This window comes from Sycon ciliatum, chromosome 10 (genome assembly GCF_964019385.1).
Source record: "Sycon ciliatum chromosome 10, ocSycCili1.1, whole genome shotgun sequence".
NCBI lineage: Eukaryota > Metazoa > Porifera > Calcarea > Leucosolenida > Sycettidae > Sycon > Sycon ciliatum.
In genome coordinates, this window is record NC_088652.1 from 26,254,376 (window position 1) to 26,326,078 (window position 71,703).

Sequence of the window (71,703 nt, forward strand, 5' to 3'; positions counted from 1 at the left end):
AGGACTTGATTGTGACCCTCCACTCACCACTAAGCAAAGAGAACAGCTTAGGCAGCAGATAAGCTAGACGATGGACTTCATTCTTCTCCAGCAGAAGACCCAGCACCAAACCACCGATGAAGAAGAGACAAGACATGACACTGAACGCACGGGCTGTTTCAACCGAACCTGAGGCACAGAAAGAGATGGGCGAAGAGAGAAGAGGTTAGTTTGATGCCTTTTCTCGGAAGGTGCAGATCACATGTATGATGACTGACGACACACACGCACGCACACACACACGCACACACACACACACACACATTTTAGCTTTTCTCTTCGGGCAGTAATCCTTACCTGTTAAGGTAGTGCTGTTGTAAGTAACACACTCATTGAGAGCACTGTCATTCGCACCATGGAAGCAGACCTTCCACAGACCGAGAGCGATTGTGCGGCCATCGTAATCCAGTGTCTCGACATCCAATGCTTCGGCTTTGTTAAAAGCTGGTATGCCTGGAGTCAGTCAGTGGATGTACAAACATGAAATGCACAGAGGCAGAAAAGTGAGTCCATTAGTATAACCAAGAGTACATAACCCCCAAGAGTGTGCAACTGCCTGCACAACCTCTATGCTGTGCTGCGACTTCACATCACGTGACATGGTTCAAAAGGTTACGCTGGCAAACAGTGCAAAGGGACCACAAGAGAGTTGTACCCGAAGCTGGGCTGCGTACAACCCTGTATCTATCATGCACAGAGTGCAAATAATGTGTACGTTTTCATCACGTGATGTGAAGTTCTGCCGTCGCAGACCCCATAGCTGGAGTTGCACACTCTTGGGGGTTATGTACTCTTGGTATTGCCAAGAGTACATAACCCCCAAGAGTGTGCAACTCTGCACATGGGGGTCCGCGCGGCGGAATTCCAGCATAACGTCAAAAACGACGTACACATTCCTTGCGCTTGTACTACTCCCTGGTTCCAAGCACCGCGGAATGCAGAGTTTTGTACAGCTGTGCCCCCGCGGCATGACGTAATGTTGGAATTCCGCCGCGCAGTGAGCCTACAGCAGCCAGACCCTAGTTGCACACTCTTGGTAAGACCAAGAGTCCATAACCCCCAGAGTGTGCAACGTGCGATAGGGTCTTGAAACGACTCGGTTTCAACATTATGTCATTTTCATGTAGCGAATGTCGCGGCCTGCACGCGCAGCTACATGAAAATGACGTAATGTTGAAAACGAGTCATGACAGAGATTTGTGTGGCGTTGCACACTCTTGGGGGTTATGGGCTCTTGCTATTACTGTATATAAAGTAGGGCTCAAACGATTAGTCCGATTAACCGGTTGCAGACCGGTTACGAAGAATTAATGGTTAACCGATAAAGATAACGGTTACGCAGTAACTTTTCAATCAATTTTTCAAGTATCAGGTCGTTGCAAAGTGTGCACTTTCGCGGGCTGTCGCACGCGTACGCAATTTCTGGGCTGTCAACTCGGTCATATCTGGTCTCTTGGTGTGAGAGTATGTATGAATGAGCATGCAAGAGAATGTACGAGTGTGCGTTGTACTGAATAGGGTACATTTTTTGAATGAGTATAGTCAAATATGCGGTTAAAAAAGAGTCCGCAGGATTGCCGTGGCTTATAGGTTATAACCGGTTAACCGACCGTTAGCTTAGCAGTTAACCGTCAGGGGTAAAACCGTGACCGTTTGAGCCCTAATATAAAGTCAACAAATATTCAGCGCATACTTATTTTCGGCTATTTTCGGCCTGGTCATGTTTGGCCGAAAATGTGTTGCGGCTGAAATTTTGTTTTGCAAGATTCAGTGTGACAGTGTATACAGGCAGCAGCAGTACAGGTCGAAAATTTGTTGCAGCCGAAATTTGAATGGGCCGAAGATTTGTCGACTTACGGTATCGGGGGAATGCCTGTTTTGATTCCCACTCTAGATAAGGTATACATCGGGTTGATCGTCACGCTAACAGTAACAGTACGCCTGTGTTAGAAGTAGGTGAAATCCAACCTTTTGCAGGAAGTGGGTGGGTCACCCTTTTCAAAATAAGGTCCAGGCCATGGCCAGACCGGGGGTACTACAGCACGGACATGGTGTGTATGTGGGTGCGTGTGTGTGTGTGCGTGTGTGTGTGTGCGTGTGTGTGCATGTGTGTGTGTGCGTGCATGCGTGTGTAGAAAGGGAGGGGACAAGCGTAGCAAAAACTTGGGACAGGCGTGGTTTTCTCTTTTGCAACCCAACAGATCGCATGGAACAGTGCAAAATGATGAAGTGAGTAGAAAATGATTATCTACACACATACAGAACGAAATGAGTGCTGAACCGTGTTAGATCTGCAAAGAGTCTCTTGAAAGCACCCCTTTTGGTGCAGTAAATTTGTACGGATGACATCACGATAATCAGTATTGTATTGTGCACGCGGCATTGCTGCATGCAGTTGCGCAACTGACAATCTGCCAAAAAATAATTCTTGCTAAAGTGAAGAATCGAAAAAACGAACAGCACTTACAGTGAACTGCCAGCAATAGACACAGGGTGGCCACGGACACCGTAGCCAGCAGCACCTTTAGCTGTTCTGCCATCTTGTCCGGACGTCCGCGTGTCTTCTTTCTCAGCTGGTTCTATGCCCCTTCAACAGCAATGCAAGCCACTTGTCAAACGTCTGCAGCTAGCAGTCGGCAATAAATCTGGTCCACTTTTCGCCTTGATCAGAAAACGGCCGCATGGATTTGAACCAGATCAGGCGCGGTTGAAAAGCTGCAAATTTCGTGCACGGTGACCGCGTAGATCTACGTACCGGTCGATCGACCATGCATGATGTGACCGGCCGGGTACCGGGTGTACGTGTGGCACATGTAGATCTACATGCATGCATGATGCATGTGAGAGGAGGGTAATAAGGTACGATCGAGGGTACAACCGGACCTGATTTTATGTTAACAGCCTTTTTTTACGGCCAAAAGCAACACAGTAGTAGTAGTAGTAGTAGTAGTAGTAGTAGTAGTAGTAGTAGTATTCTTTTATTTTCCATCGGAAGCCTCAACAGTGATGAACACAACTCTTAAGAGGGCCGATAACAGGGTAGAGGGGTGTGGGGTGAGAAAAAAAATAATAATAAGAGATATTTAAACTAAACTAAACTGATACTTGGAACAATAAAGCAGCAGTAAGCAGTAAGCAGTAAACACAGGTATACAATACAAGCGATGCAGATCAATGAGGCCGTTTGCTGAAAAGAAGATCTAAATACTTCTGAAAAGACGCTGCGTCTTTAAGCATGGTCATAATGGGATAGTGCAAGAATTAAAGAGATGTTTTTAAAAACGAATTTAAACTAGGGACGCAGTAAACACAGTTATACAATACAGGCGGTGCAGATCAATGAGGGAGTTTGCTGAAAAGAAGATCAAAATACTTCTGAAAAGACGCTGCGTCTTTTAGCATGGTCTGAAGGTGCTTAGCAAATGTAGTGCGGTGCTGGGTGCGCCACTCCACAGGCAAAGAATTAAAGAACAGGGCAGCACGATTTGAAAAGGAATTGACACCGTCAGTCGTCCGGAATTTAGATATTGCAATAGCAGCATTAAAAGAGCTTCTTGTTGTCCTAGGGCCGGTTGAAACTTGAGGGAAAAGGTCCGTCAGATTTGGGAGAGGGAAAACGACATGATTAACATGGATAAATTTAGCAATGCTACGAATAAGGTAATGTTCAAACGGATCAATCGACAATCTAGCTAACAGCGGCATGACGTCCTCTTGTAGTTTCGAGCCACAAGCAGCGCGTACAGCACGACGATAAACGGACGAGAGTCGCTGTCGGTCCTTGGCGGATAGCTTCATTGCAAAGCAAGAGCAGCAGTATAATAAGTCAGGCAGGATAACCGAGAGGATAAACTGCCGTGTTGCCTTCAAACTTAGTTGCCGAAAACACCGTCGAAGAGCGCCAATTTTCGTGCAAGTCTTCCTAACGATAAAGTCTATGTGACCAGACCAAGAAACATCACTGTCTACAATGACTCCCAGGATTCTCGTGCTAGACACTTGAGTCAGAGGCTGTTGGTTAAAAACGATTGGAGTTGAGAGGGGTTGAGAAGACTTAGAAATCATCAAAGTTACAGTCTTTGTTGTATTAATGCGCAGCCCAAGCTCGTCTAGATCCACAGAAATTGCAGATAACGAACCAGTAACGGTAGCGACGGCCTCAGCTTGTGTACGTCTGCTGGCATACAACGTCATGTCGTCAGCGAACATCGGGAGCTTGCAAGAAAAGGCCTCTGCTGTCAATGGGAGCTTCCGTACATATATGTTAAATAGCACCGGACCAGAATGGTGCCCTGTGGCACGCCACTAGTGATTGCCACCAACGGAGATGTTCCAGTGTGGGTAACCACCCGCTGTTGTCTGGCACAAAGGTATGATCGGAACCAGGCCAGGGCCACTCCCGAAATACCGACAGCTGCGAGAGCAAGAAGAAGCTGTTGATGCTTCACCATATCGAACGCTTTTTTCAAATCAATACAGACAACCGCCGTATGCAGTCCAGCGTCGCGCGAAACAAGCCAGTCGTTCGTAACCTTGGTGAGAAGCTGTCCGGTAGAACGGTGCTTCCGAAAGCCAAACTGGTCCACATGGAATGGGCAACGATCATTAAAAAAAAGATGTATACGAGAAAACACAAGCCCCTCCAGGAGCTTGGCTAGGATAGATGTTAAAGACACTGGGCGGTAGTTAGAAGGGCAGTCGCGGGGGCCTTGAGTTGACTTCAGAATTGGTGTAATGTTTGCAATTTTGAACAAGGATGGGAATTGACCAGACGAGAGGGAAGTGTTGAATAAGATAGCAAGTGATAGAGCAATTACGTCTTTTGATATTTTAAGTAGACACGGAAGAATGCCGTCCGGTCCAGGGGCTTTATTACTTTGGAGGTCACCGATCCGAAGCTTCACCTCTGCTACTGTAACGGCTGAAAACGTAGTAAGGTCGTCGGATTTAGCAGGTCCCATTGGGAGCTTGTAATTCGCTTCCTTATCTGTGACAATCGAGTGAAAATAGTCGTTCAATCGCTCAGGTGGGATGGTAACCGTTTGCTTCGGAGAGGACACAGGACATGATAATCTAGACGTCTTCCTATCTATCATAAATTTTAGGAAGACGTCTCGTCTAGACACACAGGTGTGGGAATTTTGTCATGAGACTTGAAAGCATTCTACAACCAATGCAAAGACTTGTAAAAAAAAAAGGTTTCCAGCACTCCGCTCTGGCCTGGGTACACAGTGTAATTATGTACAACTCAGGGCGTTAGCACAAATGCTGTACACCATGGTACACCCAGAGAATATAATTCGTTTTCTTTACTCGAAATGACAACATGCCTTGACTTGAAGAACTGATGGGATACCATCACAGATGTCTTTCCTTATTACAGATTACCTTTTGTTGAATTGATGCATTGATGGAGACGATCCAGTAGATTGCAGTTTTTTATTTTTTTATTTTTATGGAGGATGTACACAACAGAACAACAAGGACAATCAAGGCTTGTTTGCTGCTACTTTAAGTTTCATGCTCACGCAATCATCAGGCAACATATGGAGGATGTAGGGAGTATTACTATACTATGGGGAAGGGTACTAAGGTGGAAAATCATTGGCTCAGGAAACCCCGGGCAAAGACTGAACGTTTAACCGGTTCTTCATTAATTTGGGTGAAAAGCTTGGGAGGTGTCATGCAACAATGAGTCAATGACCACACAGTGTGTGTGCCTCCTGACCTTTCTTTCATTTTTCCTGCGTGGCTACCTACAGCCAGTGCATGCCGGAGTATGTGGTGTGATGTGTGTGCGGCCAGAAAAGAAAAAAGACCAAAAAGTAGGGAATCACTGGTCAGAAAAAGCCACTTCATAGCTGTGTGGTGTAGACCAGGCTGAATAGTGGCGGTCAATTCCTCGACCTTGCAAGCTGTTGAATGGTGAAATCCCAGCACAAGTTGCTATGGCTTCAGGGCCTGCTCTAGACATTCAACACAGCCCGGTCAGAGTGTACCTGGCGCATGCAGGCCAGCCGGGTCAGATTATCCAGCAGAAAAACAACCAAAAAGCCTGCTCAAAACGCAGGAAAACAGAAAGGCGAATTTAGTGCCGGAAATCGGACATTTTAGAGAACAAGGCGAACGATCAAAGTCCGCAAACGTAGAAGGTAAACGACATTACGTGAAGAATGCAAAGCAGTTCCATTGGATTCTGATTTAACAATTTGAAAAAAAGGAATTCTGTTTTCTAATTAGTGCTAGTACTAAGTAGTAGCAGCCTAGCAGGACCAACATGTTCACATATTAGAGCACTGGGGTGTGCCTGCAGCACCTTGTGGAGTGGCTGCTTCCTCGCGACCAAATCCACCGCCGCTCGTCTTCCTTTGGAAATGCGTCTTGCACAAAGCGCATGACATGGATACTAGTAGACTGGCATGGTCGTAGTCCAGCCAGGGTCGACCTTTTTTCCAAGAGTCTTGGAAAGCGTGAGTTCTTTTTCTCTTCGCTGCGGGCTCCATCGTCCAAATCACCAATCGGCTGAACACTTAACTTGCCACTGTGTCAAAAGCTATAGCCAAAGTTACCATGGTTACGCTTTTGACTGCCTGCCTCATCAACTTTGAATGTCCTGACTTCCTGCTCGCCGCTGGCCAGATCGCGCTCGAACCAGTTGACCCTAGCCGAGTTTCTGTCGCTTGTAGACTGTAGACTGTAGTGTGTAGATCTACCATGGTGTACGGTTGCGCTAGATTTGCAACAGATGGGGTCCGCGAGTCGTAAAACACCCGTATTTTAGGAATCCATTGTCAGTTTGAGACATTTTTCAGGAGGGTCAGACTGGACCCGGTGTTATCTGTTCAGCCAGGTCGTGCAGTTCCCCAGCCGGGCGCGTGACCCGGCTGACCCGGCTCTCCAGCAGGCCCTGGGCTTCTGCTGTAGCATCGCTATCATCGCCTCCGGCGATGGGCGTCAAAATGGTCATGACCGACTGGTGGGTGGTGTGTGTGTGTGTGTGTGTATGTGTGTGTGTGTGTTTGTGTGTGTGTGTGTGTGTGCGTGTGCGTGTGCGTGTGCGTGTGCGTGTGTGTGTGTGTGTGTGTGTGTGTGTGTGTGTGTGTGTGTGTGTTGTGATTACTGCAGATCGCAAATCCACTACTTCTCACTGTGATCAACATCAACTCCTTCAACATGGATGCTAACATTCAGTGGATCTTGGATTCGATCAAAAACGTATCTGGCACCGTGCTTTAGGTAATACCGAAGTAGAGATTACTACGTCGGATACCGAGCCAGCAACAAAATGTTAATAGAGGAAGAACACAATGAAACGAGTTATGAAGCAACTATCCACGACTGTAACAAGGTAATAAACAGTCAGAAAGTGCTGCTTCGAGCTGTAGGTAGACCGCATTGTCATGTTATTAACTCGTCTCGTCATCGTCCTGTAACATACGGCATTCTCTGTTGCCGTGGGATTTGCTTGTGCACATTTTTGCTGCGTTCATCTTCGACTCCTTGGTCCTACCTAACCTTGAACCTTCCAAGTTGGAAGGCTGTCGGTTTGCGCACTGGAGATGTGTCAGAGCTAGGCCTCAGATCGTTGAATATCTCAGTAGCCTGTCAGTTTTGTGCCCTGTTATCGCATGTTCTGACTGCTTATTATCTTGTTACAGTCGTGGATAGTTGCTCCATAACTCGTTTCATTGTGTTTTTCCTCTATTTTAGAGATCATTATTGAAGTCGAGAAGGAGGTAGCTTCCGACCTGGCCAATGTTCCAGACCGTGTTTCAGCCTTGCAAACCCCGGCACTGACTGAGGGCCGATGCTTCCTCGGCGCAGAGCGCCTCTTTCCTGTCGCGGGCAGGACATGCTGGCGACTCTTCCCTGAATGTTGGGCGTGAGGAAGTCGTCTACATGTAGTACATGTACATGGAGGACGTCACGAACGAAGGAATGGGTTCCCGGTATACATGTAACTGGCGGAAAGCGTTTGAGATCGCTTTTGCTACAACATGCAGCAGGTCTTGTGCCTGTGGCTGCGATTCTAGATTTGTTTTACTGACCATAGTACCGGTGTGTACCCTCCAGAAGCAAATCCTCCAAGCAGAGGTTATAGGCATAATAATAATATTACACAAGGGAATGGTCTCAAACTGCGGAGAGTGCTCAATGCAAGCGAGGCAGAGCTTCATCACACACAAGCGGAAAAACCGTCAGAGATCAAATAATTCCATTACACAGTGTTTCACCGTTCAAGCAACGGATCATCAGATGGATGATCAAACAAAGTATGATACACTGGTTGTATACTCAGAAGGTGTGAACTCCGTCACTATGGAGTGTGAAGATTATCATTATGTCGGGCCCCGGATGTGACAAGTCCATTTTTCATGATGCATTGTACAGAGTGCCCAGGTGCTAGATGAGGGTGATGATATTGCGGGGTGTGACCAGCCCATTCTTCATGATGCATTGCACAGAGTGCCTAGGGAAAGGTGATAGCGCAGAGTGGTGCCATGCCAGGTAACAGATATAGAGGCGCTACCAAGGCCATAGAATAATCACTGTCCTTATGTGATGGGCACAAAATTTGATAGGACATACTTGCTTTCGTGCCTGCATTTTGACACAATCTCAAAGCTCGCTACTCCAACCATTTGACTACACTCAGGCGTGACCGCTATGAGAATTCCACCGAGTTGTCAAAGCATGTTTGGTCGATGAAGCGGGACAACAGACAGTACGTCATTGACTGGAAGATCCGCGACAGGGCCACCTCGTTCGATAACACGTCCAAGAGATGCGGCCTCTGCACTACCGAGAAGTATCACATCCTCGAAACCGACGCCCGCACTAGGCTAAACAAGCGAAATGAGATTGTGTCAAAATGCAGGCACGAAAGCAAGTATGTCCTATCAAATTTTGTGCCCATCACATAAGGACAGTGATTATTCTATGGCCTTGGTAGCGCCTCTATATCTGTTACCTGGCATGGCACCACTCTGCGCTATCACCTTTCCCTAGGCACTCTGTGCAATGCATCATGAAGAATGGGCTGGTCACACCCCGCAATATCATCACCCTCATCTAGCACCTAGGCACTCTGTACAATGCATCATGAAAAATGGACTTGTCACATCCGGGACCCGACATAATGTTCACACCTTCTGAGTATATAACCAGTGTATCATACTTTGTTTGATCATCCATCTAATAATAATAATTAATATTACACAACAGAACAACAAGGACAATCAAGGTTTGTTTGCTGCTACTTTAAGTTTCATGCTTACGCAATCATCAGGCAACATGAAGATCGGGTGCCGACCTTTATTTTATAATATAGCCGTTAACTTTAAGTAGAGGAACATTCAGGAACATTCAGGAACATACAGGAACATTCAAGAACATTCAGGAACATTCAGGAACATTCAGCCCATGATATCAGTATTTTCTTGAACTATGCCGCTGTTCATCAGCCATCAACTGTTTGCCATTTCCACCCTGCAGCCTCCCATTTAGAATGGAACTCCCTTCTGTTCAATTAATTAGACTATATCCTCTGGCAATCGTGGGCCTCAAGTATACCGGCGTAATACCATAATCAATGACGACATGTTCAGATGATCGTCACAAGCTATGCAACCATCCCGCTTTGAGCAGGACAGTCCTTTGACGAGGAAAGGGCATAGAATTGGTATAATAATTATAGCATCACTATCTCCACAAAAAGTGACAAAAGAGTATGATTTTTTTCAGTATTTCCAGTGATACTCCCCCAAAGGGTGCACGGTAGATAGGCATATGCGGATAATGCCGGCAGAAAAATTGGCTGAATTAGGTACTTTTCTCGTAAGTTTCATGCATGTGTTGGTATGTGGATAAGGAAATGGAGCAGAATTGGAGGAATTGCCCGCCATAAGGTTTGTATGGTTCCGTGCCAATTTCACTGCTTTTCGAGCAGAATCTGCCACCTTTTCGAGCATTATCCGCCAATGCCTACGGGTAGACCGAAGTGCCTGTAACTGCCGTGTCCGGATAACCCAGGTATGGGTGTAGTACTGTACTACCAAAATGCAACAGGCCCGTGTCGGTAGCAGTTCAGTTGAACGGTTTGGTTTCAAAGCTTGCTCCAGGCAATAGCACATTGCTACTCCATGCTAGTCAGAACACTTATGATCACAATCATGTATTTAAATATTCGACGATGCGAAAACAATCTAAAAGGTAAGGAGAAATACGCGTAAGGAGAAAAAGCGATGGAATATATTTTGCACCTCGTAACATGTTAAGACACCTAATTGACTTGAGGAGAGGGTGAGTCCAACCACGGAAGAAAGAGAAAAAAATGAAAAACAAGTAGAAAGAGGACAAGCAATGAGAGAGATAAAAGTGTTGTTATCGTAATAAATAAGATGAACATGCATGGTCAACATACCACCGTTATTTGGCGAACCAACGAATCGAGAAAAGCGAAAAACTAATTCTGCTGAATGCATGTCGTATTGTGAGTGTTCCTACGAATGTGTACAGGAGGAAAAATGTAATGATTATAAGAAAGATAGGAATGTTAGCTATCTGGTATCAAAGAATATGGCACATGTGTGTGTCTCCACATATCTCTCAGTAGGACTGTGTTCTTAGTAAAAATAATCGGTTGTATGTTGAGCTCCTGGAACCCCTAAGAAACTGAAGGCTCTCTTTCGCTCTCGCAAACGTGTCTCTTTGTTTTGCATTCCCCTCGCTATTACGGCTCGTGGGGTTATGACCAATTGAGAGCTGCAGTACTATCTCGAGAGACAGCAAAGGGGACAAAGCTCAAAGTATTTGCTGAGATCTTAGTAGTCCGGGTAGGAATGAGACCCGAGCAGGCGTACGGACAGCATGGTGTTCAGAACGCATTCTGATGATTACAATGGCTCACTTGCTGTGCCCCGCCACAACGGTCACACTCTGTGGACGAGGCGGCTGTCGACGCTGAACAAGATGCACACGCACGCTATTCAGCCTGGATGGGCAGATCTGTGGGCAGCAAGCAGAGTGCATACAATTACAGCATGTACACATGCACGCATAAACCACACAAACAGAGACGTAGATGCATAAATGTGCACACATATAGCATGTACAACACAAACAGATGTAGATGCATAAATGTGCACACATATAGCATGTACAACACAAACAGACGTAGATGCATAAATGTGCACACATAGATCAATTGCTTCATCGCAGACACACATGGTGCAGGTGTTAGACGAAGGGCACTCTTCTAGAGCACGCCGACCAAACAAACTGACTTTCAACTCGCATGGCCGCATCTCTTCCTCTCTCTTTCTGCATAAAATCGGAAGGCTGTGGAACTGCTTTCCACCAAGGCAGACATCCCAAGATTCACTTTCTAAACTTCAGCAGCAATATCGCTTACACGTGAACACTTTTAAATTTGACTGTAGTGGTATATCCCTGGAGATTTAAACTACAATTGTTTTATTTTGAACAACCCAGCCCTGTGTTTATTGCTCATTATGTAGCATATACTGTGACACGTGTAGTTTTCCTCACTGTTTATTTCTATTGCATGATTTGCATCAGGAGATCCCCTCGACAGGCCATCGCCTCTGGGAGATCCTTTAAAAATAATAAAGATTATTATTGCACTTTAGGTCCTTCTGCAGCAACAACTGTGGAAGTCCTCCACGAGTATACAGCTACTTTCAAGCTTTCTGTCAAAGTGAAGTACAGGAATACATGGACAAACGCATGCAGCTTGCACACACACACACACACACACACACACACACACACACACACACACACACACACACACACCGTACCCACACACACACACACCAGGGGCGTAGCCAGGATAGTGATCAAGGGGGGGGGGGGGGTGCCACGACTCCCCCCCCCCCCCCCCCCCACAAAAGTACATGCACTCAAGTTTTTGATCCGCGATACGGGGTGGGAGAGGGGGGGGGGGCAAAATTAGCCCCACATTTGACGCTGAAAATCAATCAGTGAATGGCAAGCCTCCAACCAGGTAGTAGTAATATGATGTATTACTCCCTGCTTCCAACTAATAATGAGCTTAGCCCTGGATGGTGCTTTCTCCAGAATCATCACACTCTCCATCGAACTTTCAAAGTCAGATTTCTCAACCCTTTTCTCTTCGTCGTGTTTGATAGTGCAGTAAGGCATCCTTGATCAAACATACCCCATGATGATATTTCCCACAAAAAAACACAAACTCCACTTCAACGTTACTTTCACTGTTCTGCTTCTGTACCGACCCTTGAAACACATGAAAGAGTCTTCTTTTCTTTTCCACAACCTCCAATGCAAACACTCAACCATCAGGACTACATGCACTTGTACAGTCATGTACATTATGCAAAACATAGCGCGAACAAACTGCTATGCCTGATGTGTGTGTTTCCATGAACTGTGTTGCTACTTCTACCCATGGCGTGCTTGTATGACTCTTCGCTTCTAACAAAACATGTGGAGTGCGATACAAATCATGTGCTGAGTCTGCTGAGGTCTGACGTAATGCTGCACAATGCTAGGTACGAAGCGGAGTTGCCCTTGACTAGGAGTTTCATTGCAAAATGGTCAATCATCAGACAAAATAGTCAACTGCAGTACTACAATACCTACTACTTCCTAGTCTGAACAACAAGGTTTGCTACTGTGCGCGATGTGCAGAGTTGCACATGTAATCAGCGGCCCGCATATTATGGTCTCTCTCGAACCAGCTGCGTACCATGATCGAAATTCTTGAGGGGGTGCTTTGGCACCCAAAGCACCCCCCCCCCCCTGCCTATACCCCTGCCCACACTCAGACTCAGACTCAGACATGCCCATCGCAGAAGCGATGATAGCGAACAGCTATGTTAGACATAGCAACTTGTACTGGGATAATGGGGTTACACCATTCAACAGCTTGCAAGGCTGATGAATTGACCGCCACTCATTTTAGCCTGGTATCCACCACACAGCTGATTGAAGTGGCTTTTTCTGACCAGTGAATCCCTATTTTTCATTTTTCATCCTTTTTTGACACACACACACCACACCACATACTCTGGCATACACTGGCTGTTGGTAACCACCCAGGAGAATGAAAGAAGAGCTAGGAGAATGAGAAAGAGAAGAAAGACGTGTGCGATCATAATCGTCGGGAATTGAACCCGCAACCTCTCGATTGGAAATCGACTGCACATACCACTGCACCATATGGGACACACTCACACGCACCCGCCCACTCCCGCGCGTGCACGCACACACACAGAGCATGTGCACATTTAGAGCAAGTGATTATCTCCCTCCTAGCATGATGAAGTTTGTCATCACCAAGCTCTTGCCAAACACAAGCAGACAAAAAGATGGAAAAGGAGAGAGATAGATAGCTAGAAAGGAGAGAGAGAGAGAGAGAGAGAGAGAGAGAGAGAGAGAGAGAGAGAGAGAGAGAGAGAGAGAGAGAGACACACACACACACACACACACACACACACAGACACACACACACAGAGACACACAGAGAGAGACAGTGAGAGAGAGATAGAGAGAGAGAGAAAAAAAGAGAGAGAGAGAGAGAGAGAGAGAGAGAGAGAGAGAGAGAGAGAGAGAGAGAGAGAGAGAGAGAGAGAGAGAGAGAGAGAGAGAGAGGGAGAGAGAGAGAGAGCCTGAGAGAGAGCCTGAGGGAGGGAGAGAGAGAGAGAGAGAGAGAGAGAGAGAGAGAAATAGAGAGCGAGAGAGAGAGAGATGGGGGAGGGGGGACTTGGAAGTGCATTGGACTTACAATCTTCTCGCCGTGATCTCGTATGTATGATATGTGCTAGTACACCATAGGTGATGGCTAAGACACCACTAACGCAGGCAATGACCAATCCAGTCGATGCATGCACCTCATACACGGGTGACCTGAATTTCCGTCCGACATGGACCATGCAGCCTGTCATCAGTGCCATGAGCACGGCTGAGTGAACACAGGGAAACGTACGCAACAAAAATCATTTTAAGTATCTAGTCATCTAGTTTTAGTGGTTTTATCTCATGTTTTTCAATGTGTGAGAAATCATTCACTATTTTTTTCTTTCTTTTCTTCTTCTTTTTAGAAAATTGGGTGTTTCTCGCATACCTTCATTTGCTGTTGCTTTATGCCTTCTTTTTGATGGTTTCTGTTGCTCATTTGGATTGAAATAAAAATGATTCGCCTACTCAGTATCTAGAACTGCTCCAAGATTTCAAACCAACCGGGCACACGTGTACCTGGCACAGCCCATGCAACCGGGTCAGAGCCGGGTCTGTTCAAGTGCGGCTACCGCATGTACATCGGAGAGTTGTACGTATTTTAGGATTCCTTGATCAAATCATCTGCGAGGAGATAATAATTTTAATATAGCTATGAATAGGATGAAGGACGCAGACATCACGCAACTACGTTACTTGTTCGACATGGATGTGTATTTTATAAAAATAATAATTATTGAAACCCAGAATCGATTTTCTCGTTCCAATCATCTGTGGGGAAAAATACGGAACTAAAGGATACCAACCAATAAAAGTTAAGTAATCGAAAGGTGTTAGAAATGCCACATAAAATCATGATACAAGTGCAATAAAACCACTAGAGGAAACGCAAAAGGTAACAAGATTACGTAACCAAAGGTGAGAAGGCACTGAACGAAGTGTCAACCTATGAATACAACCTAAGTGCAACAACGTGCTCTTTCTATTACTTAACTTCAGTTTCCGGCATTGGCTGGTATCCTTTAGTTCCGTATTTTTCCCCACTGATGATTGGAATGAGAAAATCGATTCTGGGTTTCAATATTATTGTTATAAAATACACCTACACATACAAGGTGTGACTGATGATTTTTTTTCTTTCTTTCATATCTGGCTTGCAAGTGTTGAGTTTCAGAGAGAAAAGAGCAGTACGTGGCATGTGGCCTCTAATTTCCTAAAACTTTGAAATTCTCCGTGAAGTCCAAATTTGAAATTGCATTATTTGTATTTGCTCGCAGTGGACATAGTTTGATGCGCTCCCCATGATATCAAGAAAATGGCCGAGGGCCCTCTTCATTGGTGTGAGTTGCCAGTATTATATGATGCAAGCCAGATATGGATTGATCGAAGAAGGATAGATTTACTATCACTGTGGATAAGAGTCATACTGTAGCTCAGTTGGTTAGAGCATTGCTCGCGAATAGCAAGGTCCCTGGTTCGAGTCCCGGTGATGTGACTGGTGATTTTTTCTTTCTTTCATATCTGGCTTGCAAGTGTTGAGTTTCGAAGAGAAAAGAGCAGTACGTGGCATGTGGCCTCTAATTTCCTAATACACATACATGTCGAACTTAATAGCTATATTCCTTGATCAGTGATGTGTATTGTATTCCCAACTGCGTGACAGGTGACCCGGGTGACCCGGTTGACCCGGTGACCCGGTGTTCTTTTCCAAGCGGGTCCAAGTACCCCCCAACCGGGTCGCTGACCCGGCTCTGGAGCAGACATTGCACCAGAATCTAGAACTGCTTTGCAAGGACAACACCTTCTCAACCATCGCCACTTTCGTTCCCTTTAAAAACGAAAAGAAAGCCATCAGCACCCCATATACTGCAAAAGCAGAAATGTTCGGCGGTGTAATATTTTCGGTATTCTCCAAAATTGGCGGTTCGGTGGAGTGAAATTTTCGGCAAAACCCGTTTTCCAGGTAAGTCTACTAGTAATATAATTATGTATACAGTACCGGTTGTACCGAAATTTTCGGTGCGTTCTATTTTCGGTAAACATTGTCGGGACCAAAGTTACCGAAAATAAAACACCGCCGAAAACTTCTACTTTTACAGTCCATGCGTTTTCTCTTGACCGGCGCATAATGCATACAACTGTCTTATCACGAGCAATCATCCATCCGCTATAAGGGTACAGTGCTGCCGGTCGCAGTAGGCCTGGCAGCCAGCCTCGCAGCCTAGACTGTTCTTAAAAATAAATGTATTACAGTCTATGCACAGTTGAGCCACCGTGTATACATTGGTATGCAGTGCTCGGTGAAATTCTAGCCTGCTGGTTCTTCGGCGCCCGACAGTTCTCTACTGAAATTAGGCTGCTGATCTTTAGCCTGATCATAACACAACAATGGCGACGATGACGACGACGACGACGGCGACGATGATGACGGCAGCAGCAGCAGCAACAACAACAAAAACTGAAGCATAAGGGTAGGCCATAAGAGGATGATATACGTACCAGACATGAACACAAAGACTTGGGGAGCAAAGTAGACCCAACGTGGAACCTGCATTCTTTGAATGATAAGCGATGAAGCCATGGCGAAACCAAACGTTATCATGGCTAAACAATGGAATGCTTCTGCAACCTTAATTCCACCTACGCAAAAACAAACACACAAAAAGCATCAGCATAGTTGTAAGCCTGTAATCCATTTATGATAGACTGTGATGGCTGGCAAACAAATGCCATGGTTATCTTGCCCCGGCATCTGTCACAAGGTGACTTTGCTGAGGACGAAGCCCAAGGCGCTATAACAGACCCTCTCCAGAGAGAAGGAGAGGGAGAGAGAGAGAGAGAGAGAGAGAGAGAGTGGGGGGGGGGAGGGAGAGAAAGAGAAGAGAGAGAGAGAGAGAGAGAGAGAGAGAGAGAGAGAGAGAGAGAGAGAGAGAGAGAGAGAGAGAGAGAGAGAGAATGTACGGAGAGAGGCAATGCTGCGACAGTCATTAATTATTACACCTCTGGGAAAGAAGAGGGTTTAGGAGATCGAAGAAGGAACTACATGTAGGGCTGCAATGAGTAGAGGTTTGGCCGGGTAACAGGTTGGTTGGTTGGTTTATTTTAATTCGCACAATAAACGGGAACTAGGCCCAGTGATATAAAGGCGAATGGATAAGCCACATTTAGGAAAGAGAGGACAGGAATTAGACAGGTCCGGGTATCTCTTTCCGGGTAGCACGGGTACCCTATCGGGTGTTTCTTGTGCACACGCCAGACAGTTTCTTGGGATCGGGAGAGCTTGATTTGACTGAATTTGACTGACACTGCACAAGAGGTAAAATTATTGTTCTTGCTGTGAACTGAAAGAAGACGACGACTAAAGCGAAGCGGGTCACGTCACGATCATGTGAGTGCAGACCAATCTGCAGAAAGGCCTTTTCTACGTCTCCACTTATGGCTACCGGAGAAAGACGAAAACGAAGAAGAATACCGCAAAGGTCTGGAACAAGATTGGGGCCAGCGTGCAAGCAGTCGTTGAGACTGGCGAGTTTTTCGGAACATTTTGCGGACGCATCATACACTACCCTCAGCTTCGTGGTAGTAGCAGTAGGTTTGAGTACTGAATGGTGTGGAAGGTAGTGAATCTGGTTGGTTGTAAAACCACGAGGAACATCTTCTATCATGCCCCTGTCAAGCTGGTCTTGAATCACGGTATCGTACTGGTCAAGAAGTTCCGGATGGGCTTCGAGGCGACGCACTTGTGCCTTCAGGCGACCGAAAGCCAGACCGTAGTTTGTCGGAAGAGGAGGATGTGAGTCCCTCCAGGGCCAACTCACCGCGTACCGACCCTCGGCAAAGGAGATGGAGTTGGCGAAGCGCTCGCCCACAAGATCTTGCGACGACGTATCGTCAAAAGTACCCAAGCTCTCTGTCGACCAGAACTTACGGAGGTCGAATTCAGGGTCCGTGTCTGTTTGATGAGCAAGACATGACTGCGCCTCTGTGGTGGCAGGCACAGGCAGACTGCCGGTACAGATAAAACCAAGAACGGAGTCGAGCAAGACCAGACCACCGCTTAGTTCGGTGCGGTCCTTGCCGATAATATCATAATAGTGATCGAGACCAATCAAGACGTCTACGACCATGGGCTCTGCGCTGCTGGAGAGCGGTTCTGCAAGTGGCAGAGACTGTAGAAGAGGAAAAGAAGAAGCAAGTGGACATCGCGCAATTGGAGCGGTTATGTTCGGAAGTACACTGGCCTGAATCGCACGAGTGGACCCATCCTTACACTGCATGGTCAAACTCACCTTGGCGTACACGGTACTTTTTCTTTTGTTGTTCCCAAATGTAGCCAAGGAGAGTGTTTCATTTCCGATTGTGGGCAAATCGAGCTGATCTCGATAAGCTTGCGTGATGTATGTCTTGGTGGAGCCGGTATCAAAGAGAATACGGCCATTGATCGGCTTCAGCTTGGAGGAGAGAAACGGTGCCACAGCAGTTTGCATCATGATCTGGTGATCGGCGTTTGCGACCGTGCTCGTGGCAGGCTTGGGTTTGAAGGACTGAGCATTCGGGCTCATAGTGGAAGCTTGCCTCTGAGTGGATGCGGCAGTGAATTTATCTGGACACAAGCTGCTGTGGTGTGCAGGATTGTGGCAATAGAAACACCGCCGTTTGCTAGAGCAATCGTGCACGGAGTGGCCTGATCGCAAACACTTGAAACACCTTTGTTTAGCTACGCTCTTCCTCGCTTCTACTGTAGTGTACTTATTGCATTCGTCAGAGAAATGTGCCTCCGAACTGCAAAAAACACACACTCTCTTGGGCTTCGCTTTTGAAGTAGCTGAAGCTGAGGCAACAAGAGATTGACCGGACGCACTGGCAGATGGTGATTCGTGCGATTTTTTCGGTGGCTGGCTGAGGCGATCTGCTGCTTCATTCGCTATTATGAAGTTGGCTACTGCAGCGCGCAAGTCCGAAACGGTCCAGGATTGTGGCCCCTTTTTTAATTCCAAAGCCGCTAGCGTGGTGCGTGGCAATTTGTTCGTAATCATTGACACAAACACCGCCTGATTAACATTCTCACCAAGCGCTGTGAGGCTTCGCAAGTGCACCTCCAACGCATCGTGCAACCTACGCAAAGATGGAGTAGCGTTGGACGCAGGCGGTAAGTCCATGATTGCCGTGTAGTGTGCATTGACGCGAAGCTGATCATTCCCGAAACGTTTGCGGAGAATGTCAAGCGCGGTTGTGTAGTTGGTATCTGATATGGGCAAGCCAGCTATGGCATCCCGAGCCAAACCCGTTACGTGATCTCTTAGGTACGACAGTTTCTGGACACCCGACAACCCTTGATTCGCATCAATAGACGCAACAAACATATCGTGAAACTCAGCCCATTTCAGGAAATCACCAGAAAATGTTGGTATTTCAAATTTGGGCAAATTGACTGAACTTGTGGGAGCTGGTTGTGGTTGAGGTGATGATGCTTGCATGTGTTGTACGACTAGTTGGTGTTGTTTGATTAGATCCTCTTGCGACTGTAATACTTGCTGGTGTTGACTATGTGTAATAGACTGCGTACGAACAAGATCTCCTATTGACTGTTGGATGCTGGACAAATCAACCATACTAGTTTCTTGTTTGATACCCGCACTGCCCGTACTCTTGGTGCTACTTGGTGAGCTAGTACTAGTAGTAGCAGCTTCTGGACGGTTCGTCTGGGCTCTGTACTGCGGAGATCGCTTGCATTCAACAATTGACCCTCTGATGCGTACCGAATACGCAACCACATCGCAGATCTCCGTTTGCAGAGCCTCATCTGAACCCTCCAGAGTCTCCGAGTCCAAAACACTGGCCAATGCATCACACGCCTCATCATATGCGTACAATTCTTCAACAATACAATCCACAAGTGTACTTAGCTTTTTTGGATCCGAGTCCACGTGTTCTGGCGACAACTCGTCGGCCCTTTGACCTCCTTCCTTCGATAAAAGGAGTTCGGCCTCTTTGACGAGTTCGTCGATGGATCCTTGCAGCTGCGCGATCTTGGCCCGGCGCATGATCTGCGTGCCGGTCGTCACTGCTCTCTTCGGCATGTTAGCTCGACGACCCAAATCGGGCAAGCTGCTTACAAATTATTTGAGTCGAGTCTATCTTTCTCAAGATTGGAATGGTACGCACGGCTCGTTTCGAGCTCCGGTGCGGTTCATGTCCCGGGTTTCGGCACCACTTTGTGCACACGCCAGACAGTTTCTTGGGATCGGGAGAGCTTGATTTGACTGAATTTGACTGACACTGCACAAGAGGTAAAATTATTGTTCTTGCTGTGAACTGAAAGAAGACGACGACTAAAGCGCAAGGCGCTTGCGCAGAGAAAAAAAGGAGGAAAAAACATGGAGAAAGTCGCCAAGAGGTGAGTGAGTCAGTAGAAATAATAAACACGCGGCCCAGCTTCGGTGTGGGAACGCGGAAACAAAACCGGGGTAGAGAACACAAACTATGACGTGTACTGCAAATAATCTCATGACGTTGAACATCATGTCAACGTCGTGACATTTCTCTTTTCTTTTCTTTTTTACATAGTTTGTACAATGAGTCTGCACTTGTGCTACATAGAAACCCTGGTGTACAGTAAGCACGTAGTTTTGGTTTTTACATGCACCGTTGCAAAAACACTGTACTCCAACCACCTGATCGGGTTGTCAGGAGCAAACTGCTACCCGACTGCCTGCTCTAATTACGGGTAGCATGGGCACCCTACTGTGACTGTCAGACCAGATATTTTAACGTCAATTTAAAAAAAGTTAATGATCTCCGGATTTTTGTGGGTTAGCGAGGTGAAATTCTAACGAATTCTGTCTCAAAACCGGCAAGTGAGTGTACATGTACATATAGTTTTGTACATAACGACTTCAAATGTTAACGAATTGTTTAAATTCGTTTTAAAATCGTTAGAATTTAATGCTCGTTAACATTGCTGGCCGTACAGTACTCGATGACACCCCTAAAGGGAATGCATATTATTTCTTCGCTAGCAATGTCGAGTTACCTTGACATTTGTGTACTGCAAGAAATGGCGTGGACCATGTGCACAACCACGCGTATATACCGTAAAGTCTTGCATAAAAGCCGCACTTGAATAGAAGCCGCCCTCGAATAGAAGCCGCAATTTTGGGGCCCATCAAATCACACATAAGTCTGGTTTTAGTGCTGACATACATAGAAATACCTGTCTTGTATAGAAGCATCTCTCATAGAAGCCTGCAAAATTTCACCAAGAAAGTCATAGGAGCCGCGGCTTTTATACAAGACTTTACGGTATATATATTATAATATGGTTGTATTATTTTTTTCTTCCAGAATCCGCTGCTCATCGGATGCTCCAAAAACGTTAGGGCATGGAACGAGATCAGATTGGTGACGTGGCATGGGGGGGGGGGGGAAGGGGGGAGGGGGGGGGGGGGGAGGGTGGCTGAACCAGCCATGTGGTACTAGTCTCTACTAGTGCTGCTGATACAAGCCAAAAAGGCTAAGGCTGCGTTTACATGGAGAAGAAACAAAACAAAACGGAGCGAAAACGCGCGACCCTCGCATTGTTTTTAAACCCATTCCCACGCAAATGCAAACGCAGCGGTTTCGTCCCGTTTTGGTCGCACTTCGTTGTCGTGTAAACGCAGCCTAAGACACCATGGCAGCGTCACCCGCCAAAGACAAGACACATGACTACGGCTGCTGCTGCGTGTCAGCCACAACGGCAGCAACAACATGACTAGAGTTGCTGCTGCATGGCAGCCACAACAGCAGTAGAAGCAGCAGTAGCAGCAGCAGTAGCAACAGCAGCAACAGCAGCAACAGCAGCAACAGCAGTAGCAGCAGCAACAGCAGCAACACCAGTAGCAGCGGCAGCAGCAGCAGTAGCAGCAGTAGCAGCACCAGCAGCAGCAGCAACAGTAGCAACAGCAACCACAGCAACCACAGCATTAGCAGCAGCAGTAGCAGCGACAGTAGGAGCAGCAAAAGTAGCAGCAGCAGCAACAGCAGCAACAGCGGCAGCAACAACAGCAGCAGTAGCAGCAGCAAAAAAACTTACCCGGCGTGCTATTGGCAGCACTGTAAGTGCCACAGACCTTAGCCGGAACTCCGAGTTCGTTGATGATTTCCACACACACTCTCCATACACCCAGCTGCATTTCTGTACCGCAACTTTCATCACTGATCAGGATAAATGGAGGGATTACTGCAACAGCACAGCAGCCCAGAGCAGCGCAATGGAAAAATATGAAAGTCAACCTCAGTAAAGAGTAAGTCAAATTGTAGATAGTATGATGGTGCATGATTGACACCTATGTTCAATGGTGCCCATCTCCAAGAGTGTGCAGCTCTGATCTCCTAGCTATGGGTGCCCTGCGCGGCTCACTGCCTTTCTTACGCAGTGAAATGACGATCAAGCTACACATCGACTGTAACGTCACTACATATCGGTAGTATTAGTAACAAGAGTACATCATATTATTATGACTTCTAGCACTAGTATTAAAATCCGGAGCATGCGCGCCACTGTTCATGGTTCTTTCCCCTTTTCCGTGTAATAATGAACTTGCCAAACTACTGCTTGTCCTTTGTGCTTGGACTGAGTTTTTACTTAACTCACTATGGTCGGTATGGATACATAACATCTACCCTTGTTAGTAGAAAACCGGGGGGGGGGGGGATTGCTTGCCAGGGGATTTTGGATGGTTGACTACTACGTAATGTGACTAGTATTGTAATTTGTAACCGATGTCGTACTATCGAGGGTAGACCTGTGACAGGATTTGAGTTGTCCTGTGGCTTAGAAGCGACGACTTCACGCATAATATCAATATGGTACTGTCGTGGACATGGAAATCCGGTCGCACGTCTAGCGGCCCCAGGGCGCCGGCCATGCAGCCGTGCGTACGCATACCGTACGCACATTCATTTATGAGCTGCAGCGAACTAGTCACACCGGATCAACATGTGCACTGCATGCAACGTTCTGTTCGCACTGACGGTGCCGGCCCCGGTCATTCCACTGGATCTCCATGTCCACGACAGTACTCGGAGCTGCAATGCCTGTGTGTCACATGAAGTAGGTACAAATCCAACAGAAGTCTCAGAGAAAAATGTACTTGGAAGTTGGAAACTGTAGCAGATCGATAACGACATCATGCTCCAGCCGATTCTCTTGCTCGTGGCTGCGTAATGTGGGCGGCGCACTGCACCACATCCCATGTGCATAGTTCAACACTCTTGGGATTTTGTCACCTGTATTATGCCGCACGGATGTGACTAGCTGCTCCCACCCATTGACGTCTGTGACCTCATCGGCCTGAATGTCGAAATAGTGCCAAGCGGGGACAATCTTCACAATGAATGCCGTTATTTCATCACCCATACATAAAAGCAGTTGGATCTGGCCAGTGTTGGACAAGACAGTAGGTCGCATTTCGTGCACAAGTTTGCACTGCATCGCCACTTGTCACGCTTTGTAGAGGTAGATGACTCTCCTCTGATGACCTATAAACCCCCCCCCCCCCCCCCCCCCCCGCAAACACACACCCGTGCCCTGAGATCCTGGACCCGCCACTGTGTAGGAGCCATGTCGTATCACAGTTTAGCTCCGCAGATAATATTATTGTTCTTCATCCGCCTGTTTACGAACACCTCACTCGGAATCGTACGGACATTACAAGCAATGATTTCGCGCAACAATAGGTTCTAGGACCAGACTCGGTTGTGACTTACCAGAGATGGTAAACATCAGCACCATCGCCAGCGCTGCCGTGGCACAAAGCAAACAGTACAGTACACTGGCCATAGCATGCCCCGGTCTAGCTCTCTCGCCTTCTCGACCCTCTCAACTGGTGGCGGACGACGACACTACTCTGGGATTGGTGACAGGATATGAAAGAAGGTTCGCTTCCCTTTGGCGGAATGTACCTCCAGTCCCATTAGCACCGACAGCAAATCCTCGAAGAGTTCTAATCCACGCGAAGGAAGCGTTTGCCGGTGAGCCTTGCTCACCTCAACATTTTCGGGGCTGAGTGAAGCTCTACCGACGGCAGCCGACACTCGTCGTCAGACCTCCACGCGATGGCTGCCAATGCGCTGCCACCACCGAGGAGTTGTCTGTACAACTCCCTTGCCAACACTCAAGGCAACAGCCGGCTCAAGTATGGCTTCGTCAGGAGGAAGTAACTTTATAACTCCCCTGGTCATCTCCCTGGGCAGGATCAATATCGTTCCCGGTTGATGGACAAGACGTAGTTAGTTGTGAGAATTTTGTTTTGGAAGGTTCGCCGGTAGATTGTTTGACCTTTGTGTCTTTGACGTCCAAAGCTAAAAGACTGGCGTGCAACACCCTTTCGTCGACAGTCGCGTCGTTGAACCCATGCATAATGTTCAGTGGTCTGCACTTTTATTTGGTCGGTGCAGGGAATAGTATGAGCATGAGAACAATCAGTGATGAGATTGGAAGGTAGATCTCCATAACTTATGGCATAAGTCAAAACGTAACCTGTGACCCCTAGTCGGGGAAGTAACTCCTGCATAAAACTGGCCGCGCCCCACAGCTACCCTGCTGGAGCCCTTGGAGCAGGCGGTTGTACATAGGCATGGGCGGGTAATGCTAGTTATTTGCTGCGATAATGCAAGGCAATGCTCATATTATGAGGATATAATGCCACTTATAATGCTCGCACTACTCGATAATGCCAGTTTGAAAGTTGGAAAATCGATTTAAAGGGGAACTCCGGTCCAAAATCACCCCCATTTTTTATTGCGGAATCCATTAGAGTATGTCGTAAGTGGTAGAATGGCGAAAACCGGAAGCTTCTACGACAAGGATAACATACCTAAATTACCAATTGCAATTTTCCATATTTCGCACGAGGGGGCCCCCTCCCACCCTGTGATGTAAAACGTTCTCAGCCCGGTCCACTCAGATGAAATTTTCAAATAATTGAAGCAAAAATGAAAAGTCCTTGGCCATTGTTGAAGTGCTTGTTGTTCTGTGCCCTGCGATATTGTCAGCATACTGTTGGGACTCTGCGTGGCGAAGCACTCCAGGGACATGTCGCACGTACTAAGAGAATAGCAGAGTCCCTAGCACCGACCCTTGCGGAACGCCTCGTGTACAATGTGTCTCGTCTCCTCTGTTATTTCCAATTTTCACCTGTTGTCGTCGACCCTGGAGATAGCTGGAGAACCACTGTAGTGCTACTCCGCTTATGTCAATAGTTTGAAGCTCGTTAAGTACCAGTTCATGGCGTACCCGATCGAAGGCCTTGCTCATGTCCACGAGTACAACCCCGCAATACTCGCCCTTGTCCACACTCATCATCCAGCGGTTAAGTGCGATTAGCGCATCTTCACAGGAGTGCCCTCTCCGGTAGGCGAATTGCTCATCTGGGAGAATACGAAGCTCAGCGTGACCTTGAAGGAACCGTATCATTTGCCGATGTACTACCTTCTCAAGGATCTTAGAAACAATCGGCAAAAATGAAACGGGGCGATAATTCGACGCTTCAGATTTGTCGCCTGACTTGTGGATAGGACACACTGTAGCCAATTTGTACACGTCTGGTACCATTCCAGTACTCAAGGACTCGTTAGTGATCTGCGCTATGGGACCTGCAGCGGCAGGCTCACAGAGGCGTAGGAGCAGAGGAGGAATGTCATCCGATCCAGATGCCTTGACGCAGTTCAATTTTTTTTTTACAAGATAACCACAAACCGTCATGGTCCAAACGCCGGCAAAAACGCACAGAGATGCACATAGCGATGGCAGCCAAAGCAGTGGAGGCGGGGCAAGAGCAGCTAAACCGACCGGGGGTCTTGGCCTCAGCACTGCTCATGCGCGCCAAAAGGCGCAACAGGTTGCTTATCTCCAGAGCTGAAACGGCGCGAAATAAGGGGCGTCTGCGTCAGCTGTTGTCGAGATGTCAGGTATTAGGTTGCTCAAGGGTGGGCGAGGATTAGGATCAGTGACAACGGACGCAAATGTGGCAGTCAGATCGCCTAACGTAGCTTTTGGTTGTTCCGGGACAAAGTTGCGCCCTGTGAGCGAGTTTAGAAGCGCCCACTGCTGCCTTGGCTTATTCTTCACATCTCGAAACTCCCTGTTGTAATACTCTCGTCTCAGCTTTCTATTTAACAGTGTGGCTTCCCTCCTTGTTGCCCTGTAGTGTACTGTTGTTTCACTGATTCATTTCCGGGATGTTTCAAAACACTTTTCACTCCTCCGACCATTCCGGTCTCGGAATCAACATGTCATACCATAGCCCGTATACTCGGCTATTGGGTGGAAGCGTGCTTTCGCTTTGCATAACAGTGTCTTGTCAAGCTTTTGTGTTCAATCTTGCACTTCAATTGATCATTCCATTTACTGCCAATTTTGGGTTACTTCACTTTGGTTCTTGATTCATGGTGACACGTAGTGCATACGGCCGTGGCTAGTAATGGGTATGTGAAGGCATCGGTGGGTGTTCGCCGGCCCGACGCCGGGTCCGGCCGGGTGCATGATATGAAAGTGGGTGTTTGGCGGGTGGGCATATGAAGGTGGGTGTTTGGCGGGTGGGCATATGAAGGTGGGTGTTTGGCGGGTGGGCATATGAAGGTGGGTGTTTGGCGGGTGGGCATATGAAGGTGGGTGTTTGGCGGGTGGGCATATGAAGGTGGGTGTTTGGCGGGTGGGCATATGAAGGTGGGTGTTTGGCGGGTGGGCATATGAAGGTGGGTGTTTGGCGGGTGGGCATATGAAAGTGGGTGTTTGGCGGGTGGGCATATGAAGGTGGGTGTTTGGCGGGTGGGCATATGAAGGTGGGTGTTTGGCGGGTGGGTACATATAACATGAATGTGTATATGGGTGTTTGGCGGGTATAAGTATGACGTACATGTAGGTGGAAAGGAAGGATTGGAGCAAAAGAGGCATAAATGGAGACAGACAAAAGGGATAGAAAATTAATGAAAGGAGAAACAGACAACAGACAGATCATGCTCCACGTCCTGTAGGCCTTTGCGGATAATATCGGCAGAAAAATTGGCAGAATTCGGTACTTTTTCTGGTAAGTTTCATGCATGTTTGGTATGTGGATAAAGAAATGGAGCAGAATTCGAGGAATTGCCCGCCATAAGGTTTGTATGGTTCTGCCAATTTCACTGCTTTTCGAGCAGAATCTGCCACCTTTTCGAGCATTATCCGCCAATGCCTAACGTCCTGTGATTCAATCATTTTTATCCGCTTTCATAATTATATACCCTTCTTCATGATTTTAATCATTTTATACATACATTTTCATTAATTGTACTCTTCATCATTTAGTCGGAATTAGGTCTCCGGACCTGGTGAGAAGGCAGAAATGCCTGTTCACTTGGTGAAGTAAAATAAAATAAACAAACAAGCAAACAGACCGACAGACAGACACAGAACAATAGATGTACATTTCCAGCACAAGATGGACATGTAATGCACGGGTACATGTGACATACACTTGGGAATATCCTACGCTAGTGCATAAGATATTCCCAAGTGTATGTTATAGACATGCATTCCACAAAGTACTTGGTTTGACACAGAAAATCCCTACGTTTTGACGTACGACACAAACATGTATGATAACATGTGGGCCGGGTTGAAGGGCAGGATTTGATAATCCAGCACCCTTGTTTATCCAGCAGGAAATGCCGTTCCAAAAGGTGCCGGATTAGAGAGGGACTACTGTATAATTATACTATCAAAACCTTACAGTCAAGACATGTCCGTTGTCAATATTGGCTGTTGTGATAATGTTCTTCTTTTGAATACTTCAGTCGAGGAGATCATAATTATGAAGCTTGCAGGCACCAGCATGAACAGTTCACCAGCGGCCACACTCTAACGTTATGACAAAGTATCACACGCACATCGTCTGTGACATCCAATCCACCTTGGGTGTCGACTGTCCTCGTATCTGCGGTGAAACGTAAACGAGACCTCTTCAGTGTCAGCCGAAAATTTCCAACACCTGTCAATATGGAGGCCTACCGAGTTCAACGCAACTTTGTCAAATACCTATCCCGTAAAACCTACCGCTCTTACATCAGCTCCCTCTCTGCAACAATTTCATCACCCAATCGTCCTTCTCTCTATCAGTTCATTCGCACCCAGCGTCCCAGTGTCTCTCGCGCCCCAATCCAGTGCTTGATTGATCCTGATGGCAACCGTCAGTCTGAGGCAAAGTCCATTGCGGACACTCTGAACAAACAGTTTGTCTCTCCCGGCCTTCCCGACGATCCGAACTGGGTTATCCCGCCCCTGCACCCAGCTCCAGAGCTGCGCGCTCCACTTCTGGAGGTCTTTACAACAACTGGTGTGGTCCGCAAACAACTGAAACGTCTTAAGAGCTGCAAGTCTCCTGGAAAGACGGTATTCCAAATGAAGTCCTTAAACTGCTGGTGCCTTCCTTGTCGTATCCCCTGTGCTTGCTCTTCAACTTGTCATATCGTGCTGGAGTCTTCCCATCTGCGTGGAAATCTGCTATTGTTGTGCCGATATTTAAGAAAGGACAACGCTCCCAAGCTGTTAATTACAGGCCCATCTCCCTCCTACCAACTATATCCAAGGTCTGTGAACGCATCTTCTATGAATCTCTCTACCACCATGTCACCCCTGCCCTCTCCTCTGCACAATCCGGCTTCTGTCGTGGCGACTCAACTACTTTGCAATTGACACGCTCCTTGTCCGATCCTTTACCTGTAGTGTCTGGTGTTCCACAGGGGTCCATACTGGGTACATACTGGGTCCACTCCTTTTCCTAACTTATGTGAACGATCTGCCCTCTCTAGTTCCAGACGTCAGCCTTTTTGCTGATGACACTGCATTGTTGCGCTCTGGCAGCTCGCCGTCCAAACTCGTTACTCCATGCAGACCGGCATTAACTCCACCATAGCATGGATGGAAGCTGAGGCCCAACATCGCGAAGACCGAAGCAATGTTCATCAGCCCATCGCCGCCCACTCAGCCGTTGCACTTTCCAGGAGCCAATGCTAACGTTAAAATTGTTCATGAACACAAACACCTTGGTGTTATATTCGACAGCCATAATTATGTCCTGGTCCCCACAGGTCCAGTCAGTATGCAAGCGAGCTAGCTCCTCCCTTGGCATGTTGCAACCTCACTGCCACCATTTAAATGACCATTGCCGAAAATTGTTCTTTACGTCGTATATTCTACCTATATTTGATTACTGTGACACAGCGTGGTGCGATCTGTGTCAGGCCCTTGTTCAAACTCTGGAAATACACCAGCGTCTGCTTCTAAAAATCCTGTTTCGCAAAGATCAAACATTCTCCTCCCAACGTCTCTACAGTTTAGCTTCACTATCTTCCCTCTTAGAGCGACACCAGCAACATCTTTGCATCCTTGTACACATGATCTTATTAGACCTGGCTCCCAAACACTTTGCTAAGTATAACTGGTTTGTGTCCACCAGATCAACACGTCATTCCTTCTCATTACCCCGTGCCAATACCTCCCTGTTTCTGAAATCTCCTATCTTCTCTGCGTACACTCTCTGGTCTTCCCTGCCAAGACACAGTCTGAAATGCTAAGAACGCCGCAGCCTAAAGTTAAGAACGGCGGTGTTGGTTTTCCGGCAGCTTTTGGGATAGATATGATCCAGTACGAATTGTTTCTAAGAAAGTGCTATAAGAACGCAGCCAGATTGCCCAACAAAACCCCTAACAAAACCGGCCTAACCCCTTGGAAACAACGTTCTTGGCCGCGTGACTCTACTGTAGGGCTCCCTGTTGTGAACACGGTGCCGGGATTTCAAGAGCAGACGTTGCTTTTATCAACCCATTCCCATACTATCATCCTCGTTAGCGGAATACAATCTAAAAATGAATGAAGCCAAAACCGAATATACTACAATTAAAAGAGAAAAGGACAGAGTAGACGAGCGATGGCGGAACACGGTCAAACTAGGATCGATGCTTGGAGTGGAGGAAGATATCAGTCGGAGAAAACGTCTAGCAACATGCGCCTTACATCAGCTGTGGGTGATATGGCTAAGAGGTAACCATGCCCGTGAACCCCTTCGGATTAGGTTATACGGCAGCTTTATTCTCCCAATACTTCTTTATAACTGCGGCACATGGAGCCTGACAGAGACTCAAGAAAAGAAACTTGACTCGTTCCACCGCCAGCAGTTACGAGCAGTCATAGGGGTCAAATATCCCCGTATAATACGCAATGAAGCACTGTACAAGCGCACTGGCTCCAAGCCACTCAGCAGAATCATCCAGTCTGCTAGGTGGAGAATGTTTGGCCACATGCTTCGACTAGACACCTCATCCCCGGTCCAGCAGGCTATGTCGGCATACTTTCAGCCAGGAAGCTCAGGGTTCCGAGGCCGCCCGAGAACAACACTCCCGCGATCCATCAACAACGACCTGAAAAATTCCAGATCCACAAACTCCCTCACATCACACGAGGATCTAGTTGCACTGAGGCAGCTCGCCCAGGATCGTCGAAAGTGGAAGGATCTAATGTGTGCTGTGTGTAATGGCTGAAGTTATACAATTACACTAGATACCCTTAACAATAATAACGGATACAATTACACTAGATACCCTTAACAATAATAACGGATACAATTACACTAGATACTCTAGATACTAGAGACTCGGTACTCTAGATACTAGATACTCTAACAATTTTATCAAACATTATGATAATTACCACATCAAATGCTGCGGAGACCTATCCAGAATCGGCAATATGCTGGCCCTGGCCTGGAGATCTGCAACTATAATCAGCTTCTACTTTGCAACACTAACGGATTAGTCCCCTTTGTCGATTGATGGATCAATCGGTAGATTCGGCTCTGTTTTTCTTCCCTTTCTTTCTTGTTTTGAATTGTACGTTGAACTCATTGGATTTCTTTGTATTCTGTATCTCGTTATCGTTATATTTCCCTCTAGCCCTCTCGCTTAGGATGAGCTTTCTTTTTTATGGCAGCTTAAGCGAAGGCTATATACCTGCTTTATGCAGGTTGATGCCAACGCGAACAAGCAAAATAATAATAATTACTTTCCGACCATGCATCTTATGATTATTTCTATCGAACACGGGCGTTCGATTGATTCCAAATCATCACACTATTGTAACCTGGTCAATTCTTGGTCGTTTGGAGAAAACGAAAATGGCAAGAGTACATAAACCCATAAACCCGGAGATTATGACTGCACTCTCGTCCACAGGTATAACGTCCTGCATGCTTCCGACACCTCAAGGCAAAGGCAGATTTCGCCGTAAAGCACGATGTAGAATGTGACTGGAGGCAGAACACTCCCTAGTGAACGGCTGGTGCTTTGTGTATCGAAACTAGTGAGTTTCAGGTAGAATTCATTAAAAAACTATATCAAAGAAAGAAAATAGCCAGAGAATATAGCCAGAGAAAAGAGTCAGAGAGAAGAGAAACCAATAAGAAAATAATTTTACGACTATGGCCTGAACTCCAAGCTGATGATTCCAGCACCTGACTGGATGCACATTGTAGCACAGGATGTCATGCTGTTGCTGTTGCCGTAGCCATTGCAGTATTTGCCTGTAAGCACTCCCTGATCGGATCTAGAGTGATTGGTCTGTCAGCAGTCAACACAGTGCATACAACATGAGTACGCGTGGACCAACCACATGCACGTACACACACGTACACACACACACACGTACACACACACACACGTACACACACACACACACGTACACACACACACACAAAGCACATCGAATCTGGTAAGCCCAAACCTGTGTTGCACAAAACTATCCAATCCAAAAAAATGCAAAATTATGAGTACAAAACCAGTTTCCATTTTCACGATACCGGTAAGCCAGATGAAGGAGTGAAAGTTACAATCGTTGTGCAGTGAACTTCCATAATCTGGGCTTTCCTGATCCGGGCATATCCATTATTCGTATGCTGGCCACCTTTCTGTTTCCTTGCATGCAATACTGCGTGCTCGGCCCCCCCAACTAGGGGGGTGCACGGGAGCCGAGGGGAGCCCCCCCCCCCCCCCCGGCAATTTTCTGCAATTTGTTTGCAACCTTTCTTGAATTTTAGAGCATATTTGCATACATTACAATTGCAATTACCCAGATTGAAAATGTTTGGGGGGTGCACGTGCCCCCCGTGCCCATCGCCGAGCACGCGCCTGAGTATTAGTATGTGGGTTCTGAGTTACAGGAAATTCCTAGTTACAGGCATGGGGACTGCTCGGTGCAAACCTGCTCGGTTTAGGGGAGTTTTGTTGTACCGTCAAGTACAATTCGGGGTTATTCCTTGTTACGGGCGGTGGTCAGTTGCAAACCTGCCCGGTTTAGGGGAGTTTTGTTGTACCGTAAAGTACAATTCGGGGTTATTCCTAGTTACGGGCACTGGTCAGTTGCAAACCTGCCCGGTTTAGGGGAGTTTTGTTGTACCGTAAAGTGCAATTCGGGGTTATTCCTAGTCACAGGCACTGGTCAGTTGCAAACCTGCCCGGTTTAGGGGAGTTTTGTTGTACCGTAAAGTGCAATTCGGGGTTATTCCTTGTTACGGGCACTGGTCAGTTGCAAACCTGCCCGGTTTAGGGGAGTTTTGTTGTACCGTAAAGTACAATTCGGGGTTATTCCTAGTCACAGGCACTGGTCAGTTGCAAACCTGCTCGGTTTAGGGGAGTTTTGGTGTACCGTAAAGTACAATTCGGGGTTATTCCTAGGCACAGGCACTGGTCAGTTGCAAACCTACCCGGTTTAGGGGAGTTTTGTTGTACCGTAAAGTGCAATTCGGGGTTATTCCTAGTCACAGGCACTGGTCAGTTGCAAACCTGCCCGGTTTAGGGGAGTTTTGTTGTACCGTAAAGTGCAATTCGGGGTTATTCCTAGTCACAGGCACTGGTCAGTTGCAAACCTGCCCGGTTTAGGGGAGTTTTGTTGTACCGTAAAGTGCAATTCGGGGTTATTCCTTGTTACGGGCACTGGTCAGTTGCAAACCTGCCCGGTTTAGGGGAGTTTTGTTGTACCGTAAAGTACAATTCGGGGTTATTCCTAGTCACAGGCACTGGTCAGTTGCAAACCTGCTCGGTTTAGGGGAGTTTTGGTGTACCGTAAAGTACAATTCGGGGTTATTCCTAGGCACAGGCACTGGTCAGTTGCAAACCTACCCGGTTTAGGGGAGTTTTGTTGTACCGTAAAGTGCAATTCGGGGTTATTCCTAGTCACAGGCACTGGTCAGTTGCAAACCTGCCCGGTTTAGGGGAGTTTTGTTGTACCGGTAGTTCCAAAGTAAAGGTTTTTGTAACCCAGTACTAGTACTACTCGTACAGTCAGACCTCACTTATCCGGTCCTCTTTTATCCGGATCCCTCGCCATCCGCCGGATCCCTCGCCATCTGGAAGAAAATGGCTGGTTGCAGATTTACAGCATACGTGATGCTTCCAACATAAACGGTGTTCGGTTATCCGGCTCCCTCGCTTATCCGGATATGTTTTTGTGGAAAACGGATATGTGCGGTTGAGCGAGGTCCGAATGTACTACCCAATCCTTCCCAGCACTGCTTCACAAATACATCATTGGGCACCCTGTAAGAAGACCTTAGGGTCTGTTGGGAATGCCCAAGTAAAATAATAAAATACAATACAATACATCACAAGTTTGAGATAGTATAGTATAGGATTTATTCATATTTCTCTAGGGCAGTCCCCACAGGCCTATGGTCTCCTCACGGGGTGCCCTAGCCAATCTAGGATTGCCATACGAAATTGACTTGGTGAAGCAGCAAGGCGGACCGATGCCGGAACTGAGTTCCAGCGGTCAGCGGCTAAATAATAAAACGAGATGAACATTACATGTCCACTTCTCTATGCTTTCCAGCAGTAGCTAGCTTTTACCTCCGACTTCTTCCCCTTTGACAAGGACTAGCATGTCGTGAGACGTGGAATGAAAATAGAGCAGAGCTCGCTGCAGTCCTCACAGTTAGTATGACAATCTGACTGTCATGCATTAAGTCAGTCTAAGTGTTTTGATCTGCCACCCGGGTATTACAGGCATGATGGTGGCCTGGCACAAGCGAAACTTCCTAAGCTGGTTGTGTTTCTCAACGCTATTGTATAGCCGGTTGTAACACGGACGTGCAAAGAGAAGAGAAGTGTTTTGTTGGTCCCAAAGCTATATTGCAATCAATGAAGGAAGGCAGTGATTCTGAGCTCAGCTAATGAAATCTGGCGAGATCGAAACGGCTAGCCATCCGGAGATTGAGTAAAAGACGAGCTAGCAATGGAAAACCGTAAACTACTCCATCCCTACATACCCTGTATCTTTTTTGTTTGTTTGTCTCCACACGTCTCTTGGTAGGGCTGTGTTCTCAGTAAAAAGAAGAAAAAATCCCATCCCCCTCATCCACCTCCTGGTCACCCCATGCAATAGGTAGTGGGCATAGCACAATGGTGATGAAGTGTTTGCGTAGTCCTAGACAAATCCAGACTACTTTAAAGGAACAGATCCAATGACACAGCGGAAAGTGTTTCTACTATCTCTGTCAGTACACAATGGAGAGAGAGAGAGAGAGAGAGAGAGAGAGAGAGAGAGAGAGAGAGAGAGAGAGAGAGAGAGATAGAGAGAGAGATAGATAGAGAGAGAGAGAGAAACAGTGAGACAGACAGACAGATAGAGAGAAAGAGACAGACAGGGACAGACAGAGAGGTAGATAGCACCACAAGGCCAACTTACACAGTCCAGTGGACACCCTGTTGTGAGTAAAGTGCGCCAGAACAGCAGACCCGATGGCCGTGAGAACGCTAATGCCGGCCAGGACCACTCCAGCACCCGCCTTTGGTTTGATAGGCGAAATAGATTTCTTGGTGCCGTGCACCATGACTCCAATCAATACGATCAATGACACGGCTGTGTGTATATCAAGCAAGAATATACAGGACACACACACACACACACACACACGCACACACACACGCACATACACACACACACACACACGCACATACACACACACACACACACACACACACGCACACACACACGCACATACACACACACACACACGCACACACACACGCACTTACACACACACACACACATACACACACATGCACACACACACACGCACACACACACACATACACACACACACACACACACACACACACACACACACAGTGTAACTGTCAACCACCTGTTCTTACCCATGCCAAAAACTACAATTTTAGTAGGTGAAATCCAAACCTTATCGCATGAAACTAGAGTTTTGTAAGCAAAACCTGACCCCAATTGTATGGAACTAGAGTTTTGTATGCAAAACTTGACCCCAATTGTATGAAACTAGAGTTTTGTATGCAAAATTTGACCCCAATAGCATGAAACTACTTCTGAAGTACAGTTTTGTATGCAAAACCTGACCCCACTTGCCTGAAACTACAGTTTCGCTAGTGAAATATAATACTCACTCAATCAGAGTCCCCTCTCCAACACTTCATGCTGTCAGCAAATTGAGGCAGGGAGTGTATCAGGTAGTGTTGAAACGATCTCACCGGATACTCGTTAGCTCGCTCGCCAGAAACTCGGCTCGTTTGTGCGGCCAGCTCGTTTGCACTAACGAACACCGTAGTCCGTACACATGGCAGTACATGTCGACCGGGGAGTCGTAAAATATTTTACGACTCCCTGGTCGATCGAGAGTCCAGTCTCGCGCAAAGTGAAAATCACTCGCAGTTACAGTGACTGTATGCCTGCACGACACTTGAGTTGTTTCAGTTGTCGTTGCAGCTTTGGTGGACTCTACTGATGTCTTGTTCCGCATCTGCTGACCTGTCGCAGGATATGCTTCGGTCACCTCTCCATTCGAGTGAAAGTTACGCTCAGTAGTTTGGAAGTTTTCTCCCGCGATGCAGCGAAGACCAGGGCTACTTGCAATCTTTGCAAAACGGTCTATTCTTACAAAGGCTACTCGACGACGGCGCTGAAAAGACATCTCGAAACCAAACAGCTGTCCGAAGTGAAGCAGCAGCAACCCCAAATGCCGGCGGTGATAATTTGAACCAGCTGAAAAAAATCGAACTTAGAAAAAAATTATTCAAAAAATCATATTTGCCACATCAATGAAACTCGTTAGCTCGCTCGATAGGTTGCTCGTTAGTGGAACTGATCGCTCGTTTGTTATAGATACGCTCGTTTCAACACTAGTATCAGGAACATCAAGACTCCACTAGCCAGGCGAGCAAGTGTGTTCTTGTAACAACAGCTAACAAAGACTGTGATGCCATGGAGCGTGTGTGCGCGTATTAGTGTGTGGAGATGGGGCGTCAAAGGTCAAGGTGTGTGTGTGTGTGTACACCTTGAACCTTGCACACACACATATACACACATACACACACATACACACACACGCACACACACACACGGTGATACATACCAGTGACGAGGGCCAGCACTCTGGGGACAAAGTGGACGACACGTGGAACAGTCCACCTTTGGATGACCAGTGAAACAAGAATGGCAACGGCGAAGGAAAGGAGCGCTATAATGTTGCAAGCTTGAGCTGTATGAACCCCTTGTGGAACCAAACCTTGCTTTTCGTCTGCGCAGAACACCATAGGAAGATAGGCGACAGAAGAAGAGGGAAGAGCTACGAATTACAATGCTTGCAAGACTGGGCTTGATGAACCCCTCCCGTGGAATTAAAATACGCTTTTCGTCTGTGCAGAACACCGTGTGAGGACTGTCCACAGAAGAGCTACGTATTACAATGGCTGCAAGCCTGAGCTTTATGAACACCTCGCAGAACCGAAATACAACATCTTGGGGAGAGCGGTGCAGAAGAACTAGCGATTGAGATATTAATTTATTGTATTTGTATTTATGGATTCACCACAGGCCAAAAGCTGTGTTCACAACTGGCGCGTGTACGCGTGAAACCACGCGTTTGTGCATATTTTGCTGGCTTTTGGGGCGCCATGCGTACGGAAACGCGCCGAAATGGAACTTCCAACATGTTGGAATTTTCAGCGCGTATCAGGCGCGTACCAGCGTACATGCCAGTCACCTTGACAGGCGGGGTCAAAAAATTAGTACTCGAAGGTGTCGCACGCGCTAAATACGACTCAGATTGCTGTTTTTTTGTGAAAGCCTGAGCGCGCGTTTGGGCATGCATGAACCGCAAGCGTACCGCGTACACTCGCCAGTTGTGAACACAGCTTTAGCGTAAATCGAGGGGAGTCTCTGCCAACAGCTTATGAAGAAGAAGAAGCTGAGGAGAGAAATAAAAATGAAAGATAGAATGATGCGGAGTGGTGGTAATTTTACCCTTTGCTGCCCCTTAAAATGTATGCGTTCTCGGCATACCCAGATCAGCAGGAAGAAAATCACGCATAGCTCCAACACGAAGCATATTGTCAAATGTAAACCTATATTTCTGGAAGCAATAATTATATCCCTAGGAATCTAGCGAACTCAATTTGATCGACATGTCGCTTTTTCAATGTTCTGTCGAACCGATAGACGTGTGTCGGTTCAAGTATGCGTGGGCAGCAAAGGGTTAACACAGTGCTCTAGATAAGTTCTCAAGACGCGCAAGCACACCGCTATCACCACCCATTCCATCCAAACATATTGTACCACACACACTCTTAATTAAGGGCAGCCGCAAACTACATTGTAAATCAGATTTTCAAAGTGGCCCGAAATGTTTGGCATTTGCAGTATGCAATGTCTTCAGTGTGCCATGTAGTGATGAAATAGCGGAAAAAAAGTAGCTGGTCACCATCAATATTGTGGAGTAATGAGCAACCCAAAATTGGCCTTTGCAGGATTTTCCTGAAATTGCCACTTATTTTGCTCAAAATGAGCAATTATGAGAAATTGGCCAGAAAATATTCCCTTGTTTTTTACAAATCAACTCTATCAAGTGCAAGATACTAGTAAAGCCAAGAAAGGTGACTGTTTATCACAAAAAAAGTGTTTTGATTTCCTTTCCAGCTACATGTGGTACCTCAAAAATGGCCTTTGGGCTCCACCATTCATGTATACAGTAAAGTACCGTTGATCCGCCCCCTCTCTAATAGACCCATTGCGCAATGACGTAATTTGTACCATAAACAACCTTCACAGCCACCTGAGGGGGGGGGGGTCGTCTGGGGTGTTGAACAGTGCACTCCTGATCCCAGCGTACTCAGAAGCATTCCTCATACATTCCATATTTGGCTGTGAAGGGTGTTTTTACGTCATTGCGCAATGGGTCCATTCCCGCCCCCTGTCGATTTTCTACCTGTGAAGCGATTTCGCCGTATACACCGAAATACGATGTTGAACCGACGCTTGCACTGCTGTGCACAAAGCGTGCCAATCCAGGATGAAAATGTGCACAATTCAGCACATCGAGTCTGGTCCTCCACGTTGTTGTGCATCGTACTGCACGTCACAGCTTGATCTAATTCCGGCCACCTGCCGAAAACCTAGCTGGGAAGCGACATGGCGTGGGGGAGGATCAGCGGTACTTCACGGTAGTACCTTAAAATGGCCGTTGGGCTCCACCGTTCATCTGTACTACTGAAAGGTGTACTTGTCTAACGCAGTGTCTGTCTGCTCCAAGATTTCAAACCAACCGGGTACACGTGTACCTGGCACAACCCTTCCAACCGGGTCAGAGCCGGGTCGGTTCAAGTGCGCCTACTGCAATCGGGTGTTGTAAATATCTTAGGGCTCCCGGATGTATAGTGTATTCACAACCGGGTCCCAGGCGACGCGGTGTTCTTTTTTCCAAACGGGTTCAAGTACCCCCCACCCCCCAACCAGGTCGCTGACCCGGCTCTGGAGCAAACACTGCTAATGACTCGCAGACTCCAGTGCAGGTATTTACACATCAGGGTGCCTCAACTCTAACCCTCAACATGGTCTTTTCGCTCGCTGCATACGTCACAGCGAATGCATATGCAGTGAAGAGGCCGTGTTGAGTATTGCGTAGAGGCACTCTACTGTACGGCATGCAAAAAACGGGCAATTTTTGATTGGCACGGAAAACTTTAGCGAAAGCACTCCTTTCGCTAAAATCACTAAAATATCACCGGCGCTAACATTAGCCGTTATGCAGGTACATAATACTACAATCATGATGTTTTGGGACGGTCACCCATCGTAAGAACAATTTACGGTACATTGCATTTGTAAAAGAATTTACTTGTTGAACGGTCTCTGCTGGGATGCAGACTGCACCATAGCTCAGTGGTGAGAGCATCGCTGGCCTCAAGCGAAGGTACCTGGTTCGAGTCCTGGTGGTGACAGTCAACTTTTTTCTTCAGATCTTTCCCTCAAACCAGTGCATGGGAATTGAATGCATGGTTCATGTAGATGCATTCCTCTGTGTGCACAGTACGCATTACCGTAATGGACAGAGCTTCCCACCAAAGAAAGCAGGGCGAGGTGTTCCTCTCAACTAGAGTACCACTGGAATACCCCCTTCTCCCCTCCCCATACTGTGGGCACAATACATCACTTTACCTGGGTCAGGAAATACCACCCCCCCCCCCCCCACCCCCGCCCCAGGGTCCCTTCTGCACTGCGGTACAACACATCGTTTTACCTGGGGTCGTCAAGTCAGAATAATCGCGGCAGACTCGGGCGTACGTGTATGTCTGGTACGTACTCTCGCTTTTTGCACATGTTTTCCATATTCCATCTTCAATGTCCACCGGAAAAGGAATGTAAGTACGGTAGGTCAAGAAGGCTGGAAGAACTATAGCAACAGCAGCACACAAAGAAGGCCGGAAGAACTATAGCAACAGCAGCACACAAAAGAAGGCCGGAAGAACTATCTCTTATAATTTGCTAAATCCTTTATATAGGATTTTGGTCATATTTGTCAACTCAAAATGGGTGTGGCATGAGAATAGCAAAAAGTATGTGACCAATTCTTCCTTGCTAGGTCTTAGTAGATATCGAGAGTTGAATAAGATAATTTTTTCCAACACTTACATCTCAGGCTCATCTCCTTGCCCAATATTACTAAGGCCTGTGCCCTATTTTTCGAATCCTATATTATATAGGATTTGAGATTTTATTGGACCTTGTTTTATCCTTAAAACTGGTAGTTTCATGACGGCATGTGCGATATGTCATCATGAAACCACCCTGTGCCACACCTGCAATGTTCTTCTGCACATTCATTATTTGGTCTAGATCGTTTGGCATCCATGTATTGCAAGAAATTACTGTATCTGACGTGGCGCTGTTTGGAAGGCCGCTGTAGCGTCACATTAAGTCAAATGTTCGAGCGTTTAAATAATGGTCTTGCAACGCGCAGCCTTGTATCACGCACTCTTAAGTTGCCCATGCTCAGAACTGCCTTTGCCCGTCATGGCGCTTCCTTCCAATGTGCTAAGCTGTGGAATGATTTACACCCTCTAGCTCGCTGTGTGGATAACTCCACCCGTTTTAAGAAACTGTTACCCCAATGCCTTGCTTTTTCACGCTAGTACTTATGACTTTCAGCTATGCAAAATGCGAACATGTTCACCTATCCAATACCGGTAGTCTATTATAGTAATTATTCATATCTTTTTGCATCTTTCCCTCGAGTGGGTCTATTGTTATTAGGCAATTGTCTGTTATAGTCACCACTATAAATAAAAATCCAATCCAATCCAAATTCACTGCTTCAGTCCTTTCCATGACAGCAGCTGAACAATTATGTTCAAATTTCCAATTATTGCTGAAAATGGGTATTCATCAGAAATATTATCGCCCTATGAATCTAAAATGTAAACATTCATGCATCAAACATATTTACAACTTCCATGAAAACCATTATGCCGTTATTATTGGTCGTGATGACCAATAACAACGGCATAAAAGGCACACATTTTCAAATCCTATATATAGGATTTTTGGCCAGCAAATTAAGAGATAGCAACAGCAGCACACAAAAGAAGGCCGGAAGAACTATAGCAACAGCAGCAGCACACAAAACAGACCAGTAGCAAAGTGACACAGAATAATTGTCATCTCGTGATGCACAGGAAAAGGGCCGAAGACCGAATGCCTGGGTTAGAGTCCATGCCATCGTGGGATTTGAGTAGGACTTCCTACGAGCGGAGTCGAGCATCTCTGCACTGTGGTACCTGCCAAGAACATGTCCACGGGTCTCTTGTATAATATAATTCAAGTATGGCAGCCGTTCACGGGGAAACGTGTGTGCTTGGAACAGGAAATTCCCCGTGCACATTCCACGGGATTTCTTTGCAGGAATGGATTGAAGAGCAGAGTCTCTTCTTTGGCCAGAACAGCAGAGTATCACATAAACTGACATTACATCTATCCGCGGCAACGTTTTACTGAATAGCACGCATCGAGAGTTGCATACAGGCGATTTCGAGACTTTCAGCCACCGAGATTCTGTCAGATTTGCACAAACTACCGTAAAGTCATCAATAAAGGCCGCAGTTTATAGGACTTTTTGGGGGGAATTTTGCAGGCGTCTACACGAGACAGGCTTCTACACGAGACAGGTATCTCTGTGGAAAATGCGGTCTCTAGCCGAGTCTCACCCGAACCGTGATTTTTTGTTGCCAAGACTTTAACCCTTTAGGCTGCAACCACACTAGGTACAAAATCACGTACAAACGGCATTACAGTAGAAATCGTCATGCCGACGTGTGCGAAATGCAAAATGCGCTTTGTAGGTTTTCAGCAACTGGCGCACCTCTGTAGAAAGCCATGTTTGTCGTTTTCGCGCTCCATCTCCTGTGTACAACTTTGTTTTTGTACCTGGTCGTCGTACATAGGATCAGCATCAGCATTGTTTTTGAATTTCCCAGTCTTTTCCAGCGCATGGCACATGCTTTGGTACGACAACGTCACGTGCTGGTCGCGTGAAAACATCATCTATGCTGACCGAAAAGTGTAGTGTGGTTGCGTACCGACTTGTACTGAGATATGCATGAAAATTTGTACTGTGATTTTTACGTAGTGTGGTTGCGGCCTTACCGTTTTAGGTATTTGTACAGCAAAAACCGACCGTCATTGTTCATGCCGTAACTTTTTTATTTTTCAATTTTATTATGTACAACAAGGGTGATTCTGAAAGTGAAAACCCTCAGGAATGCGATGCAACAACTTTCAAGTCCAGAAAACGAACACAGATCTCACTATTTAGCACTAATAATTATTTGGATGTATTGCCGATTGGGCAAACTGTTGCAATATGCAACGAGAGAGCTTGGAAGCTCAGGGCCCTACGCTATGCTTTTTTGCCTTGATGACCTAGACAAAAAAAAAGCATAGGGATGTTATAAATTCTTTAAAAAAATCCTTTTTTTTAGACATAACCGGAGATTCGAACCTGCACTATCGCGCGCCCTGCGTGCATCACCCGATACACTTCGCATACATACTAATTCTTCCAAGTTGTTTCACATTGTGATCTTGCATTTGAAAGCCCTATTTGAATATGCATTTTGGCCAGCCGTCTTTGATGGCAAGGTATGGTAGGGGATAGGTATGGGACAGGTACGATCGAGGGTAATACGACACCGTCTCCCGTACCGTACCGTACCATCAAACACAGCTGGCCACATACAGCTGCCCGCAATATTCAAATAGGGCTTTCAAACGCAAGATAATAACGTGAAGCAACTTGGAAGAATGAGTATGAATGCGACGTGTATGGGGGAATGCACGTAGGGCGATAGTGCGGGTTCGAATCCCAGGATTTGCCTGAAAAAAATAGGAGAATTGAAAAATTTATAACATCCTATGCTTTTTTGCCGTCAGATACGGATAGCGCCAGGCGTGACACAAACAAACAAACACCAAATTAAAGCTGTGTGGACCCTGGTTAGCGCCAGACGTTACTGAAGTAACGTCTTCTGCATAGCTACGGGAATAAATCAGATTCTTACACTGGAGTGGCTCCCTCAGGTAAGTGGATACCAGGTTCGCTCTCTGGGTGGAATGCAGGAGTGTTACCAGTCACGGCAGTGTCAGCAATGTCCCAAGTATTGCAAATATCGACTAGTGCAGGCTGCACCGCTGGCTGTACATAGTACCTGTGCACCACGACCTCTACCATGACGACAGCCTATTCCACGGCCGAATCCTCTCTCTCTCTGCCACGTCCCCTTCCACCGTTAGTGGCACTCATCTCAGCGACACTGTCGTCGTCTGTGACATCCATGTCCTTTTCTTCAGGTATTGTTTTACAATGCCGGCCCATCTGTTTTGGTGGATGTCCGTGTGGCTTTTCTTGTTCGATATTTTGCAGTTATCTTCATGATTGCTACAGCAGGTCTTATTTATTTATTTATTTCACTCAACTCGTGGTTCATGACCAATTGGCACGCAAAGTGCGAGAGAGGGGTGATAGCCAACCACGGCAAGAAAAGAATATAGAAAAAGAGAAGAAGGAAGGATAGACAAGTCTTATGGTGCACTCCCCCCCCCCCCCCCCCCTTGGATCTTCATCCTTCCTATGCCCCCGTATCCAAGTTTGGATGCAGACAAGAGAATGTGTACTCTTGATAAATATTCAATGGAGGCGAAAGGCTACGATTGTAGCTGTAACTTCAAGTTTCATGCACCAGCCAGCGATCATCAGACAGTGGCATTTGGCATTTGAGTGAATCCCAATATTAAAGCCGCTGTCTGATGAAACGCGTGAAACTTGAAGCTACAGTTTCACAGCCGTTCGCTCCCATTGATGGGTGCATACTGCTCTGCACATGTTTTTTTATTGTTTTTTTTTACAAAGACCACTTAAATGTCAAACATGAGATGCAGCTAGGGGAAGCACGCATAACACGAATCGTGGCAGTGGTGGTGAGATTTAGGGAGCTCGTGTATTGAGCACTCTGCTTCGAGCTTCCTTGGCCGGCCTTGTTTGTACTTTTCATAGATACGTCATGTATAAGCCTTGCTTGACAGGTTCACATAGAATACTACTGACATAGGTACGAGACGAAACAACTAAACTTCGGCCAGTAAGACTAGTACTAAACTACGGTGTTCACTTCGTCTTGGAGGTTAGACGTGGGGAAGTTGCCATACAGGTGACTTACTTGAAACAGTGAGCAACAACACCATTGTCAACGATCCCACTGCCACCATCGAAATCTTCATACAATCTGCCATCTTCTCAGCCTTCTAGTTTAAACCTCACGGCGGTCCTCTCTCAACTGCAGCTAATGACACTGCGGGAATACTGGACGACACTACGTGCCAAACTATCTCTCTCCTTGCGTAAATGCGCCTCCCACTACCAACGCAGGCGAAGACTCGACGTGCAAAGAGGAGACAACCTTTGAGTTCAAGTAGTTTGAGCCAGGGAGTAGTACAATACGGGTATTGTGCTACTCCCTGGTTTGAGCCAATGTTGGTTAGCTCGGGTTCAGTGTTGTACCGTACATCTAGACTGTACAGTCTGTAGCTACAAGAGTGCATAAACACACGTTTATGGACTCTTGACTCGACTTTGAATAATGCACGTGGTGCGTAGATCTACGGTATGCCAAAAACGCGCGCGCGGGAGGCTTTCAGTGCATGCAGCTGCTGCAGCAAACCACCCCCACCCACCCCCCTGCCCCGCGCCCCGCCTTCGCCTTCCAGTTGTAATCCGGCCAGGGAATAGTAAAGTACCCAGGCCAAGTGTTTTTACATGTATCAGGGAGCTCCCTGGTTTTTACTACTCCCTGGTTACATAGGCGAAGGGCTACAATAGTAGGGCCGCGGTTGTCATTTGCCCGCAAACATCTCCACGAAGCAGCTACATAGCTGCTCACCACACCACTCACCAGATCAATACCAGATCTGGGTCCTCATCAGTCAGTACGAGCTCAGTAGAATCGAGTCGAGCGAGTGCCAAGAGGCGGTCTCAGACCGTGACCAACTACAGAGTAACCCTCCAACCAGGGAGTAGTACAATATTAGGGAGGTTCCGGAGTACGATTTTTCGTGCCAAAATCCGTGGAGGCGCTACGGATTTTTTATACGTCGTTTTCGGGCAGTGAAAAGTTCCGGGGTACGTACGGAACGCGAAGGACTAAAGGGACCCTCACTTAATTTTTACCGACTTTCGCGGCAAAAAACACATTTCGACACGCGTGTGTGCTGGACGTCTGCGCGTGCACGACAAGACGTGTGAGCTGGCCGGCTGACAAGTGAGAGCCAGGGAGTCGTCAAGTACCGGCGTTTGACGACTCCCGGCCTGGTGAGAGCATGCATGCATGCATGTCCAGCTGGCGGGAATGGGAACCTATTTTGTAGATCGATGGGTTGAATGTGAAATTGTGGATCTACACGAGGTTTGTTTTGATGTTGACAGTTCTGATACTTGTTGTAATGGCTAGTGATCTTGCAAACTGTTAACTGTTACTGTGACTTTTCCAAGTCCTACTGATATACCTTGTCAAATCAGATGCCCTGTAGTACTCTTGGTGGAGGCAGACTGGAATGCGTTGAATTCGTAGCTTCTGAAATTGAAATTTATTTTTTCTTGAGTGACACTGACAAGCGATGGCATTGGCGACAGGAGAACTTTGCTTCCTTCCAGGAGAGCTGCATCGCAGTCGGATCCTGTCCATGCACATGCGATCATGCTGTGTTGTAGACAGTGGAGAGCTAATTTTGACCCAAGAAAATAGTTTTGAACATTCATGAAGAGGATATTGTTGCTGTAGCTAGCTGACAGACATAGCCTGTGGCAGTGGTGTATGAAATCAGCTTGCAAGGTCTGTAGCAACTTGATCATGCAGAGAAGGAGCTGAACTGCACACGCACTCGCTACTGCTCTCGCAAGATGATTGGCTTCTCTCCAGTGATCCAGCCCCCTCAACGCATGGATCCACTGCGCTTTGTCGTCGAACACATCAACACGCCTGTTGACGTTCACTGGGAAAGGTATCACTTCACGATGAGGAGCACACAGCACTCGTGGAGGCTTGTGCCGGGTGAGTGGCTTCTCTCCAATGATGCAGGCCACCTGGAGGCATCGGGCCAAGTGCGTTCTTTGCCGCAAGGGCCATATCAAAACAGCAACACCAGCAATGCCACCACTTCCCGACTTCAAGACAACTGGACCACATCAGTCATTTGCCATAATTAGTGTCGGCTATGTCATCCCCTTCTATGCACGCCAGGGTCGAGATCGGTCACAACTCAAAGAGATATGTATGTGTGTTTACATGCCTGCTGACTAGGGCTTGTCATTTCGAGGTTATCTCTGGACAACGACGGTTTTCTCCTGGCTCTTAGACCCCGATTCACCGTGCGACGTGGTGTGCCACAAGAGATGCAATCGGACAACGGTACCAATTTCCGTGTGGCTGATCAAGAGGTAAAAGCAGCTGTCAAGTTTCTCGACAACTTCAGACTAGCAGCAGAAAGGTCATACCGCGACATTACCTGGTACTTCAAGCCACCAAGTGCACCACACTTTGGTGGTGTGTTCTAGGTAATGGCCAAGGCAATGAAACTAGTGCTGCATGAAGACCTTCAGCTGCTATTGCCACAACACTTTCTCATTGGCCATGCTAGGGCAACTGTTGCTGCTGAAGCCAACACATCTACAATGCCTCAAGCTCACCCAAGAAAGCGCTGGGAGTTTGTGCAACGTATTGTAGATCAGGTATGGAAACGTTGGCTGAAAGAGATTGTTCCGAAGCTAAGCATCCAAGTGATGTGGTTGCTTCAACAGCATCACCCTAAGGAGATATCGTGCTTGTGATGGATTAGCACACCGCAACTGCACACTAGCCACTTGGACGTATGCTTATGACCTATCCAGGTCGTAGAGTAACGTAGAACATGCACAAGTGTAAGCTGCATGGAACCCTTCACATCTCGCTTCAGCTCGTTCTCTGCCATGATCAAGTTGCTACAGACCTTGCACGCTGATTCCATACACCACTGCCACAGGTTATGTCTGTCAGCTAGCTACAGCAACAATATCCTCTTCATGAATGTTCAAAACTATTTTCTCGGGTGAAAATCAGCTCTCCACTGTCTACAACACAGCATGATCGCATGTGCATGGACAGGATCCGACTGCGATGCAGCTCTCCTGGAAGGAAGCAAAGTTCTCCTGTCGCCAATGCCATCGCTTGTCAGTGTCACTCAAGAAAAAATAAATTTCAATTTCAGAAGCTACGAATTCAACGCATTCCAGTCTGCTTCCACCAAGACTACTACAGGGCATCTGATTTGACAAGGTATATCAGTAGGACTTGGAAAAGTCACAGTAACAGTTTTACAGTTTGCAAGATCACTAGCCATTACAACAAGTATCAGAACATCAAAACAAACCTCGTGTAGATCCACAATTTCACATTCAACCCATCGATCTACAAAATAGGTTCCCATTCCCGCCAGCTGGACATGCATATGCATGCTCTCACCAGGACGGGAGTCGTCAAACGCCGGTACTTGACGACTCCCTGGCTAGGCTCTCACTTGTCAGCCAGCTCACACGTCTTGTCGCACGCGCAGACGTCCAGCACACACGCGTGTCGAAATGTGTTTTTTGGCGGGTAGTCGGCAAAAAATTAAGTGAGGGTCCCTTTAGTCCTTCGCGTACGGAACTTATGTGTTTGCCGTCATTGCCTAGGTTACGATCGCAAACACGTCACATTCCCGCGCTATGCCTTTTTATTTTGAAAATTTGTACCGAAATCAAAACTTCCCGCGAAAAATCCATGTTTCTCGTACCAAATTTGTACGCGAAAAATCTTTCTGCACCCGATGACGCAAAATCTCCATACGAAACATGGTTCGTGTGAAAGCCAGTCCACACGGATTCTCCGTGCCGAAAAATCGTATGGAGCACGCCTGGAAAAAATCCGTAGCGCCCATACGGATTTTGGCACGGAAAATCGTACCCCGGAACCTCTCTATTGTACTACTCCCTGCCTCCAACCTCCGAGTACATGTACTTCGAAGTACTACTTGAACACCCGTGGCAATGACAATTGCAAATACGTTGTGCCGCTAATATTATAATTAACTTTAGGGTACCCTGAAAAAGGCCCTAGGCCTGTGGGACTGCCCTATTAGACGCTCCACAAGCAAACCAAGCACTGCCGCCTGAACAGTTCGCCTACAGAAGACAACACTCCTGCGATGACTTGCTAGCCTTGGTGGCGAATGACTGGCAGCAAAGTCTGGATGCCGGTAAATTTGTGGTGGCAGCGTTTCTTGATATGTCGAAAGCATTTGACACGGTCAATCACAACATGCTCCTGCAGGAGCTTTTTGAGATCGGCGTCGGAGATAGCGCCCTGCAATGGTTTGCGAGCTACCTACGAGGCAGGCGGCAGCGAGTGGTAACACGTACGTCCAGAGGTGAACTGTACGAAGCTCACAGGGGAGTTCCTCAGGGATCCACCCTCGGACCTGTGCTCTTTAACCTATCTGTACGCAAATTGCCCTCGGCAGCATCTTCCAGCATGGTGCGCCAGTACGCTGACGATGTCGCCCTGTACCTAGCAGGCCGCAACCTACAACAAACTACCGAAGAACTGGCCCGAGATGTGTGTCGTATCAGGGACTTCCTCAGTGAACGAGGACTAATCCTGAATGCCAGCAAGACCCAGTTCATTGTGTTCCACTCCAGATCGAAAAAAGTATGCTCCTCCCTCCGACTAACCATTGACAATGTCTCAATTCCACCAGCGACCACCGTCAAGTACCTTGGTATGACCTTTGACCAGCACCTGACATTCGCTGACCACATCAGTGCCCTTGAGCGAAAGGTAGGCGGCAAGCTAGCTGTGTTTCGTAGAATCCGTGACCGTCTAACAATTGACGCAAAGAGAACCTTCTACTGCGCGTTCATACAGGCTCAACTGGAGTACGGTTCCAATGCTTTTTATCACAGTCTGCAGGCTGGGCAACAAGATCGCTTGACTTGCCTCAGCAACCGTGCAGTTAGAACTGTTTTTGGTTATCCAAGGTTCTGTGACATTTCTACTATTCTAGCCAGATACTGTAGCGGGCCGCAGTCTCTCTCGGAGGCAAAAATACAAGGGTCTCAGTGAACACACTGTAATTGGCAATTGAAATGTACTGGCAACTAAATTAACTAACTGGCTACTAAATTAACTGACTGGCAACTAAATTAACTAACTGGCTACTAAATTAACTAACTGGCTACTAAATTAACTAACTGGCAACTAAATTAATCGTGAGCAGCAGCTTTTATGCAAAGGCAGACTCCGTACGCTAGTGTACGGGGATACGCTAACGTATGGGGACATCTTCACTAGTTTGAGGGATGCACGGTTGAGTGTTTTGTACGAGTCGTAGTTTTTGGAGCTCTGCGTCGTGAAGTTTTTTGTACCTCTGCGGGCGACTCTATCGCACAATGCTTTGACGGAATGGCGGACAGCATGGAGGGACCACCAGGGGGTCGTCATCTGGAAACCAAGGGCCAATGTTGCCGGTGCAACGGCAATGGCACCTGCTACAAATGCAAATGTGCTAAAGAGAATCGTAAGTGCACGAGCTGCGCGCCAGGACGGAAGTCGAACTGTAAGAACACCGTAACCGTACGAAAAGAGCCAGCCGTTAGTACCGTACCGAAGCCAGGGGCAGCTCCACCTGCACCTGAGCAACTCGGATTTGCGTCGCCCAACCGAAGATCGACAACCAACACACACACCACTCAGAGAACGCCTGTGTCCGGTGCAACCACAGCGGATGACATAGCCTCCGCCGCACTCGCCGCTGCTATGTCGAATGTTTCAAGCTCTCAACAGCTAGCATGGAACTTACTGGAATCCGCGGAGTCTGCGGAGTCAAGCACCAGTTCAGAAGTGTCAACTTGCAAGCATGCTGACGATGTCAGACCTACACAGCGTGACATGACAATGAGGCCGACTACCACAGCTGAGACCCCAGAGTCACTCACGTCTGCTCTGCTTGCGGAGTGCCGACAAGAGACTGTTTCAAATTCTCAACAGCAGGCGTGGGACATATTAGACCAACAGCATGACACTGACCCACGCGAAATCCACACACATGCCCAAGCTGCAGAGTGTCGCGACCCGGGTGCTGCCCATGTGGGTAGTAGTAGTAGTAGTTCTAGTTCTAGTTTTGCGGGCGGCCGAGCGGAGCAGGCGGCTAGAACACCGGCCGGCGGCACGAGCCAGCTTCGACTCGATGCGGATGAACCAGGTACGGATTCGGCAGAAACGGGGCAAGTATTACTGGACAGTGCTAGAGCCGATCCAGAAGACTCTCTCGCGGAAGCCGCACATCTGCTTGCAGGTCTAGATAGTAGTCAAGCAACACAGATTCATGCAACCTTGCCCTTGGACGAGACCCTCCATCAAGACGCAAACAGGCAGGACAACAATACGCTGCCACACCATTCGCCTGCAGCGACTGGTGCATTCACCCTGGGAACTATGGACAGCCAAACTACGGCAGCCACCATCAATGCCGCATATGAGGAGGCAGTACATTTCAGGCCAAATACCTTCAATGTGCCACATGGATCTTCTGGAAAGGCATTTGTAGCACAACTGAGTGTCTATCTGCAGGGCTTTGGAGATTCAGGACCCTTTGAGGGTCAAGCCCTCAGAATTGCCATGGTGTTCCAGCAACTACTCCTTCAGAAAACAAGACCACCATCACAGTCACTCGCAAAGTGTCTCCAAACCCGCTTGCACCAGTGGAATAACGGCGAGATAGATCAACTACGCCATGAATGTCGCACGATCCAACAGCTTCTTCAACGTCAGTCATCCACAACTGCTCAGTCCACAGACGCTCGGCACTTTGCCAACCTTGTGACGGGTGGAAAGTTAACCTCCGCCATCCACATGTTGCAGGAGGGTGGTCGTGGCGGTGTATTGGAACTGGACGACAGAGTGGGTGACAGCACTGTTCGTGACGTGCTCAAGAGCAAGCACCCTATCGGCCAGCCAGCAAACCCAGATGCACTGATTCCCGGGCAAGCGCCCATACCACCTCATCCTGTGCAGTTCGAAGCTCTTAATAGAGCCTCCATCCGACGTGCCGCACTACACACGCAGGGAGGTGCTGGCCCATCGGGAGTGAACGCGGACACGTGGCGCCATATGTGCACCGGCTTCTCCGATGCATCTGACCAGCTATGCGATGCTATGGCTCAATGTGCGCGCCGCCTCGCAACTACGTATGTCGATCCTACCGCACTAGAAGCTTACACGTCCTGCAGATTAATTCCTCTGGACAAGAGCCCAGGTGTCAGACCGATCGGCATTGGGGAGGTTCTCCGCCGAATCCTGGGCAAGGCCATCCTCTCTGTCATCCGCCCTGAAATCATGGAGGCTGCAGGAAGCCTTCAGTTATGTGCAGGCCAGGACGGAGGTATCGAAGCTGCCATCCATGCGATGGGGAGTGTGTTTGATGATCCGTCCACAGAGTGTCTTTTGCTTGCCGACGCATCCAATGCGTTCAATTGCCTGAACCGCGAAGTTTGCCTTAGGAATGTGCAGCACACGTGTCCGTCTCTCGCCCATCTGGTTGTCAACACATACCGTCGGCCCGCAAAACTATTTGTTGGTGGTGAAACGATCCTATCGGAGGAAGGTACAACTCAAGGCGACCCTGTGGCAATGGCCATGTACGCTATTGGCATCGCCCCGCTGATGAAGTCTGTGGCAACTGAAGGTGCGGTACAGTCCTGGTATGCTGACGACGCTGGGTCGGGTGGCAAGCTGCTGCGGGTGCGCAAGTGGTGGGATCGGCTAGTCGGAAAGGGCCCCCAGTACGGATACTTTCCCAACCCGTCCAAATCCATCCTGGTTGTGAAACCTCAGTTCCTCGATGAGGCTGTCCGTATTTTCGACGGCACAGGTGTCACCATCCAACCCGATGGTGCAAGATACCTCGGCGCTGCAATCGGCACGCCAGCCTTTGTCACCAGCTACCTGCAGCAGAAGGTTGAGGAGTGGAGCACACAAGTTCACCGCCTTAGCCAGTATGCTATCACTGAGCCGCAAGCAGCCTACTCAGCGTATGTGTACGGCCTGCAGAGCAAATGGACTTTTCTCTGTAGGGCACAACCTGGCATGGCTGAGCACCTAGCTCCGCTTGATGCTGCTATCACCAACACCTTCATTCCTGCTCTCCTAGGTCGCCCCGTCAATGCTGAGGAGCGCACCCTGATAGCATTGCCATGTCGCTTTGGAGGCCTTGGCATACCTCATCCGTCGTCCCGGGCCGAACAGCACCAGTCCTCCCTTGACATCACTGCCTCCCTCACCTGCCGTGTTCTCGCCCAAGATCCAGTTCTTGGCACTGCCATCCATGATGTTCGCGCTGCCAAGAAGCGCGTGATGGCGACAGCCGGGGAGTCAATTCGCGCAGCAGCCCAGGCCTTCTCTTCCTCCGCCAGTTCAGAGCTGCAGCGAGTGATCGCTCTGGCTTCGGAACCGGGTGCCTCAAGCTGGCTCACGTGCCGACCCCTTCAACGCCATGGCTTCACCCTGACGAAGTCGGAGTTTCGGGATGCTGTTTGCCTTCGCTTCAACTGGCTGCCGGTCCGGCTACCATCACTGTGTGCGTGTGGGCAGCAGTTCACTGTGTCTCACTCCCTCTCGTGTCCGACGGGTGGATTTCCGTCCATTCGTCACAACGAGGTGAGGGACCTCACTGCTCGTCTGCTCAGGCGGGTGGCCCATCAGGTGGCAGTTGAGCCACACCTCCAGCCACTCTCCAGAGAGCAACTCCGTTATCGCACTGCTATTGCTGACGACCAGGCACGCCTAGACGTCGTGGCTAGTGGCATTTGGGGAGGACGGTTCGAACGCACCTACATTGATGTACGGGTATTCAACCCCCATGCGTCTTCGAACCGTTCCAACTCACTTGCTGCTACCTATGTCCGTCATGAAAAGGCTAAGCGTCGTGCGTATGAGCAGCGCCTGAGGGAGGTGGAGCATTCCAGCTTTGTCCCCGCCATCTTCTCTACCACCGGAGGCATGGGAAAGCATGGTGCTTCGCTCTACAAACGCATCGCCTCTCTCCTCGCTGCCAAGACTGGGGAGCCATACAGCATCACCCTAGCTGCCATCCGCTGCCAGATTGGCTTTGCACTGGTCCGTTCAGCGCTGATGTGCTTGCGTGGTGCACGCAAGGCATTCTTACCAGCAATGGCCTCAGACTCGGCAGCGCTTGTTGTTGCTGAAGCAAGAATCTCAGCTTGAGGCTTACATTATTATCTGTCAAGTGTCATTAATGACATTGTACATGATCATCACCGCGTGCGCTCGATCTAATCATTGATTGTCTTTATTTTATGTTTTGCCCGTACAAGAGGCATGGTTTGAGTTCAATAAAAAAAAACGTATGGGGATACAGTACGGGGATATGCTAACGTACGGGAATACAGTTAAACGTAGCTGCGAGACATCACCGCCTCACTGCTTTCACGCGTCGCACATGACGTAAGTGTGGAGCCGTCTCTCCAGCCCCTTTCCGGGGAACGGATGAGGTATCGTACTGCAATCAGCGAGGATGGCGCCCGCCTAGATGTTGCTGCCAGCGGGGTGTGGGGCGGCCGTTTCGAGAGGACATTCTTTGATGTCCGGGTATTTAACCCTTTTGTCCGATCGAACACCGCTCCCTCCCTCAACAGCACGTTCACTAAGCACGAGAAGGAGAAACGGCGACACTATGAAGAGCGTGTTAGGGAAGTAGAGAAGGCATCGTTCGTCCCCTTGGTGTTTTGTGCCTCCGGTGGTCAAGGCAAGGCTGCCTCTGCTTTCCTCAAGCGCATTGCATCAATGCTGGCCGAGAAGCGGAAGGAACCGTTCTCCATGGTGATGGCTCACCTTCGTTGCCGCCTAGGGTTTGCCCTCATCAGATCGGCGATTGCAAGCTTAAGAGGTCATCGATCCAGGCGAGCACCTTTGGATCAGCAGCTGGAGTGCCCCTCAGCTCTAGTGAATGCTGAGTGTCGTCTGGGTTAACCCTCACCTCTTGTTATATGGCTGTATTGTTTTCGCTATTAGTTAGTTTTCTTTGTTATGATTTCTTTTTTTCTTTTTCTTTTTACCAGGCGTGGGCCATCCCCTGAATTCATAGGTGCCAAACATTCTTTTTCTTTAGTTTTCTTTGTAAATATGATCTCTTTTTCTTTTTACCAGGCGTGGGCCATCCCCTGAATTCATAGGTGCCAGACATTCTTTTTTCTTTCTTTTTCTTTTTACCAGGCGTGGGCCATCCCCTGAATTCATAGGTGCCAACTCTTTTTAATAAACGTACGGGGATATGCTAACGTACGGGAATACAGTAACGTACGGGGATATACTATACGCTACACCTCCCCTCTCAAATACAATCACGTCCTCGTGATTCGAATACTACATGTAGGTGATAGCTGGACATCAACAACTGGCTGCTATTTAGAAAAAAACTGGCGGCATGCATGGTCGCGTCGGAATAAACTCGACGATAAGAGATCGGTAGAATGGATGACTTGCATAATATAATACAGGTATGTAGTCGTGAACATTATAGTAGATCGCGAATTACTGGGAGAGCGTCAACCGGAGTATGGCAAATAATATCGGAAATGAAGAAGAATGAACTGATAAACAAATCATAAAGGAGAAGCACACCAGGTTCACACGATCTCACGGGGTCAAAAGGGAAAGAACTGTCCTCCAAATAGGACCTGAAAAACCACAGCACTCGTGCTGCACAACGCTGGCACAACCCGCCAGGAACATCGCAGTTCAAAAACCGAACTGAATACACTATACTATATAATTATCACTATTCACTATAAGGGGCATTGTCACACACATTGTCCCAGGTTAGCTGGGTAAACCGTGGCTCACCATGATCTGACGCCTACCAACTAAACTGGATTCACACACTCGCATAAAGGAAGACTGAAGAGAATAGGAAGACTGAAGGAAGAGAGGAAAGAAAATGCCATACCTGGAATCAGCGTTAGTAACCACGGCGGCGGCTGGAGCTATGGCGGAGGGCGAGCCAGGTTTTATCTTCATCGTGGTTGAGCCGGTCACTCAGAGCGGCTAGCTCGGCGTCAGACAAAAACCTCCCTTCTCGTCTTGAATCGTGGTCTTCACATTGTTGATAGCATCGCTTTGCGCGACGTAAAGAGTGATGGTCTAGCCAGGAAGAGTGTGGACGAAATTCTGCATTCCACCACGGAGACGAAGTACCAAGTGAATAGTGGACTCCTGCTGAACGTTGTAGTCACTCAGGGTTCGGCCGTCTGCCAACTTTAACTGGGTGCCGGCGAAAATCAAACGCTGCAGGTCTTGGGGAATACCCTCCTTGTCTTGGTCAGCAGCCAGCCTGTCGTCGTCCTCATCAGCTTCGCCATCACCACCGGTAGTATACATGTTGGTAGCGGGTCGCTTGGAATCGCCATCGGAGTCTCCAGTGAGTGCCGTGCGGAGAGAAGGGTGATCCACGCTAGCACCCTGACTGTGCTGCAGGCTAATAACCAGGGCCAAGCCCAGGAAGGCAAGAAACATGATTCTCATCTTGATTCGTCGCACGGAGCTGCAGCAGGTTGAGCCATGGGGGTCTGAGAAACGTGTAAAGTAACAAAGTAAGGTATATAATGAAACAAAATGAATTTACCGCCGCCACCAATTTGTAGCCCAATTTGTAGCACGTAAAACAGGTGGGGTCGAATCTGACAAAGTTGACTTTAACCACCGCTGCCACCAATTTGTAGCGGGCCGCAGTCTCTCTCGGAGGCAAAAATACAAGGGTCTCAGTGAACACACTGTAATTGGCAATTGAAATGTACTGGCAACTAAATTAACTAACTGGCTACTAAATTAACTGACTGGCAACTAAATTAACTAACTGGCTACTAAATTAACTAACTGGCTACTAAATTAACTAAGGCGGTGTTTACATGAGGCGTTTCAACCCGGGTTGAGTTCGACCCGGGTCAGATTTCAACCCGCCATGTGCATAAAATGAACTGCGCGTTTACATGACGCATTGCGCTTGACCCGGGTTGAAATTTCGCCCCGGGTTGATTTCAACCCTCCCCCCAAGGGGAGGGTTGAAATCAACCCGGGTCAAGAAAATCGTACAAACGTACTTCTGTGCGTATCTCGCGCCAGGTTTGAACGGCACTGCAGATGCAAATTTCGCGCGAACGGATTCACGTGACCATACAGAACTGTAGAAGTGGACTTTTGGCGGCATATCAGTATTTGACCCGGGTCAACTGTCTTCATGTGAACGCTCACCTCTTTTGTCTATCGTACAGACTTTCAACCCGGGCTGAACTCGACCCGGGTTGAAATTTCTCATGTAAACACAGCCTGACTGGCAACTAAATTAATCGTGAGCAGCAGCTTTTATGCAAAGGCAGACTCCGTACGCTAGTGTACGGGGATACGCTAACGTATGGGGATACAGTACGGGGATATGCTAACGTACGGGAATACAGTTAAACGTACGGGGATATGCTAACGTACGGGAATACAGTAACGTACGGGGATATACTATACGCTACACTTCTATCTCCTTACCTTAGCGGATGACTCGTCCGCGGGTGGCGGGCTCAACCCTCTCCGCCAGTGGTGGGACCGACTCGTCGGGGATGGGCCGGCGTTCGGGTATTTCATTAACCCCAGCAAGTCCGTCCTCGTCGTCAAGCGGGACAAGCTAGAGGCAGCCGAGACCATCTTCGCCGGCACGGGTGTGTCTATCACCACTGACGGGTGCCGTCACCTTGGATCAGCCATCGGAACTGATCAGTTTGTGCAGGAGTTTGTGGCTTCCAAGGTGGCCACCTGGTCGCAGGAGCTGTGCAAGCTGACAGATTTCGCCCGGTCACAGCCTCAAGCAGCTTACTCTGCACTGGTGAACAGCCTCCAACACCGGTGGTCCTTCCTGTGTCGGGTTCTCGATGGTGCTGCAGAACAGCTGGCACCCCTGGAGGACATCATCCACCGCCGCCTAATCCCTGCCATTAGTGGACGGACGGCGCCCAGTGAAGCTGAACGCATTTTGCTCACTTTCCCCTGCCGGCATGGAGGCCTCGGCGTGGCCAACCCTGCCACTTTTGGCTCACAGTACGGCACCTCCAGGCTAATCACCACTGCGCTGTACGACAAGATCATGGCGCAAGAAGAGCACCTCGATGATGCTCTTGCCTGTGTCCGCAGGGCCAAGAGTCAGGCTCGCTCTGAGGCCAGAAAGGCAATGAAGATAGCTGCCGATACGTTCCGCACCGAACACAGCGAACTCGATCTCGCTATCAGTCTGGCAGAGGAGAAGGGAGCATCAAGCTGGCTTACCTGCCGACCCATCGCTCGCCATGGCTTCGCTTTGTCGAAGGGGGAATTCCGGGATGGCCTCTGCCTCCGTTACGGTTGGACGCCTTCTCGCCTGCCCACCACCTGTGTTTGCGAGAAGGCATTCACCACTGCTCACGCCTTGTCCTGTCCTTTCGGTGGGTTCCCCTCGATCCGCCACAACGAGGTGCGCGACATACTGGCAAGCTCATTGAAGGGTGTCGCCCACAACGTCGCAGTGGAGCCACATCTCCAACCCCTGACTGGGGAGCAGTTTCAGCTCCGGTCAGCATCAACCGAGGATCAAGCTCGTTTGGATGTGGTGGCCAGTGGAGTTTGGGGGGGTCGGTTCGAACGCACTTTTATTGATGTACGGGTGTTCAACCCTTATGCGTCTTCGAACCGCACCTCCTCTCTCTCTGGCTGCTACCGGCACCATGAGCAAGAGAAACGGCGTCGATATGATCGGAGAGTCCGAGAAGTGGAGCGATCCACTTTTCTCCCCTTTGTGCTCTCTTCCACCGGAGGATGCGGCAAGGGTGCCGCTGCACTGGTGAGCCGGATTGCACATCTCCAGTCGCTACGTGGGAGGGAGGCGTATTCTGTGCTAATTGCCCACCTCCGCTGCAGGCTGTCTTTCGCCCTGCTGCGTTCGAGTGTCATGTGTCTGCGTGGGGCTCGCCGAGTTTGGCAGCCTCCAATGGATGGCTGTGCCTCCCTGGCTGTCGTGGAGGCTAGGATGTCCCGTTGAGCCTTGCCCCGTGATTGTGCGGACTATGCTATGCTTCTCTTGCTGTCTGATCACATGCGACGTCATCATTATGTGATTTGTTTTCAATCCTCCGCCATGGCAAATTGTGTTTTGTTCGCCCGTAAAAGAGGCTTTTACTACTAAAAAAAAAAAAAAAAAAAAAAAAAAAAAAAAAAAACTTCTATCTCCTTACGTTTGAGATTCAAATTGTTCGTACTTATTTACAGATCATTACATAAGGTGTGCAGCCCGCTCTTCAGACTGTTTTGTGACTAGAGTCAATGCCACACACACAGCGTCAATCACCCGCTCGCAGGTTACTCTGTCTCTTGCTCTTCCCCCGGCTAATAACCGCTATGGCTTGTACGCATTAAGCTTCTTAGGTGCAGATCGCTGGAATTCGCTCCCTGCTTCTGTTCGTATTTGCTCCACGCTATCAGACTTCCGCTCATCTATACAAAAACATATAGGGTACCCCGTAAGAAGGCCTTAGGCCTGTGGGAATGCCCTATTAAAAATTTAATAAATAATAATAATAATAATTCAAAATTTAATAATAATAATAATTATTATTAACTCGGCGAACATCTGGCGACAGCCGACCATTCGGTTTCCGCCGTGAAGCTTTTAATATGGCCGAATAGTACCTCCTATGCCTAGGCCTCGACCAAATATGCTTGCGCATATTTCCGCATATTTTGTGAGACGGTTCATATATGGCATATATGGCATATTGAGCGACAAAGGGAATATTGGAATGAAGCCAGCATATAAATTCAAAATTAATATTCTGAAGAAAATGAGGACAAAAATTATGGACAAAATGCGTTCAGAAATGCCTTTTATGGATGAATTTGGAATGGTTGAGGCGTTTGCTACATTTCCCCATGGATGAACGCTATCGCTACGGTTGCTGGGGTGTGTTCCGCATACTAGTATGTTTTGATTTGCACCATAACTTGATAGCCGTGAAGCCATGCCAATGAATATTCCAAGGTTGTAATTTTACTGAAATGATCTACACTTTCTGCTTATGTCGGGCATATTTTGGCATATCTTTTGCATATCTTGCTGAGCCTTTGGCATATTACCGGTATGGACGTTTTCCCTGATATGCGACGAGCATAATAATATTATGCTTTTTTTTAGCATATTTGGTCGAGGCCTAGTGCCTCCCTCTTCCACCGATCCTCATTTCCCCCATTTCTCTCTGATTGTTAATTATTCTGTTCGAACTTGGCTTGCCGGGACATTTACATGTATGTGCGATTGACTGCTTTCTCATTTTCTAGAGTACAGCTTTGTCTGTGGCGTGCCACTTTTCTTTTTTTTTATTCCATCGCCATCATAATATTGGGCATCATGATAATCAATGCCCGTTTGGTTTGCGATGTCAAAATAAAACTTCAAACAAACGTATTTACAGTGACGCACCGTTTCCAGCGAGCAGTATTGGACAGGGAGCTTCATTTCATCACCAAGCTTACTAGGCTCCAGCGGCAAATGCTAGCACCCAAAGTAGCATAAAAGGGCCTTTTTGTGACTCCACACGATGCTAGCATAAACAGCAGTTTTTACCGGCATCCGATACATTTTTGCCAATTTTGGCATTCTGGATGTGGAATTCGGTCTAGATTACACTATGAAACTAGTATTACGGTACTACCACATTGATAATTGCATGCACTACATTCAATTTGTTTGCATTACCTAGTTGTGACCAAGACCCACATTGCCATTGGTACTTCTTGGTATTTGCTCTTTCGTATTGCAAATATTTCCATAGCAACATGATGCCAACATCGCACCTTTAAAAACTCTTTTTACATACCTGCTTTGTGAGAATTCATAAATAGCACGGAACACCGTTTTCAACCCAAATGTTTCACCATTACCATTAATAGGTAGCATAATTCGTGTTGTCTAGCATCCAAACTACAAGTTGTAGCATCTTTCTGAGTTGTCAGCTACATCCCAAAAAGCATCTTGGCAACATTTAGCTAGCATCTGCCGCTGGGGCCTACCTCTTACCCCAATGATGTGGACATGCCTTCTTCTTTTTTTTTTACAGAATGCACCTCCCGGTACTGATAGACCATAACAAAGAGAGGAGAAGAAGAAGACAAAAGAAAATAATGATCAAGACAACAAAGGAGAAAGACAGACAATGTACTGGTAGGGGCAATCACCACCAGTTACTTGACAATCAGCTCATGCGATAACATTGCACAAAACTGACGTTCTACAACTACAAATTTAATATAACTGGCTATCAGCTCTAGCACCTCTTGGATGCGCACTCCAACCAGGGGCGCGTGCTCGGCCCCCCAACTAGGGGGGTGCACGGGAGCCGAGGGAGCCCCCCCCCCCCGGCAATTTTCTGCAATTTGTTTGCAACCTTTCTTGAATTTTAGAGCATATTTGCATACATTACAATTGCAATTACCCAGATTGAAAATGTTGGGGGGGTGCACGTGCCCCCCGTGCCCATCGCCGAGCACGCGCCTGCCAACAGCCTTCCAACTTGGAAGGTTCTAACTTCTAAGCCTAGTTCTAATAATACAGTGTACATGTACTCGGAGTTTCTTGCATAAGAAAACCACAAGCAACTAATGATTTGATAATGCATAGTCGAGCTAAAAGCCTAATGAACTGATGGGATTGGCGAAGATAGGAATGCAGGTGGCAGGACGCGGTGCGTTCACGCAATCATTCCTGCTGAGGTCTTCACCTAGGCTATAGTGTTTGTGAGCAGTTGGAAGTCTTTACCAGTGCTGTGTGAAGCAGTGAGAAAGGCCGCGGTAAATGTGCTGATACGTCAGGCCGGGAGTAGTGGATACAAAGACGGGGTATAAAGGGATTGGGATTATAGTTCTTAGTTATAGCGGTGCATGGTTGGTTGACACCCTTCCTAGATCCTCTCGTTCTCACTATCGGCTGTTTTGCGGCGAGCCAGATGTTGTATAAAATATACAATAACGAGTCAACCTTGACAACCATCGTTCGTGCAATAGGAAAGTGTCGTTATTCGGGTGGTTAAAGGTATCCAGTCAATTGGCCACTATTTGTAGGTCTGGAGAAGTTAGAGCAGTTTATGTGGGTTATCATGGAGCAAACATCTGCCAGAATAATATTGGTCAGGCTCAAGCCATGGACAAGCCATGCCGGCTCCAACGTGCTGGATCAGCCTGTCCACCAACCGATGGACCAACTCGCATACCCCCCCCCCCCCCCCGGCACGCGCACACACACACACACGCACACACACCACACCACACAGTGACACACCTTGTAAAGACACTGGCCGAGTTCGTCAAACTATACAATGCAAACACAGTTGTAAAAAAACAAATCACCGCTAAATACAAGTTGTCAATTAGAATGATGTTGACGACTGCAATGCAGCATCATGGAGTGATGGCGGTCAGACGCACTTGCGTTGTGAAACGGTGGCAAGCACAGAGCGAGCGTTGTGTGGCTGGGTGTAATCCCACAGTTTGGTCCATTTTTATCATGATTACTTCACGACATATTGGTACTGTGTTGGAGTTTTAAACAAAGAATTCTACCAGTGAGGTTAGCTCCGGCCGAAGACATCCAAGAGGAAGTTTACGATACCAGTCCAGTCGGTACGAAGCGTAGGTCGCAATCCGAGGCAAATCACCGCCGTGCCATCATCTACTCGCAAGCTAATGTGGCGGCCAGGCATGCCGATATCAACCGCCCTTCAGCGGCCATGTTCCAGGCGCGTACTGGGGTCGGTGGCGAGCGAAAGAGAGCACTCAGCCAGAGCACTGTCGAATAGAGTGATGTGTACCGCCATTTCAAAAAGTTGTCAGGTGTGTTCTACCACCATTACTCTAGAATAAATAGGCATCAGAATATGCCAGCAAGCACACAACTACTACAATCATGGAATGTATATACACTAGCACCACATTGGAATGTATATCAAGGAAAGACGTGTTATCCAGAGAGAATAACCAATAGAAAGGTTCACTAGTATCATGTTACAGATGACTGAGGATGGCTTGGAATCCAGGCTGAGGATGGCCTGGAATCCAGGCTGCTGGTTCCGGCACCTGACTGGATGCCCGTTCACGGCAGCACATGCTGCATGCTGCATGCCGTTGCCATTGCATTCGACGAGTATTTGCCTGCAAGCACTCCATGATTGACCTAGAGCGATTGGTCTGTCAGCAGTCAACACGGTGTGTGCCGCATGAGTACGCGTCAACAAACCACATGTCCACACACACACACACATGCACACACAGACACACACACATGCACACACACACGTGCACGCGAGCGCGCAAACACACACACACACAGGTTTCACAAAATTAGGACAGGAAAATCATCGGAAAATGTGTCGCAAACCAGGATCAGTTAAAATTCAAGTGGGTTTTCGAACATCAATTCGACCAAACTCGGACTTTCATTTCAAATGCTAGCAGGCCAGTGATTATTTTGGATGAATGGACTATACAAATATAAATACACAAAGTGTCCTTGCTGAAAAAGTGCTCAATACCTCAAAAAGGGCAGACCTTACTACACAAGACAGAACAACAGAGACCAAACATCTTTCTCGTAACTTTAAATATAAATACAAAAATACAATTATTGCAGTGATGGCCACTTCCACCCAGCTATATGTACACTACTACACAAGATTGGGATAAACATTCCCTTTCCGGAAGTATGCCTCTGGCCAAGCGGTCAATAACGCAAAGGGCAGGTCTTCGTTATGTCCTCCCACAGAGACTAACAGATAGACAGACAGGCAGACAGACATGCCCATTGATTGACAGATAGATCAACAGACAGACAGACATACCGATTGATTGACAGATAGATCGACAAACAGACAGACAGACAGATAGATGGATAGACAGATAGGCAGGCAGACAGACAGACAGACGATAGACAGACAGACAGTCAGGTAGAGACAGTCAGGTAGACAGAGACAGACAGAGAGCCATAGAGCAACTTACACAGTCCGCTGGGAACCCGTGAGTGTGTGCAGTGCGCCAACACAATCGACACAATGGCCGACAGAATGCTAACAACAGCAATGATCCCGCCCGTACCAGGGTCTTTCAGGATTTCCAAACCGAAGGGGGCTTCGAATTCTTTCTCTACGAAGTGCACCATAAGTCCTGCTGTAGCGATCATGAAGATAGCTGCAAATATTGAACAAGAAAAGCCACGCGGACATCCACCAAAATAGATGGACTGGCATTATAAAGTAAATTTTTGGTTGGAGGAAAGCAAATCAGCACACGAAGCACAGAAGCCATATAATTTTTTTCGACTAGGCCTTTCATTCCATTACTCTTCAGGTCGAAAGTGCCGGTTATAAGGACTTGCTTACTACCTTGTTAATCACCATTGTATTCGACCTGAAAAGTAATGGAATGAAAGGCCTAGTCATTCTACAGTAGCACCTGAAGATAACCAACATCACAATCCCTGGAGCCTTTCTCTTAGCCCAAAACAGACATGAATGGAACCTTTCACTAATAATATTCTCCTGCATGATTTTAATCATTAAAATTAATTTTTATACATGTTACTTGTTCGACATGTATTTACTGTGTATTTTATAACAAAAATATTATTGAAAACCCAAATTTGGGTTGTTCGACATGTATTTACTGTGTATTTTATAACAAAAATATTATTGAAAACCCAAATATTTTTGTTATAAAATACAAAGTAAATACATGTCGAACAAGTAACGGAGTTGCGTGATGTCTGCGGCCTTCATCCTATTCATAGCTATATTAAAATTATTATCTTCACGTAGATTATTTGTATACATGTACGTAAATTTTCATTTGCTCTTCTGAAAGCTCTTCATCATTTAGTCGGAACTAGGTCTGCGGACCTGGTAAGAAGGCAGAAATGCCTGTTCACTTGGTGAAGTAAAATAAAATAAACAAACAAACTCACAGATGCGTAGAGCTCAATTTTGAGAAATATGCGAGGTATTCTTAATTTTTATTTGAAGAAGAGGTTGGTTCATGGTCGAGTGAGAATTCAAGTCGGCAGAAAAACTGCAAACATCCATGTAGGGGAGCAACACGCAGCTCCCCTTATTCTTATTACCGTAAAGTACTGCCAGAGCGCCCCACCATCTCATCCTTTTGTGGTCGTATTGTGGAGGCGGTCTGCTGTCTGTAGGTCAGACGACATGAACCATGTACACATATTGCACGTTTTGCAGTCAATCCGTGCCTTCCAGAGGACACAAGCTCCACACAAAAACATGCCAAGTGTGACCATAGTACACTAAGATTCTCACATCGTACAAACTTCGTTGCACTCTGCCATACGATTTTCCTTTCTCTGGCTGTAAAATCAAGGTGGGGCGCTCTGGCGAGACGGGGCGCTCTGGCGGTACTTTACGGTAGCATTGAAGAAGATACAGTAAACCCTGGTTTAAGCGACCACCCCACGGTGCAAGGAAAAGCGGTCGTTAAAGCCAGGTGGTCTTTAGAACCAGGTCCCACAGTGTCTGTGTACAACTGTCGGTGCATGGAAAAACGGTCGTTAAGAGCAGGTGGTCGCTAAAACGAGAGGTCGCTTACACCAGGTTTTACTGTATGCCCAGGACAAAACACATTCAATACAAGGTAATGAGCAGCAAAGAAAGGGCGTAACAAATTCCACGGTTGGCTTGAGACTCGGTTAGACTGAGTTCTCAGCGTCCGTAGGAACGCCACCACCCTGCAAAGATCAAAGGCGCAGGTGCAGTTCCTAAAGCGGTGGGAGGTGAGACGATTAGCCCGCCAGCAAAGTGGTCAAAGACCGAAAAATCCCATTCACTGCATGTAACAGTGTTAGAGAAAGCCACATCAGTGCTAGCCTAGGTAACATAGCAAAACACAGACAAGCACAACAGCCTATTGCATCTCCTCGGGGGGGGGGGGGGGGGTGTTGTGCATGTGTGCGTGTGTGTGCATGCGCGTGCTATAACACACACAGCACAAAACATGACAAATGAAAATAGAGATTCGCTGCCAGATAAAGCCACTTCAATCAGCCGTGCGGTGAAGACCAGGCTAACATTAGTGGCGGTCAATTCATCAGCCTTGCAAGCTGTTGAATGGTGTAATCCCAGCACAAGTTGCTATGTCTAAACATAGCTATTCGCTATCATCGCCTCAGCGATGGGCAGGAGTATGAGTATGAGCGTGCCATACGTACCAGAGCAGGAAGCCAGCACGCGGGGAACCAACAGCACGGCACGGTGAACATCACAGCGTTCAATGACGACCGAAGTAACGATGAGGGCTGCGAAAGAGAGCAGAGCCACTACATTGCAGCCCTGAGCGCTCTTGACCATAGATGGAAAAGGCACCCCTGCACAGGATCACAGGAAAGAGAGGCAACAACAGGAATGTCCAATTCTACCGCCCACAGCGGCACCAAGTCCCTGGCTACACAAAATGAAAACCTCTCCAAATCTCTCCAAAGCAAACTTCAAGTTCTTTCCATATTTTCGTCCAAGAGGGCATCCTCGGCTACAGAGGAGTTGCGCCATCCTTATTAGACTACAGGAATGTGTGTGTGTGTGTGTGTGTGTGTGTGTGTGTGTGTGTGTGTGTGTGTGTGTGTGTGTGTGTGTGTGTGTGTGTGTGTGTGTATAATGCCTCAGACTGGTCGGCGAGGCCGGGATCTAGAAAAGCTCATACGCATGTAGCTAAGTGTGTTCAGCACAGGTGAAACAGCTGCATTGCTTTTTATAGTGAAGCCTATCAATGCGACCACTTGCCAGTGGCTGCGTTCGATTATGCATTTGAATCGATTCATGAATCCGTTCGCATGCATTCAAGTCGCTCGATTTTCACGTCATGAGCACTGGAATCGATTCGGAATCCATTCACCCTATTCACATGGGGTGATGTGAATAGGGCGAATCGATTCATGAATCGCTCCGCGGGCATAATCGAACGCACTCACTGAATCTAGGACCAAGGGATACTATTCTCAGTCACATGACCATCGCTAAGGAGACCACCAACAGGGGCGTCGGAAGGTATTTTAGTGTGGTACGGTCAGCCATCTGAAGTACAATTAACTCGTGGGGGGGGGGGGGGTGGCTGAGCCAAAGTTTTTGGCAATTTAGAGCCCAAATCAGTGCATTTTATTGATTCACGGGGTACTTGGGGCAAAGAGTGGTACGGTCAATACCGTAGTGACCATACCGTGTGCGACGCCCCTGACCTATACACGGAGACCACATGTTGGAAGGTCACTTGAGCGGTGGGCTACGACAGGTTTCAACGCAATTCTGCTCCGAACAGGGTTATCGGAACCGAAACGTTGATGATACTTGAGCAGAGTGAAATGATATGCGAAGACTTGAGGGCTGGGTGGAAGCAGCTAGGTGAATAAGCCCATTGCGCATAGCCAAATACGGAAGGCATGAGAAATAATAGGGCATATGAGTACGCTGGGATCAGCAATGCACTGTTCAACACTCTACACAACCATAGACCAGCAATGCACTGTTCAACACCCTATGCAGCCATGCCCAGGTGGCTGTGTGTGTGTGTGGGGGGGGGGGATGCAAACTATGTCATAGTGCAATGGGATTATTGGAGTGCTGCTCGAGATTGACTTGTTTGGGCACATCTATAACAAGTGTGGATGTTCTCCAAAGAAAAAAAAGGTGCAACTCTGTGCATGGGTAAGTCACTGTAACCGACGACACCCATACAGGCGCGTGTAGCCCCACATGCAGCAGGGGGGGGGGGGGGGGGGCACGAGCACCCCCCCCCCCCCCCCCCCGCTAAATATTTCGACCTAGGATCAGCATGCACAGAATGACCATGAATGACTTGCATCATACTTCGCGCAGATCTGAGGCGGGAAATGGCGTAGTGCGTACAACTGAGCTGCAGCTGTGCAGAAAGAGACCTGCTTGAACGCACTACATCACTGAAATGATGTAATCAGGGAACTCCGCCGTGACAGCCACCCATCCTCAAGCTGCACACTCTGCTTTTCATGTACTGTTGGGCAAGCGTTTGCTGTGGAGCATGAGATGTGCTACATTTGAACTCTTGCGGCGTGACGTTTGGTTCTGCCCACACTCAACTTATTTGACCTCTTGCACCCTGTGAGTACTAAGCGGTTTTGGTTGCAGTTCTTACCTAGCCTTGTATCAGCGTACTTCAGGCAAACACTGCCACTTCCCGCCTTATTGCATATCTGCCATATACCGACCTCAGCGGTAACGATGTGAAGTCTCTTTTGGTCTGCGTGTATGTCCATGAAGGATGGGAGACCTGCAGGACGCAGGCAGCAAACATACATCACACGGCTATTCACCGATACACTGAAACCCATGCACCATAGTGCACAGAACACCAACATAACGCAACGACAGACTGCCTGGGTTCGAGTCCACGGCACCGTGGGATTCGAGTAGGACTTCTACGCGCGGAGTCCAGCATCTCTATGCTGTGGCGCATGCCAAGAACATGTCCACGGGTCTCTTGTATAATTATAATTCAAGTATGGCAGCCGGTCACGAGGGAACGTGTCTGTTTGGAACAGGAAAGTCCCAGTTTATACTCATACGCCATCTCAATGATTTAATTCGTGTGAGTGTAGAGAAAAGTGGCTTGCTTCTGGGCTGGCAAGAATATCCCCCCCCCCCCCCCCCACACACACACACCTCTGCCCAAATTTGATGGGATCCCCGGAGCTCCCCCCCCCCCCCCCCCCGCATAATCCGAAACATACGGCACATGTAGTACAAACACGACACATAACTGCAGCATAGCATGTTTTAATACTCTATCATTCCATCTTCTTGTGACAATTCCCAACAATCGGAATTTGTGTGGCAGGTTGGGAGAACAGGAATGCCCCCCCCCCCCCCTCCCCTTTACGTGGAAAATTCTGGTTTCCCCTCTGTCCGTGCGCGGGACCCAAACCTAAAACAAGTCCAGAAGCAGCCATGGGTGGTGGGGTAGGGCCCCTCAACGTGGCCCTGCAATCTGTCACAACGGAACGAGTGGGCGTTCTCTCACAGACTCCCACAGACCCAAGTCAATTTTTGAATTTTTTTAGGTTTAGCACGTGCTACGAGGTCGTACCTTTGATACAACATCCAGTGCTGGGACGTCCACAGCAAGCCATTTCCACAGCGCTGCACACCAAATCCAGGATACCCTCAGAAGCCGGCAAAGACTACCACTCACGTTCCGCTACTGCCTAGTACTGAATCCTACCTGACTTCTTGACACGACTCAAACTTGCCAAAGTCACTAAATCAACGTCAACTACAATAATCAAGCCACATATCTGCAACGTCACGAGGGTGCTGGCAAAAGTCCTGCTGCACGGCGGCGGGCTTTGTGCAGCCCAATACGTGGCTCAAAAACGTGATTTTTGGACTTGGAGCAAAATTCTGCACACTTTCGCATGTTTCCATGATACGACAAGTTGCGCACGGTCTGCTCACATTCAAATACAGTGCTGCCAACAAATGACAGCGTGCAACAAAAAAATCTTTCCTTGCAAGGGCACATTTTAGGCCATAACTCTTGAACGGCTGGTCAGATCGGGACACAATTTTCAGAGAATTTGCAGCTATTAAGGACGTTTAGCAATGCGAAAATTCGAACTTTTTGTGGTGGTGATATTTCGCGAAAATCTGTTTCGAAAAAGAAAACTTGTGAGGTTTAGCAATGCGAAATGACTTTTTCTCCAAGTTATTTGAATCTTGTAGTACCGTACCGTATATGCAGCTCAGTTTCAAGCAGGGGCTGTAAAATTACTACTCCCTGTAGTCAAATGCGTACCGAGAAAAGAGAAAGTTACTTTCGCAAATCACTGCAACTTCGCGTCCAAGTTTTCGAAGTTTCGAGCTTTTTTTCTGTACTCATTCCCAGACTCGAATTTTCTTTTGAACTTTCGCATTGCTAAACGTCCTTATTCAAGCTCTTTCAACTGACGTAGCACTCAATATGAATTTACAAATTCGATTTTCAGCGATTTTTTGGGTAGTCTGCCACCTTAATTTAAAAGAAGCTTGATTGATTGATTGATTGATTTCTATTTAAGGATTAAGTTCTAGGTAAAGTGATTCGACAGAGTCTGCCTGTGACTTACACGAGCCAGCAATCATTAAACCCATGGTCAGAACCGCCACGGCAAAGTACGAAATCTTCAGCACCGGAAAATCTGCCATCTTCAGACTTCTCTCCCTCTCTCTCTAGCTAGCTCTCTCAACTGCAGCTGATGACACTACGGGAATAGATAGTCCCACGGCGTGTCAAACGACCTCTTCCCTTGCGGAAATTGTGCGGCGTCCGAGCTCCCACTGGCACTGCAGGCGACGACTCGACGTGCAAGAAGGGACGAAACCTGGTCTAGGCTCCGGTCTAGATCTCCTCAAGTCTGTAAAACTACTGCCTCACACTGCACAGATCTCTGTCCATTTCATTTTCCATAGACAATCACCAGATCAGAGTCCAGTCCCGGCTTCGAAAGCAAAAGGAGGGAGTTTTGCTACTCCCTGATTTCAAGTGATTGAAAGCACCGACACGTGCTAACACGTGCTGGGTACGGTAGGCCTAAAAGTTGTACTTTTTTTTATGCAGATTAGCCACTTTTCGGACCTGAATATTATTCAAATCCTCGTTGAAAAAGTCCAGAAATTTTTTTAAATGTCTCGAGTCGTTTGCAGCTTTCTTGTAGTGCCTGCTTGCGGAATTTTTGCCTTCCGAAAACCTTGATTGGGCGTTTGACCTTATGGTCAATATGGATGTCAGTTGCAGTGGTCGTTAGTCATTGTCTCGACGTCGCTGGGAGTGTTCTTGTGGGAGCTGTCAAATATTCGTAAAAATCAGGCAAGTGGCAAAGAAAAAACTCGCCAAATGTTTGGGCAAGGTATAATGTAGACATCGATGCTTTCCTTTGACGACTCTCCACCGATGTACATGTGGAAACACTTCCAGAAGCGTTCATCGGTGTCCGGTTCTTGATGGGGTCGTGGTGGCCTCCACGGTTTGGAACAAAACGAAACCAATGCATTGTCCGCAGGCTGTCGTCACCAGTAGGAGATGTATTACCAGTACATGGCAAAGAAACACACCAGCACCCGTATTCACTCTCCAGGGGTCTGAGATAGAAGCCCGCATCATCTTCGTTCAAATGACAAAGTTCTAACCAGGGTGTGCAGACTGCAATTTCAATGTCATTTTTTGGTCCCTTGAAAAATGGCCTAGCCAATAGCCTGTATGTAGTTTATGAAGCATTGGCTTGTTCTTCGGGCATGAAATCATGTTGTGTGTTATTATGTATAGAATATACATGTAAGCTGAGTCCCGAGTGTTTACGGGAAATAAAAACCCGAGGCAAAAAACTGAGGCGAAGCCGAGGTTTTTTGCCGAGGGTTTTTTCCCGTTAACACGAGGGCGAAGCTTATATTCTATTTAAATTATACAGTCAAATCTGTCGTAAGCGACCGCCCCTTGGTGCAAAAAAAAGCGGTCGCTTACGGCAGATGGTCTCTTACGGCAGATGTATGGTAAATCCGGCATACCAGGTATATGCTTCCATGATTGTACTCAAATCGACGAGGATAATGTGATTTTTAATATCATTTTTATTGGATATTCAACGACGACCATACCCGTATAGTACGCGTATGCGACATGGCAGTAGATCGACACTGCCTGGACTTGAGAGCTACAGCACAGCCTCAGTACAGGCCAGGCGCCAGTCGATCGCACTTGCAAGACAGCGCATTTTCACACTTTGCAGTTGACAGCGCACTGGCAAGTACAGTTTAGCACCTTACTGAACCTGGGTCGCGGTCGCTTACAGCAGATTTGAATGCAGCCACCGTGCATGAAATCGCGGTCGCTGGTCGCGCACAGCAGATGGTCGCTCTGGACAGATCAGTTTGTATGTGAAACCGTCGGTGCACGGAAAATCGGTCGCTAACGGTAGATGGTCGCCTACAGCAGAGGTCGCTAACGGCAGATTTGACTGTAGTATAAAAACCTCCAGTCCTTTTCCTAAAAAGTGGTTTTTTACAGCACCAGGTTTTTTTATAGCACCAGGTTTTTTATATGAGTGATTACCAGAAATATGAACTGCTTTTTAGAACACGAAAATGACTGGAGGTTTTTATACTATAATTTAATACCAAGAGTCCATAAACAAGAGTATGCAGCTGTGCTCTCTTTTCTATGGCCATAGTATGGGCCAGATGCGCGGCGCGCTGCCTTCATTACATCATTCAGCTGCAGCCTGGGCACTGCGGAACATCAAACACCGCACTTTCCCTCTGGCTTGAAATGAACTTTTGTACGGAACTGGAGTTCACGCGCCAAAATTTAGAGATCGCGTAGGTACTGGAACAAATCGAGCAAAACCGGATGGGCTCGTACGAGAAATTGTGGGTTTGAGTGCATGCTTTCAGAGCGTGATGAAGGCAAATTACGTAATGAAGGTAGCGCGCCGCGCACTGACCCATAACCACAGTTGCATACTCTTGTTTATGCACTCTTGTTAATACTCATGAACTTTTCTTGTAAGATTCGTGCGAAACTGAAAGTTGTAATGTACTCTCAGGACAGCTTGAAGTATTATATATAAAGTAAGTTTCAATTCTCAGTGAAGCGCAAAGGTCCAAGTGGAACGAACTATTCTTAGACTCTTATTGTAATGGAGTGTGCACTTTATAACACGTGTATAACAAAAGCTGAACGGTAGAAAATTATATGCCCCAAAGGGCCATTCTCAGCTTTGGTTTCTGGCGTTCTTATAATTATTAGTATTTCAGGCTGGGTGTTCTTGGGCTCCGTGCACGTACACCGGAATACAGCGCT

The 71,703-nt window shown here is 47.6% G+C and overlaps 4 protein-coding genes across 4 annotated transcripts in view; all 4 read right to left on the minus strand.

Annotated features, from left to right (window-relative positions):
• The window catches only part of LOC135826009 (uncharacterized), a 10,995-nt gene extending 8,318 nt beyond the window's left edge, over positions 1-2,677 (minus strand). The window contains exons 1-3 of the mRNA XM_065338643.1: positions 2,507-2,677; positions 337-492; positions 28-168 (exon numbers count right to left, since the gene is read on the minus strand). Coding sequence (XP_065194715.1) covers positions 28-168; positions 337-492; positions 2,507-2,579 — 370 coding nt within the window. The 5' untranslated portion in view covers positions 2,580-2,677. The remainder of the gene's footprint in view (positions 1-27; positions 169-336; positions 493-2,506) is intronic.
• A 7,500-nt stretch (positions 2,678-10,177) lies between these two features.
• Positions 10,178-24,013, minus strand: LOC135825880 (uncharacterized). Its single transcript, XM_065338518.1, has 5 exons — positions 23,530-24,013; positions 21,854-22,000; positions 16,279-16,419; positions 13,829-14,005; positions 10,178-11,046 (listed from the first exon to the last, which is right to left on the minus strand). The coding sequence occupies exons 1-5, from the start codon at positions 23,600-23,602 to the stop codon at positions 11,024-11,026; spliced, it is 561 nt and encodes a 186-aa protein (XP_065194590.1). The 5' UTR covers positions 23,603-24,013; the 3' UTR covers positions 10,178-11,023.
• Positions 24,014-30,972: 6,959 nt separating this feature from the next.
• On the minus strand, positions 30,973-44,125 carry LOC135826058 (uncharacterized). The gene is made up of 5 exons (XM_065338697.1): positions 43,861-44,125; positions 39,390-39,542; positions 36,228-36,392; positions 34,532-34,705; positions 30,973-31,410 (listed from the first exon to the last, which is right to left on the minus strand). Exons 1-5 carry the CDS (start codon positions 43,931-43,933, stop codon positions 31,397-31,399), a joined length of 579 nt encoding a protein of 192 aa, XP_065194769.1. The 5' UTR covers positions 43,934-44,125; the 3' UTR covers positions 30,973-31,396.
• Positions 44,126-61,140: 17,015 nt separating this feature from the next.
• Positions 61,141-69,366, minus strand: LOC135825760 (uncharacterized). The gene is made up of 5 exons (XM_065338380.1): positions 68,975-69,366; positions 67,006-67,140; positions 65,054-65,209; positions 62,836-63,024; positions 61,141-62,028 (listed from the first exon to the last, which is right to left on the minus strand). Exons 1-5 carry the CDS (start codon positions 69,051-69,053, stop codon positions 62,015-62,017), a joined length of 573 nt encoding a protein of 190 aa, XP_065194452.1. The 5' UTR covers positions 69,054-69,366; the 3' UTR covers positions 61,141-62,014.
• Positions 69,367-71,703: the final 2,337 nt, after the last annotated feature.

Excerpts from the sequence above, each read along its gene's own strand:
- LOC135825880 (XM_065338518.1), bottom strand. The coding sequence starts at position 23,602 with ATGGCCAGTGTACTGTACTGTTTGCTTTGTGCCACGGCAGCGCTGGCG. Across the intron at positions 22,001-23,529 it reads GCTGATGTTTACCATCTCTG|TAATCCCTCCATTTATCCTG; the intron begins GTAAGTCACAAC and ends GTGCTGTTGCAG. Across the intron at positions 16,420-21,853 it reads TGCTGCCAATAGCACGCCGG|GTGGAATTAAGGTTGCAGAA; the intron begins GTAAGTTTTTTT and ends GTTTTTGCGTAG.
- LOC135826058 (XM_065338697.1), bottom strand. The coding sequence starts at position 43,933 with ATGGCAGATTGTATGAAGATTTCGATGGTGGCAGTGGGATCGTTGACA. Across the intron at positions 39,543-43,860 it reads GTTGTTGCTCACTGTTTCAA|TTCTTCCAGCCTTCTTGACC; the intron begins GTAAGTCACCTG and ends CTGTTGCTATAG. Across the intron at positions 36,393-39,389 it reads TTCTGACTTGACGACCCCAG|ACGAAAAGCAAGGTTTGGTT; the intron begins GTAAAACGATGT and ends TGTTCTGCGCAG.
- LOC135825760 (XM_065338380.1), bottom strand. The coding sequence starts at position 69,053 with ATGGCAGATTTTCCGGTGCTGAAGATTTCGTACTTTGCCGTGGCGGTT. Across the intron at positions 67,141-68,974 it reads TTTAATGATTGCTGGCTCGT|GTCTCCCATCCTTCATGGAC; the intron begins GTAAGTCACAGG and ends TGCGTCCTGCAG. Across the intron at positions 63,025-65,053 it reads CGTGCTGGCTTCCTGCTCTG|CTATCTTCATGATCGCTACA; the intron begins GTACGTATGGCA and ends CAATATTTGCAG.